This window comes from Microtus oregoni, unplaced genomic scaffold (genome assembly GCF_018167655.1).
Source record: "Microtus oregoni isolate MIOR12 unplaced genomic scaffold, Mior012 000169F_ref0000294, whole genome shotgun sequence".
Taxonomy (NCBI): Eukaryota; Metazoa; Chordata; class Mammalia; order Rodentia; family Cricetidae; genus Microtus; species Microtus oregoni.
In genome coordinates this window covers 405,390-477,478 of record NW_024544825.1, presented here as the reverse complement: position 1 = coordinate 477,478, position 72,089 = coordinate 405,390, and the positions used below count along the sequence as shown (strand labels likewise).

General features: G+C 38.7%; 1 pseudogene; it reads right to left on the bottom strand.

Moving 5' to 3' along the window:
- Window positions 1-41,842: 41,842 nt before the first annotated feature.
- LOC121445257 lies at window positions 41,843-56,530 on the bottom strand (annotated as a pseudogene).
- Window positions 56,531-72,089: the final 15,559 nt, after the last annotated feature.

The window sequence follows — 72,089 nt, the reverse complement described above, 5'->3', positions numbered from 1 at the left end:
TCAAAGGAAAAATCCAGCAAAATAACATTTCATTCACCTTGATCAAATAGACTTCATCCCAGAGATGTAGAGATGGTTCAACATATGATAATCACTAACTGTAGTCCACTATATAAGTAAACTGGAAATAAACCACATGATCATCTCATTAGATGCTGAAAAAAGCTTTGACAAAGTCCAACACCCCTTCATGATAAAATTTCTGGAGTTATTAAATATAATAAGGGCAATTTGCAACAAGCCTATAGCCAATATCAAATTAAAGGAAAATAAACTCAAAGAAATTCCTCTAAAATCAAGAACAAGACAAGGGTGGGCACTCTACTTAACCTAGCATTTGAAGTTTAGCTAGAGCATTAAGACTACAGAAGGAGATCAAGAGGATACAAATTTGAAAGGATGACATCAAATATTGTTATTTGCAGATAATATGATAGTATATGTAAGTGACTTCAAAAATTCCTCTAGGAAACTCATACAGCTGATAAATACTTTCAGCAAAGTGACTGGATACAAGATTCCCTCAAAACAAATAATAGCCCTCCTATACACAAATGGCAAATGGACTGAGAAAGAAATCAGGGAAACAACACCCTTCAAAATAGCAGCAAATAATAAAAATATCTTGGTGTAACGTAACCAAACAAGTAAAAGACCTGCATGATAAGAACTTTAAGTCTTTGAAGAAAGAAATTGAAGAAGATATCATAACACAGTAAGATTTCCTGTGCTCATGAATCTGTGGGAGTAACATAATAAAAATAGCCATCCTACCAAAAGCAATCTACAGATTCAATGCAATCCCTGTTGTTCTTTTTTAAAAATGCTCCAAGATCCCCGGTGGCAGTAGGCAGCAGAAATACTGTAGGTTCCAAATGGTGGTAGCGGGCCATGTGGTGACAGGCAGCGGGCTCTGGGAGCAGCCAGTCCCAGGCAGAGACAGCTGCTGGTCCCAGAGCAGTGGTGGCAGGCCATGTGGCAGCAGGCAGTGGGCCCCAGGCAGAGTAGGCTGCTGGTCCCAGAGCAACGGCTGGTTCCAGGCAGGGAGACACATGGCGGGCGGGCAGAAGACAGAAACATGGATAGACCCTACATGCAGGGTGAGGTTGAATGTTTATTCAGGGAGTTATGGAGGAGGAAGGGTGAAGGGGGACAGAGAGAGAGAGAGAGAGAGAGAGAGAGAGAGAGAGAGAGACAGAGACAGAGACAGACAGAGAAGGGGGGAAGCTGAGAAGTGGGGAGAGAGGCAGAAGCGAAGCTGCCTCTCCGAGAGGAAGATGGAAAAGAGAAAGAGCTCAGGCTGGAAGCTGAAGATCAGCCTGCCTCAGTGGATGGGGAGGGGAATGGGTGTGGCTTGTCTCTTAAAGGGACCAAAACCATAACAATCCCCATCAAAATTCCAACACAATTTTTGGAAAAAATAATTCTCAGCATCATATGAAACAACAACAACAACAAATCCCCAAGACTAAGACAGTCTTGAACAACAGAAAAACTACTGGAGGCCTCACCATCTTTGATTTCGAGTAGTGCTACAGAGCTATAGTTATAAAAACAATATGGCATTGCCATAAAAACTGACATTTTGATCAATAGAATCGAATTGAAGACCTAGAAATAAATCCACACACCTATGGACACATGACTTTTGATAAAGAAGCCAGAAATACACACTGGATAAAAGATAGCCACTTTCTTTTCCTTATTGAAGTGTTCTTATTTGTAAATCCTGATTTCTGGCCTCTATCTTTGGAGGCCCTGCCCCTGTGCCTCTTGCACCTTGACACCTCCCTGAGGAGGTTCAAGGTAACCCACCAAACCTTGACCTCTCCTCAGAGGAGTTCAGGACCCCTCCCTCAGTCTATTTAAACTCCTTCCCAGAAAGTCAACACGTGGTCTTCCTTCTTTCCCTCCAGTGGTCACGTTGGCACCTTCCCGGTTCCCCTCTAGGCCACCTGAGAGCACAGGAGTCCTATTCAACCTGGATATCCTTTAATTTGGCTTGTTTTGATTCAGCATGATTGGGATTTTAGCATCAAAAGAGAGCTCATCTTAGAAAATATTTCTAACATCTGGAAGTCCCGCCAAGATAGGGCGGCCTTTTCCCGTGGCCTACAGCCATGCATTGAAAGCATCCTGCCCTTGTCCACAACCCAAGCTCTCCATGCCGGGCTAAAACTGGCTCCTGGGCTACAGCGGCTGCATCTTGGTGAGTCCCTTTTTCTTGTCCATGCTATAGGGTTTTGGGAACCCTATTTGTGCCCACTTTTCTCGATTATCGAAGACGCGGGCCATGCCAAGAGTCCGATCTCAGTGGCTATGCCTGTACTAGCTGAGGTGAATTTTGTTTGTTTAGGGAAGCTTAGCATTCAATTTTCATGGCCCCATTTAGGCCCAAGAGCTATTTTGGCTGATGTGCTGTAATAGACTTAGGACATGCAGTTGGGCATAGGCTTTAAAATGTGTGCTTGCAGTTCAAATCCAGATCAGCTGTCACCCCTGGGATGTCTCTTACAAAATCTTTATAAATTGGGGCTTTCCTATACAATCTGTCCCGAACGGCTAATTTCCCTATGCACTAAGATTTGGCCTAATACAATCTTGACAATGGGGCACGTTGGCCACCAGAAGGAATCCTTGAGCTTACCGTCCTCTGGGACCTAGAAAATTTTTGTCGCAGTAGGGACAAATGACAGAGATTACATATGTTCATGGTTTTTGGGCTCTATGCTCTCGCCCTTCCCTCAGTATCCAGTGTCTTGCAGCACTGGTCTTAGTCTCTAGGGTTGCAACACCTCCAAATTCCTAATCATCTGGGAACTGGGACCCCGACAATTCTAGCTGTGTAGTAGAAGGTGCATGGGGGCCCTTTGTTCTGTCCCGCCCAGCTAACTTAACCCCCGAAATAACCACACAGAAATTGGAATAATTAAATTACTGCCTGGCCCATTAGCTCTAGCCTGTTATTGGCTAACTTTCACATCTTGATTAACCCATCTCCATTAATGTGTATCGCCACTTGACTGTGGCTTACTGGCATGAATCTAACAAGTGTCCATCTAGGGCAGAAGAATCATAGCGTCTGCCTGTCTGTCCTTCTTCCCAGCATCCAGTTCGGTCTACTCTGCCTACTAAGTCTGCCCTATCAAAAGGCTAAGGCAGTCTCTTTATTCAACCAATGAAAGCAACACATAAACAGAAGAACCCACTACACCCCAGCTGGACCATGCTGACAGAGGCATTGGCCCCTGCCCCACTCCCTCAAATCCACACTACCCACCCTGCTCCTGTGGAGCAACATTTCCCACATTCTTCTCCTTCTCTGTCCTTGCCTACCCCCTCCCTTGCCAATTTGGAAGTTCAAGGTCAACTTCCCCCTTCCCCACCTCCCCCCCACCTCATCTTCCCACCCTTGGACTCCCTCTTAGCACTGGACTAGCCCCTCCCAATCCTCCCCAGACTCCTCCCATACCAGATCCCACCATAACACTGCCCTTCTTTGCCCTCTCCAGGAAGTGGCAGGAGCAGATGGCATTATCAAAGTTCATGCTCCCCTTTCTCTTCCAGATCTCTCTCAGATAGAAAAGCAGCTGGGGTCCTTTTCTACTAATCCTTTTGCTTATACGAAAGAGTTTCATTATTTGTCCCAGGCCTACGATCTAAACTGCTGTGAATATTGTCAACCAAGCTTCTACTTTCACTCCTGAGGAGCGAAATAGAATTCAGGTAGCAGCTAGGCAATATGCAGCCAGACTCATTTGGTAGACAGTACAGTCCCTGTGGGATAAGTGGCTGTGCCAGCCACAGAACCACACTGGGACTACCAACCTGGCCAAAGTGGCCAACAGAGGCAGGACATCATGGTTCATTGTCTCCTTCAGGGTATGGAAATGGTCTCTGAAAAAGTAGTTAATTTTGATAAACTCTGAGAGATTACACAGCTAGCAGATGAAAATCCAGCCATTTTTTAAAAATCGGTTACAAGGGACCATGGTCCAATATACCATGCTAGCTAGATCCAGCCTCCCCAGTGGAAACCAAGGTCTTGGCTACCCATTTTATTTCTCAGTCAGCACCAGATATTAGAAAAAATTAAGAAAGGCTGAAGAGGGTCCCTAAACCCTTATACAGGAATTAGTGACAATGGCCTTTAAAGTTTTAAATGCCCGAGAAGAAACAGCTAAGTCTTCCTGAAAGACAAGGCTACAACAAGCAGTTAATCTGCAGGCTCAGGCCTTAGCAGCTGACCTAAGGTCACAGGAAGAGGGACAAGGGAAGCCAACCATAAGGCTCTACCCTGGTGGAGCCCAGCCTAAGTCAACCTCACAGACAAGCTGTTACAAGTGTGGCTTAATGGCCATATGGCACAATATTGCACTAAACTTCCTACGAGGCCATGTCCTATCTGCCAGCAACCTGAACACTGGAAATCACAATGCCCTTGTGTGGGCTTGTCCTCTATGGCACACCATGGAGGTCCAGCCTCACCAACATCGGCAAGTGAAACTGTGCCAACCTTCAAACTTTTCAGCTTTGCAGAGGATTGGCGCTGCCCAGACTTGGTATATCCTGTAACTGTATCCGAGCCTAGGATAAATCTGCAGGTAGCGGGTAAGTCCATTACTTTTATTTTGGCCACGGGAGCTACCTATTCTCTTCTAACATCTCACTCGGGCCTTACATTCCTCTCACCAATTTCAGTTATGCGAGTAGATGGGACCTGTTTTTCCCCACTTAAATCTTTGCCACTGCTCTGCATTCTTGCAGGACAATTTTTCTCTCATTCTTTCTTAGTGATTCCTGCTTGCCCAGCACCTTTACTGGGTCAAGATATCCTTAGCCCCTTCAGGGACACACTCACTTTAGTCCCCACACACTCTCCTGAGTCTAACTTTCTTTTCACTTTAACAGCCTCACAGGATCCTACTCCAGACTGTTCTGTCCCTAACACTCCCTTATCCAGTAGACCCCCAAGTATGGGACACTTCTAATCCTGTGGTTGCTACTCACCACCAGCCAGTGCTAGTTCATCTTAAAGACCCTTAATCCCTCTCTTCCAGACTCCAGTCTCCTATTTCTGAAACCCACTGCCAAGGCCTTAAGCCTATTATCACCCATCTCCTATCTCAAGGACTTTTAATTCCTATTAACTCACCTTGCAACACTTCATTTCTTTCTGTGCATAAGCCCTCTGGTGCTTACCAACTAGTTCAAGACCATAAATGAGGCAATCATTCCAGTTCACCTTATGGTTAACAACCCTTACAATCTCCTGTGTAAAGTCCCTCCTACCACCTCCTACTTTACAGTTCTAGACCTAAAAGATGCCTTCTTTACTGTTCCTTTACACCCTGACTCATATTTCCTCTTTGCCTTCACCTGGGAGGACCTGGATTCCCGGTCCTCCAGACAGCTTACATGGACTGTTCTTCCTCAGGTTTTTTGAAACAGCCCCCATTTCTGTGGCCAAGCTCTGGCTCGAGATCTCTCAAGCTTTGATGCAAGTTCCAGCACGCTCATCCAGTATGTGGACGACATACTTCTCTGCAGTCCTTCATTGTCTCTGTCCCAACAGGCCACCACTGCACTCCTGAACTTCCTTAGATCCCTGGGATTTGGAGTTTCACCAAAGAAGGCTCAGCTATGCTCTCCTACAGTGGTATATTTGGGTGTTCAACTTAGTCCAGGATCTAAGACCCTCACCTCTGACAGGGTCCAGGCACTGTGGGATTTACAACTTCCAACCACAGGGGTTCAGATCCACTCATTTTTGGTTTTGTTGCAGTTCTTTCGCCATTGGATTCCTAAGTTTTCCATTACAGCTAAGCCTCTGTACCAGGCAGCCAGAGAGATGGATGCCCATGTGAACTCTCACCCAACTGGCCATCATCCACTGCCACTTCTCCCTACTGCGAGATGCCTTTCTAACAGCCCGTGCTCTTGCTCTTCCAGACCCCACAAAGCCTTACCATCTCTATACAGATAAGAGGTCAGGAGTGGCCACAGGAGTTCTAACCCAACAGGCTGGGCCTTCGAATTGGGCTGTCACCTTTTTATCCAAACAGCTGATGTCACCGTCTGTGGATGGCAACCATGCCTGAGAGTCCTGACAGCAGCAACTGAACTCACTTGGGAGGCTCTCAAGATTGCCTTGTCTGGGACAATCATAGTATATTCCACCCATCGCCTCTCAGACCTTCAGAGATACTTCTCTCTTGTGCTCCTTGGGTCTTCACAATTCCAGGTTTTTCACTTACTGTTTCTAGAATACCCCCCAAATTACTTTGGCTTTCAGTCCTGCCCTAAATCTCACAACTCTCCTTCCTGTTCCTTCCCCCTCTGGTATCTCTTCTCACTCTTGCCCGGAGGCTATAGAGGCTTTAACCTCACCCCGGCTGGGTCTTCTAGAACAGCCACTTACAGTTACCAACTCACTCTGTTGAGGGAAGTTAAATCAGGAAACCGCCAGGCAGCAGACACAATGATCACTTTCACTGACACAGTTGAAGCTACCCTCCTGCCAATGGAAACCTAATCACAAAAGGCTGAATTAGTTGCCTTGACTAGGCACTCCAAATAGCTAAGGGCCAATGGGCTAATATCTACACTGACTCTAAATATGCCTTCTTAATAGTCCACACTCATTCTATACTCTGGAAGTAAAGGGGCTTCCTTGCTACCAAGGGCACATCCATAGTTATCAGACCCCTTATAGCCAACCTTTCGGAAGCCCTCCAGCTCTCTACAGAAGTAGCCATTATTCACTGTCAGGGGACACCAATCCTCCAACAGCACAGTGGCCTTAAGCAATGTCAAGGCTGACTCAGTGGCCCAGGGGCTGGCCTCCAGGTCCTCGGACTCCACAGAATATATTTTGTTCTTAACTCCCTCCTATCAGCCCTGTTATCAACCTAAAAAGAGGGAGGAGCTCATAAAAAGGGGGACCACAAAAACAAAGGACGATGGTTCTATTTAAATAACCATCTTATCCTTCCTCATGACCAGGCTTTGTCAATCATTTCAGACATCCACCAGACCTTACACATAGGCTCCAAAGCTTTGCTCTGCTTCTTGGACTCCCTTTATGACCCCACCCATCTGTGAGATTTTATTTTACAGGCTCATTCCTCCTGCTAGATGTGTACCCAGTCCAGCCTACAGGGGATTCTTCACATACGTCAGTCTCTACATTAGCTTTGTGGACACCAACTGGGTGAAGATTGGCAGGTTCATTTCACCCGTATGCTTACTCATAAAAAGCTCTGTTACCTCTTAACACTTGTGGATATTTTACAGAATGGAAAGAAACATTTCCAGTCTCCAGGGAAACAGCAGATGTGGTGGCTCAGGTACTCCTGGACCACATCATTTCTTGGTTTGGTGTCCCACAGAATATCCAGACGGACAATGGGCCAGCTTTCACTTTCAGGGTCATGGAGCTTGTGTCAGAGGCTCTCAACATCTCCTGGAAATTCCACATCCCCTACCATCCACAATCCTGGGGGAAAGGTGGAGAGGGCCAATGGACTCATCAAACAACAGCTAACAAAGTTCTCCATTGAACTCAGGTTATCTTGGACCTCCCTTTTCCCCATTGCCCTGACTCGCCTCAGGGCCACCACTTGTTCCCCTATGGGCTGAGCCCTTTAGAGTTGATTCATGTCAGGCCCTTTCTCCTTAACCATCACCTCCCAGTCCAAACTCCTCCACTGGTGTGGTACCTACCCCACATCTCCCTTTTAAGGTCCCTTCTCTGTTTACATGCTGACAGTTGTTACCTGCCCCCACACCAGTGGACCCTAATGCCCCTAAACTTGCCCTGCTCTCCACAGGGGATGAAGTATTCCTCAAATAGTTAACTCCTAGGTCTCTGGAACCTCGATGGACAGGACCTCACATGGTAATCCTCACCACCCTCTCGGCAGCCAAGCTCCTGGGACACCCATGAGGGTACCCTCTCTCCAGGCTCAAGCGGGGAACTACTCAGGATACTTGGTCTATCCAGCAGATAGGACCTTCCACCCTCTGGTTTTCCAAGATGCCACAATGAAGGGCCTACCTGCTTCTCATCCTGGCATACTCATCTTTGGTGATACAAACAAGATAGGTAATAACAATATTTTTTTCCTAGACACCTGCCTTCTCACCTCCCCCAAGGAACAGATGCCTGGCATCTCCAGGATGACAGTACACTGGATGCCTTTCCAGCCACACCTCTTGCTGAGGGTGGACCCACCAACACCCAGCTCTCCCCTTCCCCATGCCACCCCATGCCCACAGGAAGTAGCCAGATTTGAGTCAATGCAGCTTTTGTCAAAGAGAGCCTAAATGTTGGTCAAAATATCACCTCAGCTTCCTGTAACCCCTAATACAAACAGTCTGGAAGGTAAATCCCTGTCTCTGGTTCCCAGCTTTGGCATACTCGCCCCTGTGCCCCTTGTACCTTGACACCTCCCTGAGCAGGGTCAAGGTAGCCCACCAAACCTTGATCCTCCCCAAGAGGAGGTCAGGAAAACTCCCTCCAATCTATTTAAACTGCTCCCGGGAAAGTCAACACGTGGTCTTCCCTCTTTTCTCCTGGTGGTCCTGTAGGCGGCTTCCTGGTTCCCTTTGGGGCTACTTGAGAGCGCAGGAGTCCTATTAAAACTGGATATCCTTTAATTTGGCTTATTTTGATTTGGCATGATTGGGATTTTTGCGTCACCAGAGAGCTCGTGTTAGAAAATATTACCTTGGCCCGCCTCTGTATGAGTGCTTTTGCCTCACAGTTTATCTTATTTTGTCCTGTTGGGCTGTTGTTTCTTGGAGGTCTACTCTTTTCTGAAGAGGAAATAAAGGGTAGTGGATCTGGGGAGAGGGGGTATGAGGGGGGAACTGAGAGGAGTGGAGGGAGGACAAACTGGTCAGATGTATTATATGACAGAAGAATCTATTTTCATTAAAAATTAAAAAAGTTCATAGAGCTCAGAGACTGATGAGACTCCATAGGACTGTGGTCTTTCTTATGATTTCATCTTTGCTTTCATAATAAAATGCAGTTTGTTCAGGGAGTAGCTTGCAGCTGACAGTACATTGCTAACAGACTGCTTTCTAAGGAGTCCCTCAGCTGTGGCTCTTCATCAGAGGTTCATTTAGTTACTACAGCAACAGCAATCTGAATCTTGACCCTACTGAGCCAGCCTCAGGGCAGAACGACCTGACTGGTGGTGTGCTACCAGGCTGGCCACTCAGACATTCCCTTGGCTTTGCTTTAAACTAAAGACACATCCCAATACTTTCCCCCTAGTTTTATGTTGAACCTTAGAACTGAATCTCCTCTCCAAATTACCACAAGCAGCTGCTAACTGTGAGAAGTCTGTTGAAGCCAGCTTTCTGGGTGTTGGAACAGACTCCTGTCCTTTCTGTGCTGCCTGGTTTGTCTGTTGTTGGCATTTATGAGGAGCGAATTCCATCAAGTGGAAGCCTGCATTTCTCCTGACAAAGGGTTAAGCCTTTTGGATTGCTTACAGCAACAGGCAGCCACTGCTGTCTTTGTAGTCAGGGGGCAGCAGATTAGGGGGCGGCCCTGGTCTTCCCTGTCAGCACTAGGGTTTCATTTGTTCTCTGGTTTTCTGGGGTCTTCCTTTTTTGACAAAAGACAGTTTTGTTTATATGGAATGAAGAGACTCTCTCTGATGATGGGTTTGGGTTTAATAAAATGTACTCTACTTTGGGTATGGGTCATCCAGGATTACATAATAACTGATGTCTGTTAGTTACATGGATATTTTATTTTTCTTTTCGGATCTTGCAAGGAGAAAATGATAAGTAACAAGTTAATTTAAATTTGTTACAGGTTTTCATGTTCAGGACAAGTAATTTTTCCACCTTGGATGAATACCCTTGCAACAGTTCATTGGTAAAGTGACTCTAACTTTAGGGCATCTGTTGAAAGCTCTCTGTGTGTGTGTGTGTGCGTGTGTGTGTGTGTGTGTGTGTGTGAGAGAGAGAGAGAGAGAGAGAGAGAGAGAGAGAGAGAGAGGAGAGAACACTTCAAAATTGAATTAAAAGATTTAAATTTAAAATTGTATATCTAATATACTCTATGTTCTGCAAATGAACAATTCTTTTTAAAGACAAAAAAGATAACTAATCAATCAACCAACCAAATAAACAAATAACACCTTCTAAAGAATGCTTTTTTTGAGATAGGATTTTAAGTAGCCCAAGTGGTCCTCAACTAACTCACTCTGTAGCCAATATTGACAGTGAACTGATCCTTCTGTCTGTCTCATGAGTGCTGGGATTATAATCAGGCATCACAACATGGAAAGGGATGATTTTCAGAGCCCAAATATAGCAAAACTGTGCAGAAGATCATTTGGAGAACAATAGATATATTGTCTGGTTGTAGACATTTTCTTCATATTTCACCTCAGCATTTTAATCTTGGCTTGTAATCCTCTTCTTTAAAGTCTTTGCTCTCAACCAATCTCTATTTTTCTTCCTTTAAATTCAACCATAACTTGAAATCAAAACAAAAAATGTTTGGAAAATATTTAGCTTTCCCTTCTAATCCTCCTTTGTATTTTCTCTCAGTACAATGGCTTGTAAACATCACGCCTTCACTGTGTCGGTTTAAATGAGATGCGCCCCATAAAGTCACTGGAATTTGGGTACTGGGTTCCTAGTTAGTGGCTGTTTCAGAAGGATTAGAGTGTGTGGCCTTGCTGAAGGAAGTCTGTCACCAGGGGTGGGCTGAGAGGTTTCAAAAGACTGCTGCCATTTCCAGTTAGCCACGCGGCCTCCTGCCTGTGTGTCAGTATGTGGGCTTTTAGCTGTTGCTCCAGCCACCTGCTGCCATCTCTTTGCTCTGCCATCCTAAATTCTAATCCTCCAGAACTTTGAGCGCAATTAAACACTTTCTTTTATAAGTTGCCATGGTTAGGGTGTTTTATCACAGTAATAGAAAAGTAACTAATGCAGAAGTTTGTACCAGTAAGTGGCCATTTAAATAGAAACCTTAACTGAGCCAAAACCCCTGACACTCTCCAATCCAGACACACAGGGGTTTCTCTAACGTGCCACACCTTCTGGCACACCGAATTAGAGGATGGGACTAATGTCATTCTCTCCGACTAAATACGCTTCACTTTTATGGAGTTAATGTTCTCCAAGTCCTAGCTCAGCTTTGGCTTCCTTAGGGAAATTTTCCTTATTTTTCAATTTAAAATGTATTGCTGTAGCATAAAAATGACTTCATTTCTTTAAGGAATCTTGGTTTTAAAGTCTGTTCCTTAATGCAGTCATTTGACTAATGGCTTGCTTGCTCCCTGCACACTAAAGGGCATTGCAAGATCCATAATTCTAAGAACTTATTCTACTTCAGTTTTGCATTAGTCTACCATCACCTGTAGAGAGTAGCATACAGTACACTCTCGGGGAATATATGACACAAGTTAATGAATGGTGATTTTTATAGAATACTTGTTTCATCTCCCCCTTAGGAAAATTTAAAAGTAACAGATCATAGGTCATAGGGGAAACCCAACTAATTGGACATAGTATTAAATCAATTCCTAATGGCTTATCATCATGTATATATAGTTAAATGCATCTCTCAGCCCCTTATTTGAGACGCTTCTATTTGCAGTAGATGATTTAACATAGAGGTCCAGAACCAGCTAAGGTGCTGAGACAAGAGACTGGAGAATGATCAGCCCTAAATGGAATTCGAATACTCCATCCACACACCCAAGGCAGAGGGGTCATTGTGAAAGATGAGACAAAAAAACGTAGCAGCCAGAGGTGGAGGATGACTACAAGGAAACAGGAGCTTTTCAACACACAGGGAAGTTGCACTTATGAACTCAAGGTAGTTTTCACAGTTTGTGAAAGACCTGCACAACTACAAGCCAGACCCAATCCCAACATGGAGACATGGCGACATGGGGTTGGACATCCAGTCTCACCATTAGATGAGGAGCTATTGGAAGTTGTTAGTTGCTGAGGGGGTTGGAGAGAGAGAGAGAGAGAGAGAGAGAGAGAGAGAGAGAGAGAGAGAGAGAGAGTTTTCTCTAAGAGTGTAGACACTGGTAAGTGGACCATACTGCAGTGGAAAGCCACATATCCAAGAATATTTTAAAGGGTTAAAAAAAGAGGACACAACTGAATGAGTAGGGATCCAGGAAGAATTAGGGGAGCTAGAGTGATTGTGATCAAAGCATGTACAAAACTCTAAAAAAAAAAAACTAAGAAAGAATTCATATTCAAATAAATTAAAAAAGCAAAGAACCTTAATGTATTGTCAGAAATTTAGATAAAAATTCATAGTAGTAAGTTGTTCCTGTGATTTTAGTACCTACATTTTTGAAATATAGTGTTAGATCTGCTCTTGTTAGATTTTATGAAGTGCTATATAAAGATTTTTGTATAAATTTGTATTTCCCGTGGACCTGTAGTCCTGAATGTTGGAGGAGATCCTGCAAGCACCACTTCGCTAACCTGGCATGATTCCTGTGTTCTAGATATGTATCCTTACACCCACAGATAAGTGTAGATTTTACTTCTCAGCAAAGAAACTTTTTTTTTTGCAACTGATAGAGACTATTATAGAAATCTACAGCTGAGCAAGCTGCTCAGCTGCTCAGAGAACAACTGATTTTGAAGTGCCCAGCCTCAATGGCTACATCTACAACACAACCCATCTATGAAGGCTCAGTGAACATTAGGAAAGAGAAGGAGAAACACCATAAGAGCTAGAGGACCAAACAGTCTACTCCGAGACAATGTCTCCTAGAAATGACAGGGAAGCGTCCCACATCATATGTCAACAATATGGCTGCCCAAACAAGCTTTGAACAAGGGCAACCATAGACACACTGATATGGAAAAGGGAAATCCTACTGGGAGGGCCCACCTCTATACAAAGAAATCCTATCAACTCAGGACCACTAAGAGTGGGAGAATTAGTCTTCCGGAAGAATGACCTCCATTAATTGGTTAGCCAATGTCAATGAAATAACACTAAACAGACTCAGCATCTTGTATCTATCTATTAGAATATGTTTTATTATTATATAACAAATAACATGTCACAATATACTATGCATATGAGTAATATATTTATGCAGTGACAAAGGAAAAAAGGCCATGAATTTGAAAGGAAATGATTGTGGGAATGTGAAGGGTTGGAGCATGGGGAAATGATGTAGTTATATTTTAATTTAAAACAATAAAAAATAGAGAAATATCACAGTTTTTCTGTCTGGTGTTGTAACCAATCTTCCCTATAAATTTTTATATATTATTCTGAAATTATTTCTGGTTACAGCCAGATAGAAACACACAGACTCATATATCTCTCTGTCCCAATTCCCTGCCAACCAAATGCAGAGACTCACCAGGGATATGTCCAAGCATTAATTTAGTGTGAAAATAATATGATCTTTTACTTTGTCATCTTGTAGTGGGTGATCATCAATTTTCTTGTTGATTTCAGTAGATTCGACAACAAGAAGAGAGACATCTCCAGTTCTAGGTGAATGAATTCTTTGGATGGTTAGCTGTCTTTATCTTATCTTGATGGCCTTTCAGACTGAAACTAACCCTTATATGAAGGTATTGCTATTCTGGATTTTCTTCCCCTAGCCAAGCAGACATAACTTTCTGATTTTCAGGTCAATGTTTACTGTTTTTTCCCCCAACTGTAGTTTGAAAAATGAAGACACCAATTCAGATGTGGAACAATCTGAACTCTAGAGTTTTCTGTGTTGCTCCACAGCTTTCCACATTATCACTTCTCTGTGACACTGGGTTCTTGATCAACAAATTATAATTTTTTACATGCACTTCAAGACTTATTAAGATTGAATAATCATAGTAGTGATTATTTTATTTAATGTGAGGCTTTTTATTTCTTTATCATACTAAGTCATAATACTAGATTGAAAATAATTTTTGTAACTCATGATATTTTTATTAGGCATTATGCAACTAATGCTTATATAATGAACTGTGTAAACTACACGTTATTGGAAATTTGGACAATAATTTGATGCAGGTTTTGATTGAGAGAGTGGTATTTGAGTAACTTAATTATAAAACTGAAACTTTGAGACTGATTGTCAAAAGTATTCTGGACTGAAAACAAAATTTCCCCTTTCCATATTAGAAATTTGAGTTCTAGAAAAATAGTTGGTAAGAAAATTTTAAGTAGGTAAAATTTGAAATGGTTACTTTTATCTTCTTATGAAAATGAAATTTGACATTGATTTTTATGTATTTGCAATGGCAAAACATAGCAATAGAAATATTGAAATATAAGTAATATTAAGAATGATTTTGGGGGCTGGAGAAATAGTTCAGAGGTTAAGAGCATTGGTTGCTCTTCCAAAGGTTCCAAAGTCCTGAGTTCAATTCCCAGCAACCACATGGTGACTCACAACCATCTGTAATGAGATCTGGTGCCCTCTTCTGGCTTGCAGTCATAATGCAGACAGAACACTGTTACATAATAAATAAATAAATTTAAGAAAAAAACAAAAGAATTATTTCAAGATAGGTGTGGAGGCATATACATTTAGTCCCTGAAGCAGGGATGCCGAGGCAAGTGTATCCCTGAGTTTTAGGCTAGTCAGGCCCACATAGTGAGACCCTGTCTCAAAAACCAAACCACAAAAGATACTCTTAGACTTGTCAGTATTGATAAAAGTTATTAGTTTTCATAAAAGATAATAAAATTTAGTGGCTATTCGACTATTCTGCACAATTCATAATTTTCTGGGACATATTTTTGTCCATGTATTGATTTGCATTTATTAACATGAATCTAAGCATATATATAATATGTCTGATTTTTTCATTTTATTAAATATGAAAATTATTAACTTAACTGATCAATTTATAAACAGGAACTTGGATAATTTTTTATTGTTTATTTAATGATGCTTTTGGGCAATTTGAGAAAAATTTTTATCATTGATATCAAATATGGTATATGACGGAATAATCTTAATGATTATATAATATATTGTATGTAGGTAAGACATAATTGATTTTGCCTCTTGCTTTGCATGGTTTGTTTACATATGTGTTATTGTTGTACTGTGCTGAATCACTCAAGGCTAAGTTGCACACTTCTTGACAGTGTATACTACACACATGAACATGGATTAATATTTTCTATGACAGCACACTTTAGTATATAATCACAATTTATTTAAATAAGATAGATTAAAATAGATACATTAATGTCACATAACTACTTATTAAAATTTTCAAATGTCTCAATGTACTTTTTGCAGTATTTTTATGCTAATTTAGGATTAGACATTATATCTAATTGTCATACTTTAGCCACCTTTCCTGTGAAATTATATTCCAGATTTTCATTCTTTTATGACACCAGCATTTTAAAATAAATATTTTCAGATCATTACTCAAGTATGGTTTATTTGTTTACTCTTACATAAATTTAGGTTATACAATTTGGTAACACCATATAAAATTAATTGTTTAACCTTAGTATTCAAACCCTTTGTTAATGATATTCCATACTCCACCCTTGAGTCATTTCTCTCCAGTATTCCATAGTCATAATTTTTTTACAGGATTTTTTATTTTCTGCCATACATTTCACTCATGATGTTCATATTACATGGAGTGACTTCCATTTTTCTGTATCTCTATATTTTCTGAGTCAGTCTGAGATGCACATTTTTACATAAAACTTTACTTTCTGTATATGTTCTATTTATTCCCCAAATTTGTTTTCCTTTTCACATTTATGCACATATTAATGCAAAATTTGAAATTTGTCTCTATTTACTCCTTTATGTCACTCTTCTCAGTTCTCCAAGTGGTTGAGATATGTTTCTTTTGTTTCATCTGTAGTGTCAAGCCCAGATATTTGGTATATGGTTGAATGCTTCATATGACAGTAATTGATATGAACTTTTTGAACATCAAGTTGACCATTTAAAATACTCTAATTAGACAAGTAATCCATCCAGATTAAATCAATAATTTCAATAATGCCTTTGAGGGATGCTTTTAAAATTAATTTTTAAAATTTAACATATAAAGTTATAGTTTTCAGTGTGGTACTTTCATGCCTGTGTTATTGTTCTTTATTCTAATTAATTTCCTAATTTTATTTCATTCATGATTCTTTTGTTTAACAGTAATTTATAAAGTTCTTTACATATGATAGATATTTAGATACATATCTTGCCCTGTTCTAGTTATGTTCTTTTGGGCATAGTTCAGTTTTTTTCATCCACATGCAATAAAAACAACGGCTGGTGAAAACAAAAGCAGAGATCTAAGCTTTCTTATTTACATGCCATGCAAAACATGACTGATACCAAATTCAAATTTGCATGCTAAACAATGTGCCTTAAAATTCCCAGGGCAGGAAACAACCTAGATGCCCTTCAACGGAAGAATGGATGAAGAAAGTATGGAATATATACATATTAGAGTATTACTCAGCAGTAAAAAACAAGGACTTCTTGAATTTTGCATACAAATGGATGGAAATAGAAAACACTATCCTGAGTGAGGTAAGCCAGACCCAAAAAGAGGAACATGGGATGTACTCACTCATATTTGGTTTCTAGCCATAAATAAAGGACATTGAGCCTATAATTCATGTTCCTAGAGAAGCTAAATAAGGTGAATCCAAAGACAAACACATAGGCATCCTCATGAATATTAACCTTCATCAGGCGATGAAAGGAGACAGAGACAGAGACCCACACGGGAGCACCGGACAGAAATCTCAAGTCCAAATCAGGAGCAGAAGGAGACGGAGCACGAGCAAGGAACTCAGGCCCACGAGGGGTGCACCCACACACTAAGACAATGGGGATGTTCTATTGGGATCTCACCACGGCCAGCTGGCCTAGGTCTGAAAAAGCATGGGATAAATCCGGACTTGCTGAACATAGCGGACAATGAGGAATACTGAGAATTCAAGAACAATTGCAGTGGGTTTTTGATCCTACTGCACGTACTGGCTTTGTGGGAGCCTAGGCAGTTTGAATGCTCACCTTACGAGACCTGGATAGAGGTGGGCAGTTCTTGGGCTTCCCACAGGTCAGGAAACCCTGATTGCTCTTCGAGCAGATGAGGGAGGGGGACTTGATCAGGGGAGGGGGAGGGAAATGGGAAGCGGTTGTGGGGACGAGGCAGAAATCCTTAATAAATAAATAAATTAAAAAAAAAATTCCCAGGGCAACACTTTCTTTTGAGTAAACTGTGTACAGGTTTAGCAAAACAGATTTTACCCTAGGTTATATTCATCATAATCAAGCCTTTTAAAACAAAGCTCTGTATCACCGAGAATTGCTAAAATTTCTTGCTGCTTTCATAGCATCCTTTGTCATTTCCTATACTGCAGAAATATTATTCTTCTGTTTATTTCTTCAACCCATTAAATGCAATATGCTTTTGCCTTTATATCTATTCATTATTTTTACCTCTACCAGATAATTGTATGCCTAATGCTTTCTTGCTATTTAATTTAGCTTAAATGTCATGTCTTCACAGATCTCTTCTCTCACTGTTTAATATTTTTATTGTGTCAATGCACTATAATTCTCATAACTACATATAACTCTCATGTTGTTTATTGATTAATTGATTGATGGATTGTAACACTAAGGATTAAATTAGAACCACAGCTTCATGCATGCTAGGTAATAATTCTAGTAATTCACTCTAGTAGTATGAGCTAATCAGATTATTATTTGTATATATTTTATGTGGTTTCATGCAGTGAACCTTATTTGTGAGGACCTACAATCGCTTTGAAAACTTCATAGATGAAGAGATTTTTATTATCTCTTTTCTATTTCACTCCGGTGTTTTTATCCTTTATATAATAAAGCCACTTCTTATAAAATAACATCTCTTCAAATCCGGTACATTTCTGTGTTCATTTTTTTTTAAATGCAAATTGCTACTGCATCAATTTAGACTGGCTCTATTTTTGAGCCCAATACTGCCACCTACTGTCTTTCTAAATTCATTTCAGGCTGAAAGCTTGAGTTTAGATGTAAGAGAATTCTGAGACCCTCAGGACATCAGTATATTCTGTTTAACCTGCAAAACATTTATAGATGTAGGTCTCGATAAGATATTTCAGAATCCATTACAATTTTACAGAGTTGCTTGCTAGCCACAATATATACTTAAGAAACATTTTCACCCAGGGATTGTGAAGCTGAAGATTACCATGACTTGCCTTTCTTTTTATGTTTATTTTGTAAGCTTGAATTCGCGTTTTTGAAGCACACTGTTCAACAAAGTGCCCCATTTTACCCTCATTCTTTGAACATAAATTGTATCCAGTGTAATTTTCTTTCATGGCTTTCTCTATAATAATGTAGATCTTATTTGACTAGTATTTCTGCCATTGATAAATAAGGCTTTTTTTTCTTCATGGTCTGATTTGCTTTCGCCTGGTTGACTTTGTTAAGTTCAATTTAAAGCAAGAATTTCTTTGTTAGCACGTACTGAAAATGATGTTAAACTTTCTTATGCGTTCTTAATCTTGCTTTATCAGATGTCAAATTTCTATTTAACTGAAATAATAATAAAATAAGCTGTAGGTGAAATAGGGTCCCATAGAAAATGCATTTTTATATTTGTGTCTATCTGTATGTTTAAAAATCTCTTGAAACATTCTATGTTAATTATTTCAATAGTTTTTTCTCATAGTGAAATAAATTATTTGATATTGTTTAACACACACGGTAGTATGGATATAATAATTTTAATTTTGTAATAAGAAAAGACATAAAAGCATTTAGAAAGGAAATTTTAAGAATTGAAATAAGTAAAAATTCAAGATTGAGAATTTTTGAAAAAAAAATCACCTGAGTTAAGGGTAGTAATTTCAAGAAAAAGGAAAGTTAAGTGTTAGAACAGGATATTAAAATATATTTCATTAAGATCAAGGAGACTTTTTGATGTGTTATTATTCACTCTTTAAATGTGGACTTCACCGGATGAACACTACAGGCCGTTTCTGTTACGAATTGTTTCAGCAGGATCTTTGACACAGGGAGCTGCTAGTTGTAAGTGAAGGAAAGGTAAGTGAGTATTGATTGCATGCTTTGTGCTGTAAATACAAGAGTAGATTAGACTTTGGATGTGTTTAGGTTGAGTAATCATCATTAATATTTTTATGAATCATGCCAGGCCTATACATTTAAGACATAATAGAAGGTTTAATATAACTTTGATGTTCTTGAGAAATATATGCAGCAAATTTACATTTAAGAGCCTAAATATGAATTTCATTTTGCCTATACAGATTGTCTCTCAATATGTCCTCAAGTGACCACGGAATTTACAGTCTTTGATTTAATACTAAATTTTGTGTTAGCATTACAATAAGAAATAAGTTTTGTGATATCTGTTTTTGGTCGTCAACTTGACTACATCTAGAATGAGTTATAATCCAGAAAAGGAGAGCACACCTGAGAGAGACTTTTTTGTTTTGAACCTTTAAGGTAGGAAGGCACCCTTTACTCTGAATATTGAGGTAGGAAGGCACCCCGTTAATCTGAATATTGGGGTAGGAAGTAACCCCTTTAATCTGAATATTGAGGCAGGAAGGCACCCCGTTAATATGAGTTATACCTTCTGCTGGAAGTCTATATGAGGACAGAAGAAGGAAGCCTTTGCTTTTTGCCTGCTTGCACACCTTTTTCTTCACTGGCATTGGAGCCTACCTCTTTAGGATTCCAGAATATATTGAAGACCAGCTGAGACATCAAGCTTTGTGGACTGAAAAATTACTGGATTCTTGGACTTTCAATTTATAGCCAGCTATTGTTAGACTAGCTGAACTGTGGCCCTGTAAGTCATTCCAATAAAATTCCCTTTCTATCTATATCATCTATCTATCTATCTATCTATCTATCTATCTATCTATCTAGATTCATTCTATAATTTCCATTACTCTAGAGAAGCCTGACTAATTCAAGTTTACTTCTGGAGTTTGATATCCTTTTATTAATAATACTATCTTCAAGATTTAAAAGGAACATAAAGTATTGGTTGCATGATTGTCATAACAATATTGTTATAAAGTAGTTCAAGGATCATTTCATAGTGACAGACCTGTAAATAAAGTACAGCTCCTTGAAATAATAGTATAGAGCAGCTTAATTTTTTTTGCCTGGTATCAAGTGATCATAGTTATCTTATTTCTCATGCTTCTTGCTAAACGAGCAAGTGCTTGCACTGAAGTATCAACAGGTGTTTCGTCTGCATCTGCTGTTCCCTGAGCCAAGTAACTGCCATCTTGGGGCATTCAGCTGTTTTCCCTTGCTAAAGGTCATCTCAGTTTGGCTTGTTGACGGTTTAGACCTCCTTCTAGTATTCAATTACTCCTTACCAACTGGCCATTCTGCATGGGGCCTGTGGGAAGGACTAGATTACATATCTTGTTTGGGAGTAGAGTGAATGGCTCCATCTATAGGGAAATTTTCATCTCTTCTGGGTGAGGCTTTTAAGGTCAAGCCAGTTGGGAGGAAGAAGAGTGCCCAAACCTTTGTAAGTAACCCCTCACGTCTGCTCTGTAAGGAAACCAAGGAATTGATCGGTTTCCTAGAGTGAACTTTCTGGAATCATGCCTTGGTTTATTGTTGGGACCTTTAGAGAAGGGGTAAATATTGCTCATGGTTCCCCTAGAGAGGAGTTTTTGCAACACTTGGCAATCAAGGATAAGTTTAGAAAGAGCAATGATATCCATAGAATGAGGAATGAGACAAACAGATGAAGGGAAGATACATGAGGGAGGACAATTCGTTATTTGCAGAGGAAAATCTGACATGGTGGTTTGTCCCTATGAGGTTTGTGGGATATGTGGGCTATGGATAGTACAGGGGGACATGTAACTAAGGAGTGGCCACCATGGCAAGAGCTGTCAGTTGGGAAAATCCTAGGATGAGCAACGGTCTTCTTCCAGGTGGTAGTATGCCTGACTGATAGGTGGGGTGTGGTGATATTTTGAGGACAGCCAACGGTCTAGAGCAGACATTACAAGCTCCGCAAGTATCACAACAGGGTCAGAGTGGACAGTGAACATCTGGAGGGGCAGCCAGAGTACTACTGCTGTGGCTAAGAAGAGATTTGCCCTAGGCCCATGGGGCGGCCCAGATGGAGAATGTGGATAGACAGTGGGAATTCCAGCAGGAAAAGGATATAAGATTGGTGGCTTAAGGCTGGCCTCCAAATTAGTGAATAAATTGAATAAATGAGATGGAGAAATGGAAAAGCGGTCTGCATTTTTATCGGTAGGAGACCAAAAGGAAAAGAGGGCCCATCTTAGATAAGTAATACAGATCAGCTTTCAGAACCTCCAAACCTGGAACCCTTAGGAGAGTTTGGGTAGGGACGAGGAAGGAGTGACCTATAATGTTGTGGAATATTAGTTTAAGATGTGTTGCACTTGTTTATGCTATAGAATATTTGTTTAATGATGCAAAGATGCATTGCCTTCTTTTATGTTGCACTTGTTTAACTCTGCTACTTTGCCTACCTAAAACACCTGATTGGTCTAATGAAGAGCTGAATGGGCAAGAGCTAGGCAGGAGAGGGATAGGCAGGGCAGCCAGTCAGAGAGAATGAATAGAAAGAGAAAAAGAGAAGAGAGAGGCAAGAAAAGGAGAAAGAGAGGAGGACACTAGGGGCCAGCCATCCAGTCACACAGCCAGTCATGGAATAAGAAGAAAAGAAAGAGATATTAGAATAAAGAAAGGTAAAAGCCCAGAGGAAAAAGGTAGATTAGAAAATTTATGTTAAGAAAAGCTGGCTAGAAACAAGCCAAGCTACGGCCAGGCATTCATAAGTATGAATAAGCCTTCTTGTATTTATTTAGGAGGTGGATGGCAGGCCTCCAAAGAGCAAAGAGAAAAAAACAACAACAACAACTGCACTATAAACAACAAAGCATACCTCACAAGTCTGACATTTGATACAGAGAAAGAACAATTTCTTGATCCAGCATGCGGATAGCTACAACAGGAGATCATCAAAGAAAACTCAATGCTGGGATTAGGGAAAAGCGTCAAACAACCAATGAAAGGCACTCGCCCTAGATCGTGAGGTTGTGGGATATGTGGGCAAATAGGCTTAGTTTGAGTGCTGCAGAAGCATAGAAACCTAGAAATGCAATCACACGCCTGTTGCTGAGACATGAGCTTTGGAGCCTGAAGCCGTACAAAGAGTATCAGTCCCTGACAGACTGGCTCACATGAGTCATTGTTATTATCAATGGCGGTTAGGGGCTGGAGGACAATAGAGGAGGGACAAGGCACTGCTGAGTGAACTAGAACTGAGAAAAGGAATGTGTGATGCCCAGATCACAGGGTCTGAGAGGACAGTGTTTGCTAGAGGCCCGCAGAGGAGCTAGATTCAGCAAGCGCTGCGAGGTATGGAGCTTTAGAAGCTTTACTGAGTTCTGTACTGGGGCAAGCTCTTCATGAAGTAGGAAATAGGAAGGAGGCACTAAGTGACTGAGACCAGCATGTAAAGGGTGTCCTAACATAAGAGCAGCCTAGAGATAAGAGAAAGGTGACCTGAAGAAAGAGGTCTGTCTGAGTTACTTAAATGCAAATGTGGCAAGGTTTTTGTCACACCTGAATTCCCAAAGAAAAATTGACAGAAAGTCAAATTCTCTCCTGCTGAACTTTTGGAAGGCCCAAGGGTCAGTACACAAAATGCATCCATGATAAAACAATACAGGTTCAGATGGTCAAGCCTGTCCAAGGGGTGGGCAGTTTTCCTTTCGGACTTAATGGGTATCTTTCTCTCCTACGGAAAAGAGCATGTGGAAGATAGAGATGGTCCATCCAGGACCTCCCCCAGAAGCCAGTTGTGGTGGATAGAGCCACAGTGTCAGTCCAGAGCCTCCCAGAGCCAAGAAACCAGTCTTAACAGCAAGTGCAGTAGGGGAGAAGAGGAAACCATCCAACATTAGTGCTGCGCAGGGCTGAGTGTCACCAAACTCATCAGCATCATTGCAAAAATTGGGAGATTCATGAAAGAGATCCAGGGTATAGAAATAAAATGGCTTAGAGAGAAAGACTGAGCATTGTGAAAAAGTAACTTATTGCTTCCTATACATGCTACTGTATCCAACATGAATCTGGGGAGGAAACAATTGATGTTAACAGATACAATCTCATGCTGTGTTAGACATTGCTTATGTTTGACTTCACAATCTCCATGGCTATGATTTTCTGTGACCACCTGACACTTGCTTGAAACAGGTGACTGTCGACTTTCAAGGTGCTTCGCCAGTGTTTTCTCCACAGACTCCCTATTCCTTATGAGATGATGGTTTGGGACTTTGCGTCATTATTCTGTACATTGTCTGTATAAAGGTTTTGCTTGCTATAGCCAGCACAATGCTAACTCAGGAGTGTTTTGCAGGTTTAGAGAGTGACTTAAGAGACAGGTGAGTGCCCTGAAAGAAGCAAGTGTGGGGGACTAGTTCTTAAACAGTGCTATGGTCAGGCGTTGCTGTGGAATTCTCAGGACAAGTGATCACAGCTAAAGTGATTGTAAATACTGGGAAAAGAGCCTGGACCTGGAAATGGTAAAGAGCATCCCCAACACAAAACAAATGCTCGGAATCCCAGTGCTAAGAGTGGGTCACTTTCCTAGCAGTTGTTGGTCATGGACATCCCAGAGGTCCCCTAAAACAATAAAAGCTACGGCCACAATTGTTGGGTGAATTCTAGGACTGAGTAAGTAAGCCAGTAAGTCCTTACTGGCTGCAGGGTTTGGAGAAATAAAGCTAAGACCAGGCCTGAAGTGCTCCCTCTCTGTAAGCTAGACCTTATAGTGCCAGAAGTTGCTACTCAGGATGCTGGGGAGAACCAAACCCAAAAATCTTACATAGCTCTGGAAACAGTATGCGTAATGAAAGTGCCAGTCAAGATACGCCAGCTACTGCAATAATGTCTCTAGTGATTGTTGATCAAACTAGTTTTCTGGTTGGACTTAAGGCCTACATTGCAGGGGGAATTCACATCTGAAACTGGGAATTGAGACAAAAATCTGTGACCATGAAAATCATAGGTTCCGCACTGCTATTAAGTAGTTTAATGATGTATCAGCTAAAATGTCTCCCCACGCTAGAGTTTGCAATCACAGTTGCTTTAGTCCATATGTGTTTGAATATCTTATCCATTTCCTGTTTGTTTTTTGCCATTGTTTGTTTTATTTTCCTCACTTGTATTTTGTGGTAGGAAAAATGTCCACCAGCCACCATATACTGAAAGATAGAGGAATGAATAGAAAGACATGAAGATATAGCATCTCCCAAAGCAGAAAAAACACAGTCACACATTGTGATACTTATTCTGGTTGTCAACTTGATTATATCTGGAATTAACTAACACCAAGTGGCTGGGTACATATGTGAGGGATTTTTCTTTGTTGTTGTTGTTTTTTAGTTTATTTAAAAAACTATTTTTCTCATTTTACTTGTCATACCCAGTTCCCACTCCCTCTACTCCTCCTGCTCCCTCCACCTTCTCTCTTATCCCATCCCTCCATCCCAACCACCATCCACTCCTCAGAGAGAGTAAGGCTTCCCATGGGGAGTCAACAAAGTCTAGCACATTGCTTTGAGGCAGGACTAAGGCCCTTCCCACCATGTCTAGGCTGAGCAAGGTATCCTTCCAGAGAGAATGGGCTCCCAAAACCTAGACCAAGCAGTAGGAATAAATCCTGCTTTCACTGCCAGTGGCCCTGCAGTCTGACCCAGCCATACAAATGTCACCCACATTCAGAGGGCCTAGCTTGGTCCTTATGCTGGTTCTCTCACTGTCAGGCCAGAGTTGGTAGGGTCCTGTTAGCTCAGATAAGCTGTTTCAGTGGGTGTCCTCATCATAGTCTTGACCTCTTTGCTCATATTCTCACTCCTCACTCTCTTCAACTGGACCTTGGGAGCTCAGCCCAGTTCTCTTCTGTGGATCTCTGCATCTGCTTCCATTAGTTGCTGGATGAAGGTTCTGTGGTGACATTTAAGATAGTCATCAATCTGACAACAGGACAAGGCCAGTTCAGGCCCCCTCTCCACTATTGCTTAGGGTCTTAGCTGGAGTCATCCTTGTGGATTCCTCTAGTATCAGGTTTCTTGCTAACCCCGTAATGACTCCTTCAGTCAGATATTTCTTTCCTTGTTCTCTATATCTGTCCTTTCCCCATCACAACCATCCCATCCCTCAAGTTCTCCTCCCTCCTCCCCTTCTTTCCTCCTCCTCCCCTTTCACCTTCCCTTCTCCTTCAACCCCCACCTCCCAATATCCTGAGTGAGGTAACCCAGACCCAGAAAGATGAGCATGGTATATACATACTCATAAGTGAATACTATCTGTAAAGCAAAGAATAAGGATCCTATAGTCCACTACCCCAGAGAAGCTAAGTAACAAGGAGAACTGTAGAGAAACAGACATAGGTCCCCCCTCCCCCGCAGAAGGGGGAATAGACAAGATCTCCTGAGGGGTTTTTCTTAATTAAATCAGTTGAAGTGGGAAGACCCAGTTCTGTTCCTCTAAAAGAATGCTGAGTAATGCATGCCTCAGTGTAATTACCCCTGCAGATAAGGAATCATGGTGGAAAGGCAGGGGGAGGGGAAGAAAGAATGTAAGAGCTGGAGGAAGGGGTGGAGTGCATTGTGCATTGTGTGTGACTGTCCTGTGTCAAAGCAACTGCCACCACAGGGCAATCAGCTATGCCCACTTTTGGAAAAGTGGCTTTTGACAGCTTTGCCTCTCCCCACTTCCTGCCCTCAGTACCAACCACTCTACACATGGCCCGGGGGAGGGACTAGATTATATATAGGCTTGGGAACACAAGAGTGGAGGGCTCCGTTTATGCCATGATTGGGAAGCCCTCATTCCTCCTGAATAAGACTTTCTAGGCACAGCAGGTTGTGGCGAGGAGTGTCCATACCCCTGCAAGAAGTCGAATAAACTGACAGGTTCTCCAGAGTGAACTTTGGTGGAATCATGCCTTAGTTTGTTTTTCGTTTTTCGGAGCTTAGGAGAAGAGGTAGACATTGCTCTCTTCTCCTTCCTGGGAGGAAATTTTAGCAACAGTATCTTTATTAAAATTGTTTAGGGCAATGTATTATTGACATTGTAATACTTCTTTGATTTATGCAGCAGTTCAAATTGCAAAAATTTTAAGCACTCATAAAAAGAACTCTCTCCAATACTTTTTGTTCACATATCTTTTAGAATACACATTTAAATATTCTATTAATATCTGAATTCATTATCCTTAATGTTTTTCTGGGTTTTATTTTGAGAAAAAGTCTTGCTTCCTAGTCCAAGATGGCCTTGAACTCAAGCCTCCTATCATCAGATGTCAGACACGTATCACTGTGTTCATCACATTTTTGCTTCTCAATGTGCCTTTTCTGTCCTAGTCACTCCCAATTTCCTGCTCTGTTAGTCATTTAATGCCTCCTTGGAGGGTATCTATTTGTTGATTATTTAGCTTTCGTGAATGTGGTTATTGAATTTGTATATTTGTGCATTGGGTGAATATAAGTAGCATAGATATTTTTCCAGCCATGGTCATGAACAGCAGTTAGTTCCATCCCTTAATCCCCAGAATCAAAAACTTATAGCTAATAGTCAAGGAAATGCTGAACATAATCTTTTAAAAAATCAGGAGAGTGATAAGATTTCTCAAGTAAACATCATTTTATTACACAAAGGAAGTGAGTCTAGGTACTTTTGTTTTTGATAGTTTCAAATGAACCTAGATCCATAACTGTTACAGGAATATTGACATGGAAAATAAAATGAAAAGTCAATATTTAAGTCATAGTCAAATTTGATACTCATGGGAAAGTGTTTTAAAAGTTTCTCATTAAATGCTAGTGCACGATGTGAAAGGGTTCTGAAAAATGACAGCATTTTCTTAAGTACTCAGTTTTCTAAAGGAAACTATTGTACTTGATGTATTACAGGAATTGGGTGTTTAATATTGAAGTGTATTTCTTACCAAGGAACTGTGAAATTCAACTTTTAATAGATTTAGATTATGAGAAATATACCCAATAAATACATTGGAATTCACATAGTATTTTTTATTAATTTAAAAATACAGAAAGACACATCAGAATCCTATCTTTCTGTACTCACTGAAAAAAATTGAATAGCATAATGGTTTGCTATAAAGGCCTCCTCCGTTTTTTAACTGTTGTGTACTTTGTAATCTTACATATAAATACATGTAAAGGAAGCACTAGTTAAAATAAATATGGAAAAATTGTTGTGATAGTAATTTGGATGACAGAGTCTCTATGATATAGAAATTAACACGGACTAGATTCAACAGTTATAAAAATCCATTTGAGCTCATGAAGGAAGAACTTAAATGAAAACATTTAATAATAAATAGTATTCTTTTAATGGCATCCACACAAAATTCAAGTTATTTTTCTCCCATTGGAACAAAAAGGCAATAAACTAATCTCATGAATTAGATATTTATAAATACTAATTTTTACATTAGTTTATTAAATCTTTATAGTATGTAAAGTACTGTGAAATAATATGACTATATTTTGTCTAGCTTTATTTTGAAGCTTAAATAATAGGTGGAAATAAAAGGAGGGGTATGGTGAGAAAAACAGAGTAATAAATTACACAAGTGAAATGTAAGTTCCTGTAAGTTACAAATGTTATATTATATTCACATATCATATAATATATTATATAATCATATACATGATGCATATGGCCATTATATGTGATTATATAATACTATACACTATATATTGCACTATACAATTATAGAATATATAAATATGTTATAAATTTATAATGTAAGTTCTTATATTAATTTTGTTTGTGTCTGCATCAATAAACAATTCTTTCAGGTGAGTTAAGTGCCAAGCTATTTATTTTGATCTGATTTCTGCAGATCATATTGGTCTTGGAATTATATGTTACAAATAGTAATTTGAACATTCTTCTCTTTTTTTAAAATGGTGCCTTAAACTGAAGATTAACAGAGGCAATTAACTTTTATTGGAACATTATTATGCACCATGCCATCTACTATCATTTTATAAAGATTATTTTAGTTATACTTCATTATACCTCCATACTGTCCTTATCATCATTATTTCAAGTAAAGCACTGAGGATTAGGTGTAAACTTTCTCAAGGCTATATAGGATCTTAGGTGGGGTCATCCCTGTGGATTCCTGGGAATCTAGAGCCAACCCTACAATGTCTTCCTCAATCAAGATATCTCTCTCTTTGCACTCATCTCTGTCCTTCCTCCATCTCAATCATCCCACTCTCTCAAGTTCTCCTCAACCTTCTCCTTTTCCCCTTCTCCCCCCTTCCAACCTTCCCTCTTTCTCTGCCCCTGTGCTGCCAATTTCACCAGGCGATCCCATCTGTCTCCAATCTCTAGGTGGGCCTATATATGTTTCTCCCCGAGTTCACCTCTTTACTCAGCTTCTCCAGGATCATGAACTATAGGCTCAATGTCCTTTGTTTATAGCTAGTATCCACTTATGAGTGAGTACATACCATATTCATCTTTTTGGTTCTGGGTTACCTCACTCAAGATATTGTTTTCTAATTCCATCCATTTGCATGCAAAATTCAAGATGCCATTGTTTTTTTTTCTGCTGAGTAGTACTCTAATATGTAAATGTGCCCCACTTTCTTTATCCATTCTTCAGTTTAGGGGCATCTAGGTGGTTTCCAGGTTCTGTCTATTACAAATAATGCTGCTATGAACCAATTGAACAGATGGGCATGCCTTGAGATCATGCTGCAGGTCTCCGAAGGTGCTGGTCCTGGGCAGGGAGACATGTGGTGGGTGAGAGACAGAGACATGAATATCACACCATGTAGAGTGAGGTTGAATATTTATTTAGTGGGTTATTGAGAGGAAAAGGGAGAAGGGGAGAAGAGGATATATATATTCTATTCTATTCTATATATTCTATTCTATATATATATATATAGAATATATATATATATTCTATTCTATTCTATATATATATATATATATATATATAGAGAGAGAGAGAGAGAGAGAGATAGAGAGAGAGAAAGACAGAGAGAGAGATATGAAACGTGAAAGAGGGAGAGATGAAAAAGGGACTCAGGCTGGAAGTTGAAGATTAGCTTGCCTCAGCAGACAGGGAAGGGAGTGGGTGTGGCTTGTCTCTTAAAGCGACAGAGCAGACCATTGCAATGGGGATTGCATTGAATCTATAGATTGTCAAGCAGAGCCCCTGGGCAGGCAGCTAAGTATTTTGCCTGAGTGCTTATCCGTACATGGCCCTGGAACCTGGAAGTGCCAGCCATACTCTGTGGCTGGAATCATAACAATTTCCACTTCTTGCCAATGTTCTTTCCTTCCATCTAAATGTGGTGGATTTTAGTTCATAGTTTTCTGTTTGAAAGATAACCAAAACTATCATTATAACTATTTTTTTAGAGCAAGGCCTGGTTTGAAACTTGCTACATCATCTAGTCTCATCTTATAATCAAACTCATGGTCTTCATGCTTCAACCTACTGAGATCTGGGGTTATAGACATTTTCCACTCTGCCTGGAAATCGGTTATTTTAGTTCTATTCTAATTTAGTCATGAAATTTCAAAAGCATCATAATAAGACCCTGTGGGTATTCATGGATGTGAGTCTGTTCTACCTTGACTAAAGGTCAGAGATTGTCCTAGGGTGTGGTACTTGGCATTTTGGAAATTAAGATGATGGCCCATAGAGGTGGATCTGCTCCACCCTGACCAAAGGTCAGAGAATTCAAGTATACTCCTGTGTTCTTTCTTTTAAAATAGGAGGTTTGACATAGGGAGTGGGCTGTCTACAGGATACTTGGCCTAGAGTGTGTTCACTACATATTTCTGTCTCAAACATCAAATACTTTTACTTAGAAAATAACGGCTTGATGTCTCAAGTATTGAAGCAAGTAACTGTTCTGCTTGTATTTTGTGTTTTGTTAAAGCACTCTTTTGCTTTCTGCCCATTTTTGTATTGGGGTATAAAGTGTATAGAAAATAAACACAAGAAAACTCAATATTCCATATCTACAGGATTGCCTTCCCATTACTGAAATTACCTTGTGTGAGTGAGAAGGAAACACAGAACACGCAACAAACCTGCTTAGGAGTTTATTAGAGGGGGCATGCACAGGCCTGGGAAATCAGTGTTCAGAGAAAGAAAGGAAGATGGTGCGTCCAGCTTTTTTAAAAGCTGCCTAGGCATGCCCACAAGTGGTTGATGTGCCTACATTATGTGCAGATGATTGGTGGGGGTTTGCGCATGCATGCAAGGGCTAAGCTGAGTCATACATACAAAGGGGTTAGTTGGGTCATATGTGGATGATGCAACCACTTATGCATGCAAAGGCTTAGCTGAGTCATACATGGATGATGTAATCCACACATGTGCTTAAGGGCTTAGCTGAGTCATACATGGATCATGCAGGGCCCTTTAACATCCCCGGGGGCCATTAGACACTTCTACCTGAGGGATTGTCTGCATCTGCATAACCCCTAGAACCAGGCAGTGTCAGCCTTATGTGGTTGAAATCATTACAGTTACTTTTCTGTGTCTCTGTATTTCTTTCATATCTCTGTTCTTCTTACCTAATATTTATAATCCACACACTCCTACCTTGGAACATATGAACCCACCATGGCTAGAACCAAGACAGAAGTCACCCCAAAAAGGTGACTTATGACAAGACCCTTAAGATGAATTTAAAAAATTGTGGCTTAATGTGAAAAATAGTCTTTTTTATTAAGTATTTTTAATACAATCTTTTCTCATTTTACATAGTTATCCCTGTTCCCATTCCTTTCCCTCCTTCTGCTTCCTCTAACCTCACCCTACCCTACCTCCTCTCACAAAATGTAAGGATTCCCATAGGGAGTCAACAAAGTCTGACACTTCATTTCCAGGCAAGACCAAGGTCTTCCCCCTTATATCTAGGCTGGGCAAGGCATCCCTCCAAAGAGAATGTACTTCTAGACGCCGGTTCAAGGACAAGGGATAAATCCTGGTCCCATTTCCAGTGACTCCATAGACTGACCAAGAATCACAACTGACCCCCACATTCAGTGAGCCTAATTTGGTCCTATGCAGCTTCCCCAGTCATCAGGCTAGAATCAGTGAGTTCTCACTGTAATGGATTAAATAAAAATGCTGCAGTTTCCCAAGTGGCTGCAGCAGACAGTGGGCCATGAGACCAGGCTGCAGGTTCCCGAGCAGGGACAGGCAACAGGACACTAGAGCAGCCAGTCCCAGGCAGGGACAGCACAGTTCCCCAAGTGGCTGCAGTGGACCATGAGGGGCAGCAAGGCCAAGGCAAACAGAGACAAATGAATGGACATGTCACAAAACCATGCTGCAGGTCTCTGAAGGTGGCTGGTCCAGGTCAGGGAGCATGCAGCAGGTGAGAGACGGACAGATAGGAGTGCAGAGTGAGGTTCGATATTTATTTAGTAGGTTATGGAAGGGAAGGGGAGAAGGGAGAACAGCAGAGAGAGGGAGAGGGAGGGAGAGAGAGAGAAACAGAAGAGGGGAAAGGGAAAAGTGGGGAGAGACAGAAGCTGCTTCTTTGAGAGGAAGACTGGGGTGGAAGGACTCAGGCTGGAAGTTGAATATCAGCTTGCTTAGGCAGATGGGGAGGTAGTGGGAATGGCTTGTCTCTTAAAGGGTCAGAGCAGACCATTATACTCATTAGCTCAGGTCAGCTGTTTCTGTAGGTATCACCATCATGGTTTTGACCCATTTGCTCATATCATTGCTCCTCCCTCTCTTGGGCTGGTCTCACGTAGAGAAGGAGGAGTGATAAGTCGAGCTACCTGAGAAAAACAGTCTTTTTTCATTACATTTTATGTAATTTAAGTCAAAGAACTCTTCAATGTTTTTTTTGGTTGAGAAATTTGCCTTAGTGTTTGGTCTAGTAGAAACACATAAAGAATAAAAAGATATATACATTTATGAAACTTTCAAGAATATGATACTTTTTCATATACTAAAAGTTTACATCAAACATATTATTGTAAGTGGAATTTACTAATTTAGTTCTTTTTTTACATTATTGACACTTTATTTCTGAATTCTGCATGTTTTACATTTTTACTAGGTACAGAGCAGACAAAGGATATATATCCTTCATAGATGTAAGAGTGTCCCACTCAGTCTTGCTCCACATAACTCTAGTCTGGCTCAAAAGAAGGCATGCTTCAATTCTGACCCTTCACTTTATTTCACAGTTTTCTCTTATTTGTCCCATTTCTTTTTCTTGATGTACTACTTAGCAGCTACCATATTGATTGAAGATGTATGTTTGTAGGAGAATTTGAAGAGAGAGAGCCTGAAAGTTCTCAACACAGGGAATGGCAAACCTAGAGGTTACAGAGGCTTTCCTATGTGAAAATTAAGTTATTCACTTCAAGCAGTAGAGAATGAGAACTGGGGAAAAAATTTCATAGTTTTTCATTAACTTCAATGTATAGTTCAAGTGGGCTATATTTTAACCTTTGTTAAGTAAAGGACTGTGATTACATTTATTTTACTACCCTATCTGTAGTATTAACAATATAGCAACTCACATATCTATTGTTATGCTCACTTTATATAGGAAAAAGTGGAAATAGAAAGGTATGGTCATTCATCCAAAGGACTGGAATTTTAATACATTCACTCCAGATGTTTGAGACATATATGACAACAACAAGAATGTGTGAATTAAAAGTCAAATTGTACTGTTTTTACAGTGTTGCACACTGGTCTGAAGGCAAATTACTTGACTCCCAGGCATATTAATGCAGGATATGTTTTTTCTCTTTTTATACAGTGATGGAAATTGAACCTAGAGTCTTTCACATGATAGGCCGTCATTCTACTTTTATGTTATATTTGAAATCCCAGTGATTGATTTTTAAGTGATCTTATAGTCTACTGTATATCTTGTTATGGACTACATCAGGAAGTAGCCATAAAGATACAACAATAAGTATCATAAGGGCAAAAATAAACATCTCTTCTTGCTGTGAATGCAGAAGTCTAAGATGCAATGGAAAAATAAGGAGATGTTTGTTCAGTTTAACACTTTTAGAAGAATGACATCATATCATACTAGACCAGTAGGAATGGTGTTGTCAAGATAGATTGCGTGCAAGCAATGCAGTCTGGATTGTAGTTAGAAGTACCATACACAGCTGGTGTTCTGCCCACACTGAGAACCTCAGGATGAGGTCTAAGTAGTGAATAGAAAGCTCATTATAATTTAGTTGTTAGCTAAAGGGTTAATGTGAGTGATCATGGTTTATAAATATATGAGAATGATAGTAGAAATTCCCTTTATTTCATATATATCTAGACAAAAGAATCATGTAACTCTTTGAACCAGTTTACAAATCAGTGAATTTCAACAGCTGTTCTGTCCCAAAGTCATGCTTATATAAGTGGATATAGTAAATAGGCATCATATTCTTAGATGCCCAATGAAGCTACCGTTACAAACTACTAAGAAGGAATTAGAGACTGGAGACTAAAAATTATACTGCATTGTAAGGCACAAAAAAAAGCAAAATAATGTAGGTGAGAGATGAGACTTAAGGATAAGGGCAAACTTAATAGAGAGCCCTTGTGTTTGCCCATGTTTCTATGATTTCATTTTATAAACTTGAGTACTCATATTAATCAGTTTCAGGAAGATGAATGCAAGCTAGTAAATGAAAGCCATAAGTTAGTGACAATTCACTCTTTTTTTGTATTTGATTTCATTAGTGATTTGTTAATAAGGCATTATAGTTAAAGATATGTAGCTGACTGAATTCAAATTCCAATTTTCTCAAGTGCAAGTTTTATGATCTGAGGCAGAATACTTAATTAGGTTGATTCTCATTTTACTTATTTGAAAAACAAAATACTCATATTATTTGAAATAATTTGATAATTAAATATAATAAACTTATATAAATTATTTAAGTCATCTTTTCTTATGTGTTAGGGCCTTTTTCTCAGTGCATTACAAGCAATTTTTTTATTTAAATAACATTTTTTCATTTATTTTGTATATCAACCAGTTTCTCCTCCCTCCTTTTCTCCCATCCCTTCCTCTCTCCCATCTACCTTCCTCCCCATTCACTCTTCTCCATCTCCATTCAGAAAGGGACAGGCCTCCCAAGGGCTGGTACAGTATGGTACATCAAGTTGAGGCAGGAACCAAACTCCTCCCCTTATTTTGAGGTGGGGCCAAGTACTAGAGCATGGGGAACAAGATTACCAAAAGCCAGCTAAGCACCAGAGAGAAATCTTGCTCTCACTTTTAAAAGCCTTACTAAGAGACCAAGCTACACAAATTGTCACACATATTCAAAGGACTTAAGTCAGTCTCATGTAGGCTCCCTGACTTTTGGTTCAGCACCGATGAGTTCCCATGAGTTCAGGTCAGATAAGCAAATTTCTTAGTGTTGCCTTACCAGTCTTCCAATATTCTCATTCTCTTTTCAACACCCATCATAGTTTATTCTGACTGTACCTTTAATTTAAAATTTTTGTTGTTAAAATTATCCTTTATGAAATTTATAATAAATAGATGCCCATATTGTTCTGGTTAGTTTTTTTTCTTTTTCAACTTGACACAGTCAGGGTCATCTGGGAAAAGTCGACTTCTTTTGAAAAAAAATGCTTCCATCAGACTAGCATATAGGCAAGTCCGTGTGGGCATTTTCTTGATTCATGTCTAATGAAAACGGGACAGTTCACTGTGTGCAGTGTCATCATCCTCAGGTGGGTGTCCCTGAGTGGTAGAAGAACTCTATGGGGAGCAAGGAAGCAAGTCGGTAAGTGCGCTCCTCCGTGCTCTCTGCTTCCCTTCCTACTTTCAGGCATTACCATCAAAGTCTCTTAGACAATGTTTGAGGGCTGTTCTTGGGCGCAATAATTCCTAGGCACACCTGCTTTTATATACGGGTATTAAAAGGGTCCCAAGTGCAGAAAAAGGTTACAGGCAAAAGTACTATTCTAAATATTTAAAAGGTAGATCACTGTGGGTATACACAGTATTAGCTAAACATATTAGTGATCCCATGTTTGCTGTTTAATGCTCTTGTTGAGGTGGTAGTGCAAGTAGTAGAACACCTGCCCAGAAGGTCCAAGACTGTGGGTTGAGTCCTAAGCACTCGGAAAAAGTTAGCACAGCTATGTTGAACATATTTCGGATTCAGTCACTTAGTCTTGTAGAGGCTTGCCTCAGTTTTTGCCCATGATTCTGTGGTATGTGTTCTTGAGTCTCCCATGGTGACTTCTTGAAAGGATCTGCCTCTGGCAAAGATTGTTAGCAGCATTTTTTTCTGTCTTCTTTAGGAGTTGAATACAGGATGAATATGTCTGATCTTGGTTTTATGACTAAGCCTGGCTCTGGTCTCTAAACATAATTGAACATTTTCAGCTCTCAGGAGCTGGCTGGTGAGTGAAGCCTGCATCTATCTGATTTGCAGCCCAGAAAGCAACAGGCTCTGAATTTTTATCTACTGATTACTAGTATTGTGACTAACAAGATATTTCCTTTTTCAGCCTGAATGAATATGTTAATAATTTGCATTTCATCTAATAGTATTATGTGTTTATTTCAAAGTAGCACTTCAAAAGGTGAACTTAACATATCAAACAGATTTGAAGGGGGAGCCTCCTGGTCTCCCATCCAACCCCCATTCAGCAACTCCTTATTGCCTTCAGAAAGAGTCTAAGCCACTTCCATTTCTCCTGTCTCTACCTCTGGCACCTCACTGGAATGGTCTTGGCTATATGTTCTCTGTTTAACTCTCAAGCTTGACTCTCGAAATTTGCATCAATCCACTCGCTTTGATCGCAGTTTTAGTGCGTATCATTCTTTTTTTTACATAACGATAGCATTTGGCTTCTCTTTTCATGTAACTGTGGTCTAGCATTCCACTCCAGGTCCTGAAAGATAAAATAAATAGTATCATATTATGTATGGTGTTTCTTAGAGTTGAAAAGGACTAGATGCTTCTTATGTACCACTACTATCCCTTAATTAAACTTCATATTTCATATATGCTCTACAATACTGAATTACTTGCCTATACCCCTGTTAGTTTTGGATTTCATGAAGTAAGGAAACTATATTCAGACCCTTATGGAAAAATTACTTAATTTTTTTTACTGTGGCTTTTATAAGCAAGAAGAAAATAAAAGAAATAAAGCCACAAGATGCACAGAACCTATTCTGATTTTCACCACAAGATGGAACTGTTAGAATTTGAATCATAAAGAGAAAGAGAATAATTTGAAACTGAGTGTATAAGAACTGCATGATTTTAAAATCTACATAATTAAAGATACATTGAATAAGAATTTACTGCTCATTGTGTGAAGCAGAAAAAAGAGAGATTTAGATTTTACACTTTCAAGGCTTATGTTCCCTGCCCTTTTTTATAAAAAAAACTGGGTTTGACATGATTTTGTATATGGTAAGCATTCACTGTGCTCCTAAGAAAGTAGGGGATCTCTATAAACAGTACCTTATGCTTTATTTTGGTTACCTGAAAATCTAAAAGAATAAAGCTTATCATCTATTCTTTAGCATAAGAAAACACAGGAAAGCTAAAAAAGCTGCCGCTTCTAAAACCCTTGATAATAGCACTATTATATTAAATATTAAATAAGATTATATCAATTAATATATTTTATTCTCATATGTATTGTTAGACAAATGTTCATTATCTACCAATTGCAATGTATTTTTAAAAATAGCACAGGTAGGGGTTTGAGAGATGGCTTAAATGGTTTGAGTGTATACTGATCTTGCAGAGGACCTGGGTTCAGTTTCCAGAAGCTACATTGTGTCTCACAAACATCTCTAATCCCAGTTCCAGGGGATATGACACCATCTTCTGGCCTCCATAGTTTCCTGAATGTATGTGGTAGAAAAATAATGCAGGTTAACACATATAATACAACTAAATTAAGCAATACATAATATGTTTTCTAAAAGTACAAATAAATAACTTTTCACCATAGAATTTAATAGCCCAATATCTTTCACTTTTCATCAACAATATCATTATTTGATAATGTTTTCCATTTCTGTCTTCATTAGCATGTTTGTGTTTTTAAAATTTAAGTAAAAATTTTTCTGAATTGATATGTAAAAACACAAGTATTACATATGTTACCTTGTCAGATTTGTATATTGTACTCAGATTAGAACCAATTTATCTTTTCAAATATTTATCTTTGTCATTATGCAACATATACAAAACATTTTTTTACTCTTATAAATATTCAAAGCATTATAATTTACAGTCAATCTCCTATATAATAGTACATCAAAGTTTTATTACTCTCCAGTGTTAGCAAAGCACTCATAATCAACTTTTCTCCATTGCTCTCTCCAGTCTAGGGTAATCAGAATTATACACTTGACTTTCATGAGATGAACATTTTTGGATCCCAAATTGTAATAAAGTCATATAGTACTTGTTCATTTCACTGAACATTATGATCCTTGGTTCAATTCATGTTATAACAAATGAGGCAATCTCATCCTTCTTATGGGTGAGTATGATTCTACTGTATATTAATCTTGAGTTTTTCCTTTTGGGTATGCATATACATACACAAACACATTGAGGTTGATAGGTCATATAGTAAGTAGTACTATATTCACCATTATTTTTTTCCCTTAGGAATTCCCATACAATTTTCCAGCATTTCTTCACTAAAGTTCATTCCTTTTACTAATGTGCCACTGTTTCTTTTTCTCTGTACTCTAACCAGAACTTGTTATCTTTAGTTATTTTAGTAACAATCATTTTTCTTTACTGGGTAGAGATGATAGCACACTGTGACTTTTATTTGTATCTATGTTATGATAGTGAATATTGACTATTTTTCAAATACCTCTTGACCACTTGTTTTCCTAAATAAGTGTTTATTTGTGATTATTACATGTAGTGGTTTGAATGCGAATTGTCCCTTCATAGGCTCATGTATTTGCATATTTGGTGGCACTATTTTGGGGAGGTTATAGAATCTTTAGGAGGTAGATCCTCGTTGGAAAAAGTGTATCATTAGAGGTGGGGGAGCATTGGGAGTTTGTAGCGTCACTCCATTTCCAGATCACTCTCTCTGCTTTGTGTTTGCAATTGAAGTTGTGCCTTCTCAACCTTCTGCATTTGCTGCTTATGGTCATGCCTGTATTTTGCTGCTATGTCTCCAGGTCTTGATGGGCTGTTATCCCTCTGGAACTGTAAGCCAAAAGAAACTCTTTCTTCCATGAGTTACTTTCAGTCATACTATTTTATCACAACAATTAAAAGGTAAACAATAAATTTCTCATTAAAATAAAATGAGCTTTTACTATACAGATTTAGTAGTTGCTTATATGGTCTGGATATTTCTTCCTTCCTCAGACATATAGTTTGAAAATATCTTCTCCCATTCTTTTAGTATCTCTGTTCTCTGTTGTTTCCTGTGTTGTGTAGAAACATTTTAGTTTCATATATTCTCTTCTATATAGTTCTCCATTTGTTTCCTTCGTCTTTGATACATTGTCTTAAGTCCCTTGCCTGTCTCATATCTTGAGGCATTTCCATATGGTTTCTTCCAGTCATTTCATTGCTCAATATCTCAAATTTACATGTTTAACTCATCTGTATTTTTTGTCACAAATGAGATCTGGTATTGTTTTTCTGGATGTTTATTTTGATATCACCATATACTATGTACTGGAAAGACTTTGATTCCTCCAGTTCATGCTCTTAGCATCTTTGTAAAAAAAAATCAGATCTTGGTAGATTCACGAATTTGCTTCTAAAATCTCTGTTCTGTTCAATATACATATTGGTATTGAACCAAGGGCTCTGAGCATGCTGAATAAATACTGTCCCACTGAGCTTTATTTTCACCAAGTAACTTCTTTGGTAAAATTTATTTCTAGGCATTTTTATCAATGTAATTAATATAAATGGAAGTGCTTTCTTGATTTCCATTTCAAAAAATGTGCTCTAAGAAACAAAAGTTATAGGAATAATAGTTGTTTCTATATTGAATTTATATTCTGAAACCATTCTTAATTTGGTTATGAGTAGAATTAATTTTTTTTTAATTTTTTGAGACAAGGTTTCTCTGTGTAGCTTTGGAATCTGTCCTTGCACTCTCTCTGTAGACCAGGCTGGCCTTGAACTCACAGAATTCCATCTGCCTCTGCCTCCCAAGTGCTGGGATTAAAGATGTGCGCCAATACGCCTGGCTATAGTAGAATTGATTTTTACTGAGGGCTTTAGAAATTTTTCTATATGGGGTCATAAACCTCTACCAGATGGATGCCTAATTTTGCCAGAACTATTTTCTGAAAAGGCCGTCTTTTCTCAGTGCATGTTTTTGACCTTTTGTCAAAAATTGGGCATTCATAGATATGTGAGTTTATCTTGGTGTCTTCTATTACATTCTGCTATGCAAGTGTCATGCTGTCTTTATTACTATAACTCTTTAGCATAGTTAGAGGTCAGATAATTTTATACCTTTAGCTATGTTCTTTCTGCTTAGAATTTGTTTGACTATCTGAAGCCTTTTGTGTTCCATAAAAATTATAGCTATTGTTTCTTGTTCTGTAAAGCTGAGAATGGGAGAGGCAGTCTTCTGCAGGAAAGATCACACCAACTGACTGTCCAGTGCTAAATGACCAGCCCTGAAAATGCACATGCAAGTACTTTCTTCAGACTGAGCAGGTTACATTTAGGAATATATATGTGTATACATATGTGCATGCAATAACAATCAATGAATAAAGAGGCTGTGAATTTGGAGGAAAGTAGGTATAGGTCCCTTTTGGGAAGGTTTGAAGGGAAAAATGGGAAGGGAAAATGATGTAATTATATTCTAATTTCAAAAAAGTTTATAAAAAGAGACAAGGATGAATTTCTGAGTGACTGTGAATTGCTTTTCAGGGTAGGAAGTTGCTATCAACTAATTACAATATTTTTGCAAATTTGTCGATAAATTAGTACAGCCACGTTAAAGGTATGGAGAGATTGTCCAACAAAGGAGGGTGAAAACTTGTCACCAACTGAGATTTGTCCATAAAAATGTACTCTGACTTTGTGACTCACCTCCTTCCCACCTTCAGCTGCGGGTTCTGCTGCACTGTCTTTGGCTCAGGTGGTAGTATTTTCAGGTAGGGACATCTTGAAGATATCTTTCTGGTTCTGCTGCTGGGGAGGCTGTGCTTTGGGAGCAGGGATCCTACATTTCTTTGTGCCTGAAATATTGTGAATGGTGTAATTTTTCCTGATAACTTTATAAGCAAATTCACTGTTGGAAATAAGAACTACTGTATGCTGATTTTGTATCTTTCTTTACTGGAAGAGTTTATCCAATCTAGGAGTGTTTTGGTGCACTTCATGGCATCTGAAGTACAAAATCATGTAATCTGGAGGTGTGAAGAGATGGGTCAGCAGTTAATAGCACTGGATTCCCTTCCAGAGAACCTGGGTTCAGTTCCCAGCACATACATGGCCTCACACCCTCAGTTTCAGGGGAGTTAACACCCTCTTCTGACCTCAGTGGGTACCAGATATGCAAGTGGTACACATACACACACACACACACACACACACACACACACACACGCATGCACGCACGCACGCACACACACAGACAGACACACATAATATTCTGAGGGTTCACCTTGTGTGAAAACTTATTTCTATGTGATTTAATGGATTCATATTTTAAAATATATATTATTTGCTATGATTATTATTTTTAAAATTTTAATCCATTAAACCACATAGAAATAAGTCTGCACACAAGGTGAACCCTTAGAAGAACAGACATAGATCCACACAGATTGGGGAAATAGAGAAGATCACCTGACAAATATGGGAGCATGGGGGTAGGGGGATGAAGGCAGGGCAGAAGGTGAGGGGAGAAGGGGAGTGGGAAGGAGAACTTGAGGGAACGGGATATTTGAGATGGAGGAAGGACAGAGATGAGAGCAAGGAAAGAGGTATTTTGACTGAGGGGCTACCAAGAAAGCTGGCACTAGAGAATTTCCCAGAAATCCACAAGGATGACCCCCAGTTAAGACCCTAAGTAATAGAGCAGAGTGTTCCCAAACTGGCCTTGCCCTGTTGTCAGATTGATGAATATCTTAAATATCACCATAGAACCTTCATCCAGCAACTGAAGGAAACAGTTAGATACTCACAGCAGAGCACTGGACTGAGTTCCCAAAGTCCAGTTGAAGAGTGGGAGCAAAATGAGCAAAGTGGTCAAGACCATGATGGGTTCACCCACTGAAACAGTCTACCTGAGCTAATGGGGGCTCACCAAAACCAGCAGGACAGGGAAGGAACCAGCATAGGTCCATACTAGTCCCTCTGAATGTAGGTCACAGTTGTATGGTTAGGGCAGACTATGGGGCCACTGGCTGTGGCACCAGGATTTATCCCTACTGCATGTACTGGCTTTTGGGAACCCCTGCTCTTTGGATGGATACCTTGCTCAGCCTAGATACAGTAGGGAGGGCCTTGAACCTTCCCCAAAGCATTGTGCCTGACCCTCTCTGAGGAGTGGATGGAAGTGAGGGAGTAGGTAGAGGGACTGGGAGGAGGAGAGGGAGAGGGAACTGGAGTTGGTATGTAAAATGAAAAAAATAGCTTATTTTTTATTTAAAAAGTAAAATGAAATGAAATGATTTTTTTAAAAAGAGAGAAGTCTGCACAAACAAAGCATATTGTAAACACATATTGTGTGAGATCGGGATTGTTCAGGCAAGTCTTTATTACGCTATGGCAGCCAAAGAATCCTTCTCTTCAGTTAGGGTGAGTCTCTAAACGTCAGCTTCATTGCAGACCCCAACTTCTATGTTATCTTCTGTCATTTGCCTTTCAGGGCTTTCCTTAATCTTAGGATTAAGACAACTGTATGAACGACATCTCCCAGTTCTAGGTCTTCATTACATCTCTTCTCAAGGAAAGTTGTCCTGTTCACACAGTTCTTCCCCTCTGCTGTGGCCTTCCAGACAAAGGAAGCTCCAAGTGGCTCTGACTGAAGTAAATGTGGTTGGCCTTCATTCTACCCACAAATAAATAAAGAAATGCCAAATGAATGAACACCACCTGACTGGGTATCCTCTTGCATGACAGAGGCTACTCTCTATACCAGCTGGCCCACGGGAATGGGTTCTTGGTAAACAAGGTAGAATTGTGTAGCACTCTGCAATTTGGGCCAGCACCACTGCATACCAAACTGTTATACTTGGTAATCAGTTCCACTTTGTGTACACTCGTGTTGTCATAAAGGATGGAGTTCTGATTTTTTCTCATTTGCTAATACTACACCATTTGCAGCTTTTTATTTCAGTTTTTACTGTGAATTGTAGGCCATTTATTTTATTTTGCTTTATGTCTAAAAACCACTTATGAGTAGATACATAAAATATTATTTGTCTTTCTGGGTCTGGTTTACCTCACTCAATATGAGGTTTTCTAGATCCATCCATTTGCCCACAAATTTCAAGATGTCATTTTTTTCTGCTGTGTAGTACTCTGTTGTGTAAATGTATCATATTTTCCTTATTCATTTTTTTGGTCGAGAGACATGTAGGTTTTCTCCAGGTTCTGGCTATGACAAACAATGCTGCTGTGAACATAGTTGAGCACATGTCCTTGTGGCACGATTGAGCATCCTTTGGTTGTATACCCAAAAATGGTATTACTGGGTCTTGAGGAAGGTTGTTTCCTAATTTTTGGAGAAATCACCACACTGACATCCAAAGGGATTGTACCAGCTTACATTCCTACCAGCAATGCTGGAGTGTTCCCTTCACCCCACAACCTCTCGAGCATAAGTTGTCATCAGTGTTTATTGATCTTGGCCGTTCTGACATGTGTAAGATGGAATCTCAGTGTTGTTTTGATTTGCATTTCTCTGATAACTAAGGATGTTGAACATTTCCTTAAGTGTCTGTCTTTCAGCCATTTAGATTCCTCTGTTGAGAGTTCTCTCTTTAAGTCTGCACCCCAGTTTATTTTTTATTGGATTATTTGTTCTTTTGGTGACCAATTTCTTGAGTTCTTTGTATATTTTGGAGATCAGCCCTCTGTCTGATGTGGGGTTAGTGAAGATCTTTTCCCAGTCTATAGGCTGCAATTTTTTCTTGTTGTCCATGCCCTTTGCTTTACAGGAGTTTCTCAGTTTTAGGAGGTCTCGTTTATTAATTGTTTCTCTCAGTGTCTATGCTGTCGGGGTTATATTTACAAAGTGGTCTCTTGTGCCAATGTGTTCAAGTGTACTTTCCACTTTCTCTTCTTTGAGGTTCAGTGTGATTATTAGGTTTTTTTTTGGTATTTCAAGACAGGGTTTCACTGTAGCTTTGGAGCCTGTCCTGGAACTAGCTCTTGTAGACCAGGCTGGCCTCAAATTCAAAGAGATTCGCCTACCTCTATTTCCCAAGTGCTGGGATTAAAGGCGTGCATTACCACCGACCGGTTTTAGTGTGGTTAGTTTTATGTTGAGGTCCTTGAACCGTTTGTACTTGAGTTTTATGCATGGCAATTTATATGGATCTATTTTCATTCTTCTACATGCAGATATCCAGTTATGCCAGCATCGTTTGTTGAATATGCTTGCTTTCTTTTTCCCATTTTATGCTTTTGGCTTCTTTGTCAAAATTCAGGTGCTTGTAGGTGTGTGAATTGATATCTGGGTCTTCTATTGGGTTCCATTGGTCCTCCTGTTTGTTTTTATGCCAATGCCAGGCTTCTTTCAGTACAGTAGATATGTAGTAGAGGTTGAAGTCAAGGATTGTAATGCCTCCAGAAGTTCCTTTATTGTTTTTACTTTCCTGGGTCTTTTGGTTTTCCATATGAAGTTGAGTATTGTTTTTTCGAGGTGTTGTTTCTCTGATTTCTTTCTCAGTCCATTTATCATCCATAAAAGAAGAGCAACTCATTGTTTTGAGTTAATCTTGTACCCCGCTTAATTACTGAAGGTGTTTATGAGTTGTAAAAGTTCCTTGTTAGAATTTTTGGATTCACTTATATAAACTGTCATGTCATCAGCAAATAGTGAGTTTGACTTCTTTTCTGATTTGTAACCGCTTGATCTCCGTTTGTTGTGTTATTGCTATAGCTAGAACCTCAAGTACTATGTTGAATAGATATGGAGAGAGTGGACAACCTTGTCTTGTTCCTGATTTCAGTGGGATCACTTTGAGTTTCTCTCCATTTAGTTTGATGTTGGCTGCTGACTTGCTTTATTATGTTTAGGTATGTTCCTTTTATTCCTGCTCTTCCCAAGATCTTTATTATGAAGGGATGTGGTATTTTGTTGAAGGCTTTTCCAGCATATAATGAGATGATCATGTAGGGCTTTTTTTTGGTTTGTTTATATGGTGGATTACATTGACAGATTTTTATATGTCCAACCATCTTTGTATCTCTGGAATGGGTCATGGGTCATGGTGGATGATTTTTCTGATGTGTTCTTGGGTTCACTTTGCCAGTATTTTATTGAGTATTTTTGCATCCATGTTCATGTGTGAGACTGATCTGTAATTTTCTTTCTTAGTAATGTGTTCATGTGGTTTGGGTATCAGGGGAATTTCTGTTATGTTCCCCTTTTCTTTTCTGATTTTGTTAGATTGGATATTCTCTCTCTGCTTTTTGGTTAGTTTGGATGAAGTTTTGTCTATTTTGTTTTGTCTATTTTCTCAAAGAACAAACTCTTTGTCTCACTGATTCTTTGTATTCTTTTCTTTGTTTTTGTTTTGTTGAATTTAGCTCTCAATTTGATTATTTCCTGCCTTCTAGTTCTCTTAAGTGAGTTTGCTTCTTTTTGTTCTAGAGTTTCAGGTGTTACGTTAACTCACTAGTATGGGATTTTTTCCAGCTTCTATGTAGGCATTTAGGGCTATGATGATTCCTCTTAACACTGCTTTTATTGTATCCTATAAATTTGGGTGTGTTGTGTGGTCATTTTCATTGACTTTTAGGAAGTCTTTTATTTCTCCCTTTATTTCTTCCTTGACCCATTGATGATTCAGGTGAGCACTGTTCAATTTCTATGTGTTTTTTGGCTTTGTGAAATTAGTATTGCTGTTGATTTCCAATTTTAAGCCATTTTGATCTGAAAAGATATATGGGGTCATTCCATATTCTTTGGATGTGTTGAGGCTTGCTTTGTTACCTAGTACATGGTCAGTTTTTTGAGAAGGTTCCACGAGGTGTTGAGAAAAAGGTACATTCCTTTATGTTTGGTTGGAATCTTCTATAGATGTCTGCTAAGTCCATTTGAGTCATAACATCTGTTAGTTCCTTTATTTCTCAGTTATTTTTCTGTCTGACAGACCTGTCCATTGGTGAGAGTGGGGTGTTGAAGTCTCTCACTATTAGTGTGTGGAGTTTAATGTGTGATTTATGCTTTAGTAGTGTTTTTTGACATATGAGGGTGCCCTTTTATTTGGAGCATAGATGTTCAGTATTGGGATTTCCTCTTGATGAATTTTTCTGTGAGAAAAATGAATTGTCCTTGTTTGCCTCTTTTGATTGATTTTAGTTTGAAGTCTATTTTGTTAGATATTAGGATAGCTACACCAGCTTGTTTCTTAGATACATTTGATTGAAATTCTTTTCCTACCCCTTTACACTGAGATAATGTCTGTCTTTGAGGTTGAGGTGTGTTTCTTGTATGCAGGAGAAGGATAGATTTTGTTTTCATATCCTATCTGTTAGCGTGTGTCTTTTTATAGGTAAGTTGAGTCCATTTATATTAAGGGATATTATTGACCAGTGATTGCAAGTTTTTGTTATTTTTGTTTTAGTTGTTAATTATGTTATTGTGTGTGTTTTCCCCTTCTTTAGGATTTGCTGCTATTGTCTGTGTTTGTGTGGATGTAGCTAACTTCCTTCGTTGGAGTTTTCCTTCTAGTACTTTGTGTAGGGCTGGGTTTGTGGCTTGGTATTGGTTTAAATCTGGTTCTGTCATGGAATATCTTGTTTTGATCCTCTGTGGTGATTTATAGTTTTGCTAGGTATAGTAGTCTGGGCTTGCAACCATGTTCTCTTAATGTCTTCACAATGCTTCACCAGGATGTTCTGGCTTTTATTGTTTCCATTGAGAAGTCAGGTGTAATTCTGATATGTCTGCCTTTATATGTAACTTGGCCTTTTTCCTTTACAGTTCTTAATATTCTTCTTTTATTCTGTATGTTTAGTGCTTTGATTATTATGTGGTGAGAGGATTTTTTTTTTGATTTAGTCTATTTGGTGTTCTGTAAGCTTTCTGTATCCCCATATGCATGTCTTCCTTTAGGTTGGGAAAATTTTCTTCTATGATTTTGTTGAATATATTTTCTGTGATTTTGAGTTTGACTTCTCCTTCTTCTATCCCTATTATACTTAAGTTTGATCTTTTTATGTGTTCCATATTTCCTGGATATTTTGTGTTAAGCTCTTGTTAGATTTAGTATTTTCTTTGATCGATCAATCCATTTTCTCTATTGTATCTTCAGTACTTGAGTTTCTTTCTTCCATCTCTTGTATTCTGCTCTTTATGCTTGCATTGTGGTTTCTGATCATTTTCCCATATTTTCCATTTTCAGAATTCCCTGCAGTCTCAGGTTCTTGGGACAATTAACAGTGTCAGATATGAGCTCAAGCTCATGGAGAGGGCCTTAAATCCAATAGAAGAATGTTTGCTTCCTTTGGTAACATCCATGGCACTATTGTAATAGTGATCATATACTTCAGGCAGGTTGTTATTATAGCTCACAGATATGGATATATCCATATGAATATATGGCTAGCTGGGTGAGATTACTTCCTTTTATCCTCCAGTAGCATGCATAATACCTTCAGCATGCACATAAGCCAGAAGGATGTGACTTCCTGTTGAGTACTAGCTAGTTTTCTCCATGTTCTATGACATGAGTATCTTCAACAATAGGATCTGACCGCTAAATTGTGTAGGGTAACTATTCTGGCTAGTCTTATATCAACTTGACACACAAGCTAGAGTAATCTGGAAGGAGAAAACCTCACTTGAGAAAATGCTCTCCATATGATATGGCTGTAAGGCATTTTCTTAAATTAGTGTTTGATGAGGGAGGGCCCAGCCCATTGTAGGTGGAGCCGTCCCTGGGCTGGAGGTCCTGTGTTTCATAAGAAAGCAGGCTCAAAATGTCAGGGGAAACAAGCCTGTAAGCAGTACCATTCCATGGCCTCTGCATCAGCTTCTGCTTCCAGGTTCCTGCCCTGTTTGAGTTCCTGTCCCGACTCCCTTCAATGATGAACAGTGATGGAAGTGTGAGCCAAATAAACTCTTTCCTCCCCAGTTTGCTTTCTGGTCATGTGTTTCATTACAGCAATAGAAAACCTAACTAAAAGAGTAACCAATAATATTGCCAGATCCCCATAATGTTTGAAGGGATCTATTTGATACCCCACCCCAGCCAATGTGTTTAAAAGATGTAACCCAATTCCTGGAACTGGGCCTTTTATTTGGCAGCATATGAAAAGTTGCTGGTGCTTTTTGACACTATGTTCCAATTCTCTAGTCTTGTCTTTATAGACACTGTGTGTCCATAAAAAAAACAATAAATATGAAGGAATTTTAATTAGTCCTATCTAGCTACAAGAGGATTGAGAATCATGTATGTTAGAGGCATAAGACCGAAACAAACTAAATCCTCTTGAGAAATCAAGATGATGATTAGTAATTAGTAATAGACAGAACAATACCCCTTATACATGATGAACATTTGTCTTGTTTGTTGAAGTCCAGAAGTCGATATGATGGTTGTGCTCCATGAAGACCAAGTGATTTCTGGCTCCTTGCCATATGTGATAACCGATTTTATAAAATGTCTCTATGCTCTCTGACTGTATGACCTTAAAACTTTCAGAATGTTGATGATAGACTTGATGTTACTCTGATGTTTCAGATTCCGCGTGCTAGTTACATGTTCCCCTTTTACAACCCTTAATATTCTTTGATTTGTAGTTTTGACATTTTGACTATGATATATCATGAAGAGGTTCTCCTCTGGTTGTACATATTTGTGATTCTGTATTCTTTTTGCAACTAGAAATCTATTTTTTTCTAATTTTGGGAAATTCTCAACCATAATTTTATTGAAAATACTGTTTAGACTATTAGATTTGATCTCAGCTCCTTCTAGCTCATGAATCCTTAGATTTTATTTCTTGAACATTTGGTTATGTTCATTTTTCCCTTAGGCACATCTGTATGTTTTATTTTCTTTATTTTTTTCAATATTCTTTCTTTTTCTTTTTTTTTCTTTACTCTTCTCTCATATATTGCATTCTGACCACAATTTCCTCTTTCTCCTCTCCTCCATGACTGCCCCTCTCAGATCTCTTCCTCCTCTCCTATCAGAAAAATTCAGGCCTCCCAGTGATATTAACCAAACATCCAAACAGAGCATATCAAGTTATAATAAAATTAGGCAAATCTCCTCATATTAAAGCAGCATGAGGCAACCTAGTAGGAGTAAAATGGTTCCAAAAGCAGGCAAGAGTCAGAGACAGCACCCATTTCCAGTACATGTAGTCCCACAAGAATACCAAGATACATAGGCATAACATACATGCAGAGGACCTTGGTCAGATGCATGAAGGCTCCCTAATTATTGTTTCTGTCTCCGTGAACCCGAGTGCTGGTTAGTTGATTCTGTGCACCATTTTTTTTTTTTTTGTGATGTCTTTGACCCTTCTGGTTTTTTTTTTTATTTTATTGAATAAAAGGAAAAAAAGTTTCCGCCTCCTCCCAGCCTCCCATTTCCCTGCCCCTCCTCCCACCCGTCTCCCCCTCCCCCCGCTCCTCTCCCCCTCCCTCTCCAGTCCAAAGAGCAGTCAGGGTTTCCTGCCCTGTGGAAAGTCCAAGGTCCTCCCCCCTCCGTCCATATCTAGGAAGGTGAACATCCAAACTGGCTAGGCTCCCACAAAGCCAGCACATTAAGCAGGATCAAAACCCCGTGCCATTGTCCTTTGTGTCTCATTAGCCCTCATTGTTCGCTATGTTCAGAGAGTCAGGTTTTATCCCATGCTTTTTCAGTCACAGTCCAGCTGGTCTTGGTGAGCTCCCAATAGATCAGCCCCACTGTCTCCGTGGGTGAGTGCACCCCTCGTGGTCCCGACTTCTTTGCTCATGTTCTCCCTCCTTCTGCTCCTCATTGGGACCTTGGAAGCTCAGTCCAGTGCTCCAGTGTGGGTCTCTGTCTCTCTTTCTTCCTATCCCACCCAGCTTGCATCCAGAACCCTTCCCACCTCGGCCCCCCTTCTGGCTTCTATAATCCATCCTTGACAGCTTTTGCAGGATTCTCTGAGCTCTGCCTATTGTTTGCCTGTGGGTCTCTGTATATTATGTTCCCATTCGTTGCTAGGTGAAGCCTCTTTGATGATGTTTATGCTAGACTACCATCTACAAGTATAGCACGGTATCATTAGAAATCGTTTCACTGACTCTTTTTTTTTTTTGGCAGTCATGTTTGGTTCTATCGTAGATCTCTGGGCTATCCAGACTCTGATTCCTGGCCCCCCAGTCAGTATCAGGCATGCGATTCCTACATTCTTATTTTTTCTTTATTTTGACTTTCTCCTTTACTCATACTGAGAAAACCTCTAGTTGGCCATGTCTCTGACATTTTTTCTACATCATTTTAAAAGACTATTTTGAAGAACGTAGCATTCTTGTCTGGTTCATATTTAACTTCAGTGCTTGGAATATAACATTACTTGCTTTCTTGGATGTGTAGATTATGGCGTTAGATCTGGTATTTTCTGGTGTGATTTCTTCTTTAAATGAGTTGGTATTGTTCTTTAATGGTTTTTAATATTTTGGGCTTTATATTTGATCTTCTGATTGTAATATGCCACAGTGTAATTCTAGTCATGCTTTGTTGCAGTTCTAAATGCCTCTTCTGTTTGAATGTCCAGTTCTTTCTCCAGATTTTGGGCTACAATTCAAAATAACTTTCCCTTCCATAAATTACTTCTTGTTAGCTATTTCGTTGTAGCAATAAAAAATAGAGAATAAATAATATTAATCCTGATTTTATTTAAGGACCTTAAAATAATTTAATTTCTTTATTTTGAGTAACCTATATCCCCAAATTCCCAGCTCCTAGCTTTATTAGTATCATTGCCAAAATAGATTCCTTATGATAATGTTTCAGTCAACAAAGAAAAAGTCAGTATTGATCACTTTAAATTTTATTTTAATACAAACCACTTGCATTTAGTTGTTAGTCCTATAGTTAGTGCACAACTAGTCAATATATAATTTATTATAATTTTTAAACCTGAAATCATGTTACCTATTCAGTTTATTTAATATTCTTAACTATATGCAGGTTTTAGTTTTTTTCTTTTTTCCCCCCTCATGTTTTTCTTATTTGTTGGCTGGCATTGTTTTATTTTTAGCATGTTAATGTACATTTGCCTTTTTCTGAATTAAAATGACACAGGTTATTGTGAGCTGGTCTTTTTTTTTTTCAGTTCAGGAACATGGGTTCTCACCTTTTATATCCTTTTTCCTAAATGTTTTATCATGAAGTGTTTTTATACATTTTAAATTAAATATAATTGCATTATTTCACTCATACTTTTTCCCCCTCTAGGTCTTTCCAAGTCCCTTACCTTTAACTCGCTTCATATCTCTCCCACTCTCAAATTCATAAATTCTCCCTCGATTATTGTGATACATATGTGTGTGTAGTACACATTCATAGCGCACAATTAGTCAAACTATAATCATATATATGTGTGTGTAATGTGCACACATAGTGTATAACTAGTCAATATGTACTCATATATAAAATGTGTTTGTTTGTGTGTGCATATATATAGTGCACAACTAGTCTATGCATGATTATATATATATATATATTCATGTGTGTAGTGCATATATATAGTACACAACTAGTTTATAATTATGTACTAAACATGAATCAAGGCAATAGCCCACAAACTTGCATAAAGGCCAATCCTTTGGAGATATTTTCTCTTCTGAGATGGCCTCTTCCAAAGATGACTCTGGTTAGTGTCAAATTGACAAAGAACTAGCCAGCACATCATATTTGTGTACAGATGTATAAATTCAGTCAAAACAATTATTGTTGTTTGTGTGTCTATGTCTTCAGGACTGATCACTTTATATTGAACAACCATTTAGAGAATTCACCCTTGGAAGAGGTTACTTCTCATTCTCCCAGCAATAATCAGTTTCCTATAGTTCCTTGTCCAGGGCTACTACCCTGTGAAATCTTCCCTCTTATGAATTAGTTTGTCTGCTGATATTGCCATTGTTCAGATCTGGTTTTTGCAGCCCTTCCTTTTAGAGACAGTTTCACAGCAGAATTCTGATATTCTGACTCTTAGTATTTTTCCACCCCCTCCATGATATTCCCTAATATATAGGTACTGGAGCTGTGATGCAGATGTATCCACTGGGACTGGGTTCTCCACAGTCCATTGATAACTGCTTTATATTCATTTGTGATTTTTTTGTGCTGCTCACCATTTGTATTAAAGAGAAGCTTCTTTGATGATGGATGGTACCTATGCTTACCTGCAGACATAAGGACAATGTTAAAAAAAGGAGTTAAAATTATGCTACTCCAATGAAGTGGTAGTCATGGCTTCTTTTCTAAGAGCCATGACCCCACTGGCCCTGGAACATTAATTAGCTAGGTTTCTAGTATCAGGCATTATTTGTATCCTGCTGACTGAGCCTTAAATACAGTTAGACAGCCATTGGTTATGACTAGCATATGAGTTCCACTTATTGCACCTTTCTGGATGGCTTCCCATGCTGATTATTATATTGTGGTATGTAGATGTTGCAGCTGAGTAGGATTATTTATTACTTCCCTTTCTGGTACCATAGAGATTAGGCCACAGGAAAGAGGCTTTCTGGTTCGATGGAAGTCAAATCATTCAAGTACTATGACGTTAGGTGTGTGGTGTCTTCAACATTAGGGGCTTACCTTCAATCTCTGAGAGATAACACAGGGCTACACCAATTGTCTGTCCTGTTTTGGAAGTCACTTGAACTACTCTGAAAAACAGTTTTAAATGAGATTCATGTCTTTACTGGAGACTTTGTTAGTCTGTGGTTCTTGTGAGGAGCATTGTCAGTTCAAGTGGCATAACTTCATAAACACACATATGTGTACACATACACTTACATGTTTTAGGCAAATATAAAATTATAAGATTTTTTGAGGCTTAATACACAATCTTGGTGTTATTTGTCTGTCCTTTCCTTTGTTACTTTGATTTTGACCTCCCTTCCTGTTATTTAGTGGAGCCCCCTTTGCTGATTTTCATTTTGAGTTGATATCACCCCTACCCTGTGAGGCTCATATCAAGCATGCCTTCATGGTCACTTTATGCTTCCCTGGTTTCCATACCTACTCCACATTGCAGACTTACATCTACAGATTTGGAATTCAGAACTGCAGATAAGAGAGAATATGTGGTACTTTTATTTCTGGGTCTCTTTGTTTCCTCATTCAACATAATCCTTTCTTGGTCTAACTAATTATCTGCACATTTCATGATTTTATTTTTATTTACAGCTGAATGGCATCCCGTCGTGTATATGTGGTATGCTTTATAATCCTACCCATTCTTCTGTTGAAGGACATTTAAGTTGTTTCCGTTTCCAGTCTATTGTGAATGGGGCAGTAAGGAACATTGCTGAACAAGTGTCTGTGGAGTAGGATATCAATTCCTTTGGGCACATGCCAAGGATGGGTAGAACTAAGTTATGTGGTAAATTTCATTTTAATTTCTGAGGATTTTATGTACTGATTTCCATAGTGGTTTCATCAATTTTCATCCCACCAATAGTTATAGAGGGTTCTCCTTTTTGTATACCATGTTTACATTTGTAATGTAGCATGGTAATCTTAGTCATCCTGACTAGAGTAGATGAAACCTCAAAATTATTTAAACTTTTGTTTGCCTAATTGTTAAGGTTAATGAACCCCCTTTGAGAAATTTATTAGCCATTTTTATTTCTGCTATTGAGAATTCCAATCAGATCTATATCCCATTTTTAAATTTGACCTTTTGGGTTTTTTTGACTATTTTGTTTTGAGTTTTAAAGTTCTTTATATATTATATAAACTAATTCGGCAAAGATTCTCTCCAATTCAGTGGGTTTATTCTTCACTTGATTGTTTCCTTAGCTGTGCAGAATGTTTTCATTTTTATGTCAGTTGTTGACCTTTATTCCAGAGAAAATGAAATACAATTCAGAAAAGTCCTTTCTTACACCTAAATCTTTTTAAAATAGAATTCTACATTTAATTTATTTTTTATTGTTTTTATTGAGCTATATATTTTTCTCCACTCCCATCCCTTTCTCTCCCTTCCACTTCTATACTCTCCCATGGTCCCCATGCTCCCAATTTACACAAGATATCTTGTCTTTTTCTTGTATATTCCCATATAGATTAGATCCATGTAAGTCACTCTTAGCATCCTCATTGTGGTCTAGGATCTCTGCAATTGTGAATTGTAGGCTGATTTTCTTTGCTCTATGTCTAAAAGCTACTTATGAGTGAGTGCATATGGTATTTGTCTTTCTGGGTGTGTATTACCTCACTTAATATGATGTTTTCTAGATCCATCCATTTGCCCACAAATTTCAAGGTGTCATTATTTTTTTCTGCTGTGTAGTACTCCATTGTGTAAAGACACCACATTTTCCTTATCCATTCTCCAGTTGAGGGACATTTAGTTGGTTTCCAGGTTCTGACTATGAGAAACAGTTCTGCTATGAACATAGTTGAGCACATGTCCTTGTGGTACAATTGAGCATCCTTTGTTATATACTCAAAAGTGGTATTGCTGGGTCTTTAGATAAGTTGTTTCCCAATTTTCTGAGAAATTGTCATACTGATGTCCACAAGGGCTGTACCAGTTTCCAATCTCACCAGTAATACAGGAGTGTTCCATTTACCCCACATTCTCTCTAGCATAAGTTGTCATCAGTTTTTTTTTTTTTTTTATCTTGGCCAAGATACATTCTTACAGATCTAAGATGGAAACTCAGAGTTGTTTTGATTTACATTTCACTGATGACTAAGGATGTTGAGCATTTCCTTAAGTGTCTTTCAGCCATTTTAGATTTCTCTGTTGAGAGTTCTTTGGTTATGTTTGTACTCCATTTTTTTTATTGGATTATCTGTTCTTTTGATGACCAATTTCTTGAGTTCTTTGTATATTTTGGAGATAAGACCTCTGTCAGATGTGGGGTTGGTAAAGATATTTTCCCATTCTGTAAAATGCTGTTTAGTCTTGTTGACCATGTTCTTTGCTTTACAGAAACTTTTCAGTTTCAGAAGATTCCATTTATTGTTTCTCTCAGTGTTTGTGCTACTGAGGTTGTATTTAGGAAGTAGTCTCTTGTGCCAATGAATCCAAGTGTACTTCCACTTTCTCTTCTATGAGGTTCAGTGTGGTTGGCTTTAGGTTCAGGTCTTTGATCCATTTGTACTTGAGTTTTGCATATGATGATAGACATAGATCTATTTTAATTCTTCTAGATGTTGGGGTCCAGTTATGCCAGCTCCATTTGTTAAATATGTTTTTTTCCCATTTTATATTTTCTGCTTCTTTGTGAAAAAAAAGTTGTTAGTACGTGTGTGGATTGATATCTGGGTTTTCAATTCAGTTCCATTCGTCCTCCTGTTTGTTTTTATGCCAATACCAGGCTGTTTTCAGTACTGCAGCTCTGTAGTAGAGTTTGAAGTCAGGGATTGTGATGCCTCCAGAAGTTTCTTTATTGTACAGGATTATTTTGGCTATGCCATTTCTTTTCTGTATGAATTTGAGTATTATTCTTTAGAGGTCTGTGAAAAATTTTGCTGGGCTTTTGCTGGGCATTGATTTGAATCTGTAGATTGTTTTTGATAAGATTGTCATTTTTATTATGTTAATTCTACCTACTCAAGAGCATGAGAGACCTTTCCATTTTCTGGCGTCTTCTTCAATTTCTTTCTTTGGGAGAGGGTTGAAGGGCAGAGGAGTGACAGGGAGGGGAGCAGAGAAAAATAGAGAGCTCAATAAAAAATCAATAAAAAAGAAAATCCTTGAAGATAACAAAAAGCTATACAGAACTTTCACTTGTTTTGTTAGATATTTTATGCTATGTGTGTCTATTGTGAAGGGTGATGTTTCTCTGATTTCTTTCTCAGCCCATTTATCAGCTGTGTACAGGAAGGCTACTGATTTTTTTGAGTTAATCATATATCCTGCTACATTACTGAAGGTGTTTATGAGGTGAAAAAGTTCCTTGATAGAATTTTTGGGGTCGCTTATGTAAAATATCATTTCATCAGCAAATAGTGAGAGTTTGACTTCTTATTTTTTCCTTATTTGTATCCCCTTGATCTCCTTTTTGTTGTCATATTGCTCTAGCTAGGACCTCAAAAACTATGTTGAATAGATATAGATAGAGTGGACAACCCTGTCTTGTTCCTTAATTTAGTGGGATTGCTTTGAGTTTCTCTCCACTTAGTTTAATGTTGGCTGTTGGCTTGCTGTATATTGCCTTTATTGTGTATAGCTATGTTCCTTGTATCCCTGCTCTCTCCAAAACCTCTATCATGAAGTGAAGCTGTATTTTGTCAAAAGCTTTTCTGGCATCTAATGAGATGATCATGTATTTTTTTTCAGTTTGTTTATATGGTGGATTGCGTTGACCGATTTTTATATGTTGAACAATCCCTGCATCTCTGTACACCCAAATCTTTTAAGGTTGCTTTCCCCCCTAGCATTTCAGGTTTAAAATTGAAGTCTTTGATCATGTTAGAGATACTTATTGGACAAGGTACTAGATAGAGCTAATCTCATTCTGGACATTTGGATTTTCCTGCAAAGTTAGTTGAAGAACTCATCATATTGAGTGTTTTTTTTTTGTTTTAATAGTCTATATGTCTTTTTTGTGCCTGTACAATATTACTTTTATTATTATAGCTCTATAGTATATCTTGAAATAAGGAGTGGCAATCCTGCCATTATTATTCTTTTTACTTAGAACTGCTTTGCCTATCAAGGGTATTTTTTGCTTCCACATGAATTTTAAGATTATTTTTATATTTTTGTGAAGAATGTTGTGGGTATTTTTATTTGGACTGCTTTAAATGAATGAGTTGCTTTTGGTAGGATAGTAATTTCAAAATATTAACACTATTACAATATTTTAGCAATGATAACTGTAGTAAGGAGGGCTACTTGTTTGTTCCTGGTTGTTCAACCCTGAAATAACCACACAGAAACTGTATTAATTAAATCACTGCTTGGTTCATTACCTCTAGCTTCTTATTGGCTAAGTCTTGCATATTAATTTAACCAATTTCTATTAATCTGTGTATTACCATGTGGTTGTGGCTTACCTGCAAGTTTCTGGCATCTGTCCCCAGCTGCAGCTTCATGGTGTCTCTAAACTCTGCCTTCCTTCTCCCAACATTCAGTTTAGTTCTCTGCCTAGCTTTATTCTGCTAAATCACTGACCAAAACAGCTTCTTTCTTCATTAACCAAAAAAAGCAACATATACAGAAGGACCTCCCACACCAATAACAATATTAAAACTGATCCATGAGCACAGGGAGGCTTTCCAGTTTATAGTATCTTTTTCAATTGCCTTTTTGAGATGTGAAGTTTTCATTATAGAAATCATTCACATCCTTCATTAGACTTATTACAAGATATTTTATTACCTTTGTTTCTATTGTAATTGGGAGCGTTAAATGGTCACTTTCTCACTGTGTTTTTTTGTGTTGTATAGAGAAACTACTGATTTTCTAAAGTTGATTTTATATCCTACCCCTTCACTGAAATTGTATAGTTTTCAAATGCTCTTGGTAGAATTTTTATTATATTTTATGTATAATAACATTTCATTTGTAAATAGGGAAAATTTGACTTCTTTTTTCAATTTGTAGCTCTTTAATTTCTTTCTCTTGTCATATTGTTCTGATTTGTTTATTTAGCATTATACTGAAAAGGAGCACTGATAGTGGACAGACCTGTCTCCTTCCTGATTTTGATAAGATTTCTCAAATTTTGTTCATTTTGGTAATGTTGGCTGTGGATTGGTTGGACATATATAGCCATTTTTTTAACAGCTGTAGGACTTTCTCAGTGGAATTTTTAGGGCCACTTATGTATACATTCATATCATGTATAGATAGAGATACTTTGACTTCTTTCTTTCATATAAGTATTCCCTTGATCTTTAGTTGTTATTGCTCTAGCTAAGACTTCATAAGTATCAAGAGAGTAGACAACCATGCCTTATTCCTATTATTAATGGAAGTGTTTTGAGTTTCTCTCTATTAGGTTGCTGTTGGCTGTGGACTTGCTATAATCACTTCTATTATTTTTCATTTTGAAGTGTGTCCCTTTTATCCTTAGTCTCTCCAGGACTTTTATCATGAAAGCATTTTAGATTTTATCAAAAGGTTTTTCTGCATCTAATGAGATCATGTGGTTTTTTTCTCAGTTTGTTTGATGGATCACACTTACTGATTTATGTATGAGGAACCACCCCTGCATCTTTCAATGAAGCCTAAGTTATCTTGGTAGGTGCTCTTTTTGATCTGTTCTTGGATTTGGTTTGTAAGTATTTTAATGGAGAATTTTTGCATCTCTGTTCACAATGGAAATTATTCTGTAATTCTTTTTTTCCTGGGTCTTTATGTGGTTTGGGTACCAGGGTAACTGTAGCCCTGTTAAAAAGAATTTGGCTCTTTTCTAAAAGATGTGTATAGTTATAAGCACATCTTTTGTCTGAGAAAAGGCACTTGAAGAGACGAGAAAACAGTCCCATGTGGTCTTCCATGAACCTGCATGTGGTGTTCAGTTTGCTCCAGAACTCCTAAGTGTCACTTGGCATCCTGACAGGTTCATCTCAGTGGGTCCAGGTTGTGGTCCATGAACAAAAGCAGACTACCCAGAGACTGCTGTGTTCTTAAGCTTAGCAAGTGAGATTTGTGAAAAAGTTATGAGTTAACAGAGACTTTAAAAGTCTTTTTAATCAGTTGATGTGTAAATGCATGAGTCACTGCCAGTGTGGTGGGCTCCTAGGGTTATCCTGTTTACAATAAATCTCCTAAACTGAAAAAAAAAACATTTGGCAAAGTTTCCTCTGTTTCTGTTTTGTGGGACAATCTGAGAAGTATTCAGGTAAATGCTTATTTTGAAAGTTTACAGAATTCTGTGCTAAAATCATCTGGCCCTGTGCTTTTTTTTTTTTATAATCTGGTTGTCAAACTTTCAATGTCTGCTTCTTTTTCACCATAGATTATAGATGTTTGAATTGCTTGTCTGATCTTGATTTAACTTTGGTGGATGGTAAGTATTAAGAAAATTATCAATTTCTAAAATTATCAGTTTGGTAGGGTACAAGTTTTTAAAGTATGTCCTCATGTATCTCCAGATTTCCTGGTTATGTCCTACTTTTCTTCTCTAATTTTGTTAATTTGAATTTTCTCTGTCTGCTCTTTATGTAATGTAGCCAAGGGTTTGTCAATTTTGTTTTCTCAAAGATCCAACTCTTTGTTTCTTTTTTTCTTTTGTTCTTTCTATCTTATTGATTTCAACCCTGAGTTTGATCACTTCTTGCTGTTTACTCTTTTTGGGTGTGATTTCTTTTTTTTTTCTAAAATTTTCAGGTGTTTCATTTGCTAATCCGAGATATTGCCATTTTTTTTCTTAAAGCTATGAGATTAGTTCTTAGAGCTGCCTTTGTTGTGTCTCATAAGTTTGGGAATGTTTTGTTTTCATTTTTATTCAATTGTAAAAAGTTTTAAATTTCTTTATTAATTTCTGTTTTGACTAATTTTTCACTCAGTAGTGTGCTGTTCTGTTTGTATGAGGTTGTAAGTTTTCTATTGTTTCGATTGTTGCTGATACTCTGCTTTAATCCGTGGTGGTCAGATAGTGTACTGGGTATCATTTCAATTATCTACTATCTATTGGGACTCACTTTGTGCTCTAGTATGTGGTTAATTTTGAAAAAAGTTTCCTGAGTGGTTGAGAAGCAAGTATATTCTTTTATTTTTTTAGGTGAAATGTTCTGTAATATTTGTCAGGTTCATTTCATTTATGACATTATTTAGTTTCAAAATTTCTGTGTTTAGTTTTTGTCTGGATGATCTATATTTTGGAGAGAGTTAGATATTGAAGTTACCCAAAAATTGATTGTGTGAGGGTAAGATGTGATTTTTAGGTATAGTGGTGTTTCATTTTCAGACAAGAGTGCCCATGTCTTTGCTACATACATGTTTAGAATAGGAATGGACTTTTGGTGGAGATGTCCTTTGAGTGGGTAGTATCTTTTCCTACATCTTTTACTGCTTAATTTTGGTTTGAAGTCTGTTTTGTCAGATATTAAAATGACTACATGGCTTGTTTCTTAGGTCCATTTGCTTGGAATAGCTTTTTTCTAACATTTTACCCTGTGGTGATGTCTTGATATTAAGGTATGTTTCTTGAACACAGAATAAAATCCTGTTTTCAAATCCAGTCTGTTATTATGTCATTTTTATTGGGAGATTGAAGCCATTGATGTTGAGAATTATCAATGAGCATTGTTTGTTGATTTCTGTTATTTTGTTGTTGTGATATGTCCACCCTTTTTAAATTTTTTAGTCTAAGATTACACATTTCTTGTGTTTTCCTTGGTGTGGTTAACTTCTTTAGGTTTGAGTTTTCCTTCTAGCCTCTTTTTTAGGACTGGATTTATAGGCAGATCCTGCTTAAATTTGGGTTTATTGTGGAATGTCTTTCTCCTTATATTGTGATTGAAAGTTTTGCTATTATACTAGTTTGGGCTAGAATATATGATTTCAGAGTTAACAGAATATCTGTACAGGTCCTTATGGCTTGTAGAATCTCTATTGAAACATCAGCTGTTATTTTAATAGGTCTGCCTTAACGTGTTATATGGTCTTTTTTCTTTGCAGCTTTTGATATTCTTTCTTTGTTCTATACGGTTAGTGTTTTGATTATTTTGTTCCAAGTGGAATTTCTTTTAACCCCAGTTTTTGTGTTTTCATTGGTGGTTATATTTCCATTTTTATCTCTTGAATTGTTTTCTTCATTCCATGCAGTTCTGTGTTTTCATAGATTTTATTAACAGATTTAGTGATATCATCTTTAAGGTTCTTAAGCATACTCTTAATAGCTATAATGAAGACTTTGCCTTATGTTTCAGCTATATAGAATTTCTCAGGGCTTATTGTGTTAGCGTTGCTGGCTTCTAGTGGGGACATATTGTTCTGGTTGTTACTGGTTGTGTTTTTATGCTGTTGTCTAGGCATCTGGGTTTGGTAGTAATGTAATTCTAGGTGCTGATATCTGGTCTTGTCTTTATTGCATAGGTACACCATTCCTTCGTTTTTGTTATCCTTTCTGTGATGGAGGAAGGTCATTGGTTAAATAAAAAGAAACTGCTTGTCCCTCATTGGTTAGAAGATAGGTGGGAGGAGTAAACAGAACAGAACTCTGGGAGGAAGAGGAAGTGAGCTCAGTCTCGACAGCTCTCCTCTCTGGAGCAGACGCCTGGGAGAGACGCCATGTCCCGCTCCCAGCATGAAGCTCCGACCCAGGATGGACTAGGCTAGAATCTTCCCGGTAAGACCGGTTCTCACAGATTATTAGAGATGGGTTGATCGGGATATGAGAATTAGCCTGTAAGTGCTAGAGCTAAAGGGCCAAGCAGAGTTTAAAAGAATACGGTGTCCGTGTAATTATTTCAGGGCATAAGCCAGACGGGCAGGCGGCTGGGGTGTTGGGGACGCAGCCCTGCCGTCGCCCCTATTACTACATTATGGCGCCCCACGTGATGGACTAAACCCACTTAAAAAACCTGAGAAGGCTTAAAAATAAGGGAAAGAGAGTTTAACACAGATTTTTGCTGTTTGTTGGTGGCATGCTGTAGAGAGATTTCCTGATTCGGCAACAGTAGCAGAAAAAAACGCTGTGTCATTTTAAAGCGCGACTTCCTGGGGCTGTGCTGCCATTGCGATCTCTATCTGGCTCCTGCAGGAGACAGAGCTTTTGAATGGAGCATTTGGAGTAAAGTGCTACGATTTGTTTGATGGCAACTAGACTCGCTGTGTTCTCGGGTCTGCTCTGCTTGCTGGAGGCAAGCAAGCGCCTTATCTAAGAGAGGCTTCCTGACTCAGCTTTAGCTGCAAAACCTGCAGCTCATTAAGAGGTCCTGCCACGAAACACTTAAATGATGTTGACGAAAAGCTGAACACATGCTTTTCGGTTTTCAGCCATAGCAGGAAAAAAGCTGCGCCGTTTAAAAATGCCGGCTTTCTGGGCTGTCCTGCCATGGCAAACTCTGACTGTTTGAGGCAGGAGGGCCGGCTACCGAGAGAGGACTTGAGTGTTGTCTGTTGTAGCTTGCTGGCTGGCAGGGACCTTGAAACGCCATAGAGGCTATAAACATGGCTACAGCCAGTACCTCAGCCATGAGGCTGGAAAGCTAAGGAATGGGCTGGATCCAGCCGGCAAAGCCACGCCTTTAATCCTACTGATATTGCTTGGTTAATTAAAGGCTCATGTGGTCAGAAAAAGAGAGATATACAGTAAAGAGATATTCAAAGACAGAGAAAATTTCTGAATGGTTTAAAGTGTGTTAAAAATATATGCAGACTAAAAGTTGAAGTTTTTAAAGTAAAAAACAAAAAAAAGGAAGAGAGTTGTTGTGTGTGGTAGCACACGCCTTTAATCCCAGTGCCTAGAAGGCAGAGGCAAACAGATCTCTGTGAGTTCAAGGTGTAGTAGTTTACACCTTTAATCCCAATGCCTGGGAGGCAGAGACAGGTGGATCTCTGAGAGTTCAAAGACAGCCTGGTCTACAGGGTTATTCCAGGTCAAAGATATACGCTCAAAAAGCAAAAAGTTAACCTAGGAATGTCACAGCTTAGATTCTTAAGCGCCTAGTGATTTAAAGGCGCAAATCAAAAGTGCTCCTGGATAGTAAAAAATTGATTCACAATAGGACAGATTCAGACCACTAAATGAGTCACACTGTTGGATGAATGTACGTAGGCTTGAGAGAGAGAAGAAAAAAAATATAGAAAATAAAGTTAATGTTAAAAAAAAGGTAAAGTCTTTAAAGAGACAGAATAAAGTAAAGTGATAGAGTAAAAAATAAGCCATGTAAAAATGGAAAATTCACAGAGAGTCTGGATTATGTACATTGTGTTTTCTTTAAATTTTTTGACTGTGAAGGAGCTAAGTACAGAGAGACATTTCATTATATGGGCTGCCAAGTGGAACCAGAATGGATATCATGAGGGTATGATTTCAAAATTTGGATCTAAGGATATGATACTTTGGAAAAGAGTTTCTTATTTTGTTTTCACAGAGGATGACATGCTGTTCACTTCTTCTATTCCGATGTGGTATGATGGACCACGCCCTCCTGAAGGGTTGGTGTGAACACCTTCAGAAAATTGCTTCACTCAACTGCCAACTGAGATGAAACTAGCACACAGGTTATACCGTGAAAGACCTAATTAACGATGCCCCCATTCAGCAGGAAGCAGTTTGGAGAGAAATAACTGCGCCCATATTCCCAAAAAAATGTTTATAAATGTTCTTTTACATTTAAAGGGGGATATGATATAGGTATGAATAATTTGCATTAGTATAGATTTTGCTTTATTGATAGAGATTTACGGTCAATTTTGTTATATGTATATGTGTTTCTGATCTTGATTAAGGAACTGTGATTGTGTAGTTCATTTAAAAATGTAATGTATATAGGTAGTTAATAGATAATCATAATAGTCAAGTTTGTAGTCATGTTAGTTAATATTTTCTAGATGTGCGTAGATATATTTTAGATAGGCATTCTTCATATTTTTTAAAGATTATAGAATATGGCATTTTAAATGTTTTAATAACTGAGGACGTTTCATGACAATGAGACACTCTGCTCCTGGCAGCACCAATGTACTTCAAGAGGAAGATGGGCATCGAAGAGGCACCTTATGGAGTTTGATAGCCATTTGGGCAAGAAACTGCTCTTGCCTGGACTGTTGCATATACTGGACACAGAGAACCCACAGAGAGAGGACTACTGAACTTGCCTAAGGTGAGATGATCTTTCGGGGTTCCTGATTCATTTTGAAAGAGTCTGCGAGACATTCTGCAGGACACAACAGATAGTGACTGAACTGACTTTGAATTTTCCTGCTTTATGGAAATATCTGCTGGGTACCATGGGCCTGAAGGCTGAAGATGGATGCCCCAACGGTACAAAAGAACTTTGGGTGACTGTCCAGGCAGCGAAATGTCTTTGTCATTTCTAGAGTTTGAAGTTTCTTAGTTCTTGTTTACTTAGGTAATATTATATCTTTCTGGAGTCTTTGATGGAGTTAAGAATAGTTAGTTATAGTTTTCCTTAGTTATGATAAAGATTATTGTAACTTTTTCTTGATAACTTTTTTGTTATATGTAATTTTGCTATGTTAAAGTTAAGGCCTTTTTTTTTGTTTAAACCGAAAAAGGGGAAATGATGGAGGAAGGTCATTGGTTAAATAAAAAGAAACTGCTTGTCCCTCATTGGTTAGAAGATAGGTGGGAGGAGTAAACAGAACAGAACGCTGGGAGGAAGAGGAAGTGAGCTCAGTCTCGACAGCTCTCCTCTCTGGAGCAGACGCCTGGGAGAGACGCCATGCCCCGCTCCCGGCATGAAGCTCCGACCCAGGATGGACTAGGCTAGAATCTTCCCGGTAAGACCGGTTCTCACAGATTATTAGAGATGGGTTGATCGGGATGTGAGAATGAGCCTGTAAGTGCTAGAGCTAAAGGGCCAAGCAGTGCTTAAAAGAATACAGTGTCTGTGTAGTTATTTTGGGGCATAAGCTAGCCGAGCAGGCGGCCAGGGTGCTGGGAATGCAGCCCTGCCGCCCTTATTACTTCATTTCTGGTTCTTAGGAGAGTGATGTATCTATGAGCTTCCTGGTGGGGAATGCCTCTGAGATTCTGCCAGTTTGGGTTACTGAAGATCCTGGGTAGAATAATGTTTCTAGGTATCATTGATGGTATCAATGATGTATTGGAGCTACACTAAGAAACTGGGGTTCCTAGAAAGGGCAGCTGAGATGATCTGCAGGAAGGAAAAATGTTGGTGTGCTACTAGGACCCCAGAGAATCGGGGCAGAGAGGAAGGAGAGTTGATGGCAGGTATGAGGTAGTTTGAATGTTTGGACCCAATAATCTCCTTGTAAGTAGCACTATTAGGAGCCGTGGCTTTGTTGGAATGATGTTGAGGGAAGTGTGTTGCTCTGGGGTGGGTTTTATGTTCCTATGTTCAGGATACTTTCTAGTGTCTTAGTCCATTTCCTATTGCCTGTAATATGTAGAACTCTCAGTTGCTTCTCCAGCACCATATCTGTCTGCAAATGCTGCCATGTTCCAACATGATGATAATGAACTGAACCTCAAAAACTGTTAGCTGACTCCCTAATTAAATATTTTATTTTATAAGAGTTGCTATGGTCATAGTGTCTCTTCACAACACAAGACACCCTAACTAAGTCAAGGCAGTCCTCTTGGGATAAAACTAGGGGTTTAGAATGGGAACACAGGAGAGAGAGAGAGTGAAGATTGCTTACCTGATTTCCTGGCCTGCATGTTTGCTGGGTTTTCAAGGAATGCCTGTAATATTTGGTGTCAGAGATGCATATATGGTTATAATTATAATATTTTCTTAATTATTTGATCTCTTCCTTAATATGAAGTATCCTTCTTTGTTTCTTTGGATTAGTTTTACTTTGAAATCTATTTTGGCATCTATTAGGATGAGAACAACTTTTGATTCTTGATCCCATGTAGTTAAAATAATTCTTCTGTCTTTTCACTTTAAGTTGATGCCTATCATTAAAGCTGAGTTTGTTGTAGACATTTGATAGATGTATTTAATTTCTTAAGACATTCATCTAGCATGTGTCTTTTGATTAAATAAATGAGATAGTTGTATGGAGATTATAGATTTTTTTTCTGGTTTGTGTTTTTATTTGTGCCTTTATTTCATGAAAATATACTTTCTTTTCTTTTGAGAGTCTCTTAGCTGTGTACATAGTTGTGGTCCTATATGCCTTTTGTATCTCTAGGATATATCTCTTTGTTTGGGAAAGTTTTCTTCTATAATCTTGATAAAGATCTGGCCTATGCCTTTTCCCTTTCTTGTACATTCCTTTGTTTTTTAAACATTTATATTTCTTGCTGATTTGTATTAGATCCTTTACTTTATCTTTCAGTCCTGATAATCTTTGATCTTCTGCTTGATCAATTCTACTTTCCTCAAATTTTATAGTTTTGATATTGAGTTTCTAAATTCCATCTTCATTTCTTCATTTCAGCTTATGTTTTCTTAAATGTTTCAATATCTTTATTAATTTACTTTCAAATGCTGATTTTTCTTCAACATTTTACTCAGCTAGTATTTGTATTTTTCTGTACATCAGTTATTTACTATTATCTTCTTGGAGTTTACTGAAGTGTTTTTGTGTTTTCTGTAAATACCTTGATCTCTCTGATAAAGTTTGTGTGTGTTTTTTTTTTAATTCTGTATCCTGGGGTTCATCTCTACTTTACTTTTTAGGCATTACTTCTATAGGATTAGTGGATTTGATGTGAGATATTTTGCTTTGCTAATTCTTGTTTTGTTTTTACAATTTGACCTGGCTCTGTGGACTTCTCTCTTTGGTAGTCTATTTGATGTGATGATCTGACATTCCTTATGTTGGGCCTGTGTAGGAGCTTCATGACCTGAGGCAGACAAAGTAAAGGTTGTGGATGAACTTTATAACTGTATTTGGCAAACATGATTCACAAATCATGAATCTGGAGCTAGATCAGTGCATTCAGAGATGACAGTGAGCAGAGAGAAGAATGGTAGAGGAAAGGACTGTCTTATTAGCCAGAAGTGGCTCTTGAACAAGCCAAATTCAAAGGCCACAGATCTGATGGTCTTAGCCCTTTGGGTGTGGAGAATGCTATAGACAGAGAGGAAGAATGAGAGAACTGAGCAAGTTGGAAAGGAAAGAAGCAACTTACCCAACACACTTGGCTCACAGGGAAGGTTCCTGGGCCAGTTCTGAAATTAGGCTGTCGGTCTGCAGGAGGGCAAGATGGGGTATTTTGTGATCTTATTTCTGTGTGTCATTCTCTGGTGGAATTCAAACACCAGTGCCATGCAGTGAGGAGAGAAACATTATTATTATGATAACCTAAGACCATAGAAGAGATATAATCTTTGATTGGATTAAAGCCCTCTAATACACCACCAGTAACCATAAACCCCAAATTGAGAAGGCTAATGTAGAATGCAGTATGAAGTTAAAAATTATTTAGAATAAATTCATGAATAATAAATGAATGAAATTAATGAAGGCATCAGAGAAAGGTAAAGATAGGGGATAAACTATGTTAAAAATGAAAAAAATATGACATGGTCAGATGACTCAACAGGTAAGGTATTCACCTACTGGGACTAATGACCTGAGTTTGATGACTGGAACTCTCATGGTGGAAAGAGGAAACCAATTTCTCTGCATTGTCTTCTGACCTCTACAAGCACATGGTGTCATATGCTCCCATATTAAATAATGTAGTTGAATATTTAAATGAAAAGGAAAATAATTGGAGAAGATATTATAGATAGGAAAAGAAAAGGACTATTATTAAAAATGAATAAAATGAACAAACAAAGATTTCTGAATAAAATGATAGTAAAAAATAGATAAATGTAAGGAGAATAAAAGCTGTTTTAATGATAGCATTTATAAAACCAAAAGCCCAATAAGATAGAATAAAAAACTAATAAAAGCATTATAATGGGAAAGTGGAAACATAGGGAAAAATAAAAAGAAAAGAATGAAAAGCAAGAAAGAGGATTCCCTAATAATGAAGATGTGTAAATAGAATTAAATAGACATATGGGTAGGAATACAAATGTATTGTTAAATATAATAAAAGTAAAAAATACCACTAAAAGTATACTCAAATTTAAAAGAAAGAAAAACAGAAGAGACAAAAACAAGATGAAGGGCTGAAGAACCGTGTTCCAAATCCTTTACACTTCTATAATGACATTTGTGTAGGAAGGTTGGGTCAGTTGAACTTGTGGCTTCTTATCTTCCATATGGTTTATAGTATCTGATGTTCACTGAAGCTATATTCTTTTTAGTAGCTTTCTTCTTTGCATACTGGGAACTCTGCTTGCTTGTCAACTGGCAGGTTCTCTTACTCTTCTGAGACTTCCTGTCATGGATGCCCTGGAGTGGATAATGTCACCTAAGCTGGGGCTGTCCTCTATCTGCTCTAGAATGTGGGAAGCAATGCCAGCACTGGGATCTGATCAAACAGAGGATCTGTCTCCACATTCTGAAGAACCCTTGAGTATTAATCAGTCTACCTAAGAGATTGAGGTGTGGGTGTCAGGTAGACCACTGGAAATTCAAAGGCTTCAGGTTCTAAAGCAGTGAAAAGCAGCTAAATCATTCCAGAAGTTGATCACACTTTGACCTCAGGCTTAGTACTATATAATTCCAGAGTTATTTCCAAGTGTTGAAATCTACTTCTGGTAACCAAGGGCATGACTGCTTTCCCTTATGCATTCACTGCTTGAGTTCATTTTAAAGCCATCGGAACTTTTTCGTTTGCCTGAATCACACTGTTCTATTACATACAACTGCCTCCTAGGACTGTTTCTTGCTGTGACTCTGTGGCAGATGAAATACAGGATCCCTATGTTAGGATTTTTCCTTGTGGTTGTGTTCCCAGGGTCACTTGATCACTAATAGTTTCTCTGTAATGAAGGTGCTCAGTCTCTGTCCTAGAATTCATAGCGATACTCCATTTCATTGCTGGCACCTCTAACATGAGAATCACTGTCTCACTAAAACCTGAAACCAAATTTGAGTCTGATAAAGGCTGAGAGGTTGACTTGAAGCTTGGCTGCACAGCCCCCCCCCTTTTTTTATCAAGTCTTCTGGTTTCTAGATCCCACTGGGAAGTCACACTACTGAACCTGTGTTTGGCTTGGCTTCTTTCTGTGTGTGTTGCTTGTCCGTTTCTCTGTACTTTTGGGGAATATAATCACTATCTCTGTAAATTTCTTAAGTTCTTTCTTTCTACTTGTCTTTGCATTTTCCCCTCTCTCATTGTGACCCTTCTTAGAATCAAAATAAGGCTGTAATAGTTTGAAAGAAAGAAGGATGTGGAAACAGGAACAGAAAATGTTAGGGGCTAAGAGAAAACTGATGCTATAGTTGTACACATAAATGAATGATATTATTATTCTTATTAAACGCTAATAATATAAGCACTCCAAAGTGAACAACTAAAAGTAGAAAAAACAGAACTCTGATCTATGTCTAAGAGATACACTCATACATAGGCAGAATTAAGTCAATAGCAGAAAATGTTATGTCTTAGAAGTGCTATGTATATGAGTGGTAGAATAGTGATGTGGGATTCCCCTAGGTATGCTGTGAATACCATTGGTTAGTAAAAGACTGTTTTGGACCTTTAGTAGGACAGAACTTAGCAAGGTGAGGAAAACTAAACTAAATGCTGGGAGAGAGCAGGCAGAGTCAGGAGAAGCCACATAGCCCTACCGGAGCCAGACAATGGAACTTTAGCCAGTAAGCCACAGCCACATGGCAATACACTGATTAAGAGAAATGGGTTAAATTAATATGTAAAAGTTACCCAATAAGAAGCTAGAACTAATGGGCCAAGCAGCAATTTAATTAATACAGTTTCTGTGATTATTTTGGGGCTAAGTGGCCGGAAACTAACTAGTGGCCTCCTTACAACAGAGTAGCAGTTTACTATCTGATAAAATGTGTTCCAAGACAAAACACAGTGGAAAGAGAAATGCTTTATGATGTCAAACATGGTACTATAACAGAAATGTATATGATAATAAATATATCTATTCCTAAAATAGAAAAGGTTGGGAAAAATTCACCCAATATATTAAACACAAGACTCAAAAAGATATTTAAAAATATGACAAATTATTTTATTTAAATTTTGACTCAGAGGCTTTCTATTTAGGCCAGGTTGGTTTGAAAGTCTCAGTGTAACTCATCTTGACTTCAAAATTCTTAAACTTCTGTCACAGTCACCCAAGTGATGAGATTACAGGTGTGTAATGGATGTCTCTAAAAAATATCATATTGAGTGAGGTAACCCAGACCCAGGAAAACAAATAGCATATGTACTCACTCATAAGAGGCTTTTAGACATAAAGCAAAAAACAAACAAACAAAAAACAGCCTACAATTCACAATCCCAGAGAACCTAAACAACAAAGAGGACCCTAAGGGAGATATACATAGATCTAATCTATATGGTGTAGTAATAAGAGTGGCACGGCTGCATCTCCAGCACCCCGGCTGCCTGCTCGGCTAGCTTATGCCCCGAAATAACAACACACAAACTGTATTAATTTAAACACTGCTTGGCCCATTCTCTTCTAGGCTAATTCTCACATATTAATTTAGCCCATTTCTAATCATCTGTATGTAGCACCCCAAGGTGCGCTTACCGAGGAGATTCTAGCCTAGTCCATCCTGGGTCGGAGCTTCATCCCGGGAGCGGAGCATGGCGTCTCTCTCAGGCGTCTGCTCCCGAGGGCAGAGCTGTCGAGACTCTGCTCACTTCCTCTTCCTCACAGCGTTCTGTTCTGTTTACTCCTCCCACCTATCCTCTAACCAATAAAATGGGCCAAGGCAGTTCCTTTATTAGCCAATGACCTTCCTCCATCAATATGGGAAGTAGAAAAAGACAAGATCTCCTGAGTAAATTGGGATCATAGGGATCATGGGAGAGGTTAGAGGGGAGGGTGGAGGAAGATAGGGGAGAGAAGGAAAATATATAACTAAAAAAAATTTAAAAATACATATAAAAACATTCATTTATGTGTATAATTATAGCATCAATTTTCTTTTAGTCCCTAACATTTTCTGTTCCTGTTTCCACATCTTTCTTTCTTTCAAAATATAACGGCCTCATTTTGATTCTAAGAAGGGTCACAATGAGAGGGGGAAAAAAACCAAAATTGTGAACACAAGTAGAAAGAAAGAACTTAAGAAATTTACAGAGATAGTGATTATATTCCCCAAAAATACAGAGAAAGGGACAAGCAACACACATAGAAAGATGCCAAGCCAAACACAGGTCCAGTAGTGTGACTCCCCAGTGCGGTTTAGAAACTGGAAGACTCAGTTTAAAAAAAAAAAAGTGTGTGTGTGGGGGACTATGCAGCCAAGCTTCAAGTCAACCTCTCAGCCTTTATCAGACTCAAATTTGGTTTCAGGTTTTAGTGAGACAGTGATTCTCATGTTAGAAGTGTCAGCAGTGAAAAGGAGTATTGCTTTGTCATTATATATGAATCCTAGGTCAGAGACTGAGCACCTTCATTAGAGAGAAACGATTAGTGATCAAGTGACCCTGGGAACACAACCACAAGGAAAAATCCTGACATAGGGATCCTGTATTTCATCTGCCACAGACCCAGAGCAATGAAATGGTCCTTGTGCCAAGATATGTCTTTCATTAGTCCCCTACTCCATCCCTTCCCCAACTTGACGATCCCATTCCCTAATGTTCTCAATCTCCATCTGTGCTCTCTACCACCCCCTTACCCCCAGTTTAACCCTTGAGATCTCATCTATTTCCCCTTCCCAGGGTGATCCATGCATCCTTCTAGGTTCGTCCTTGTTGCTTAGCTTCTCTGGAGCTGTGAATTGCAGTCTGCTTATCCATTTCATTACATCTAGCATCCACTTATGAGTGAGTACACACCATGTTTGTCTTTCTGGTCTGAGTTACTAATGAGAGCTTTTTGGGGGTCAGACCCAATGCTCTCTCAGAGTTCAGATGATGGAGGAAGGTCATTGGCTAATAAAGGAACTGCCTTGGCCCATTTTATTGGTTAGAGGATAGGTGGGAGGAGTAAACAGAACAGAACGCTGGGAGGAAGAGGAAGTGAGCTCAGAGTCTCGACAGCTCTCCTCTCGGGAGCAGACACCTGAGAGAGACGCCATGCTCCGCTCCCGGGATGAAGCTCCAACCCAGGATGGGCATAGGCTAGAATCTTCCTGGTAAGCACACCTTGGGGTGCCATACACAGATGATTAGAAATGGGCTAAATTAATATGTGAGAATTAGCCTAGAAGAGGCTAGATAAAAAAGGGCCAAGCAGTAATTAAATGAATACAGTTTGTATGTTGTTATTTCGGGCATAAGCTAGCTGTGTGGGCGGCTGGGGTGCTGGGGATGCAGCCCCGCCGCCCTTATTACTACATTCAGAGAGGAAGCAACAGCCAGCAAAAGGCTCAGGACTTGAGGGAGAATGAATCTCTTACTCCAGGCTTTTCTGGTTCACTTTCTTTATTCTTCCCTCATGCTACAAAATTTCCAGTTTACACACACACACACACACACATACACACACACACACACACCAGCAATTCTCTGGTAATAGCAAGGAAGGTTACAAGGCTTGAATTTCCCAGGGTCAGAAAACAGATAAGAGCTGCACAACACAACACTGTCAACATTCAACTTTCTTTACAGTACCAGAAAGACATGACTAGAGAAATGCCCGGGCAACACTAACAGGCAGAAATTTGATTTAGGGAGCTTTAAATTTTAAGAAGGGAAGGAAAAGGGGATTTCTATGCTGTATTCATACATGTGATGAATTAGACTGGAGGTGTGTAATAGACAAATGTGAAAAAAGGGAGGGACACAGCTTATCAGCACTCTCTTCCTGCCTAGAGAATGGCATCTGGGACCGCATGGGTAACCATGGTGACCAGTGTAAACTGCAGAAGACATGAGGAGCCTGGTCCACATTAGCACTGCCAGTGTTAGCTAGCTATAGGGGACTTCTCAGATTTATGAATTACATCACTCTAAGTGGTCAGAACAAGGGGAATTTA